Source organism: Channa argus, chromosome 1 (assembly GCF_033026475.1).
Source record: "Channa argus isolate prfri chromosome 1, Channa argus male v1.0, whole genome shotgun sequence".
NCBI lineage: Eukaryota > Metazoa > Chordata > Actinopteri > Anabantiformes > Channidae > Channa > Channa argus.
In genome coordinates, this window is record NC_090197.1 from 1,473,300 (window position 1) to 1,545,388 (window position 72,089).

General features: G+C 40.0%; 2 protein-coding genes, 2 long non-coding RNA genes and 2 gene segments (V, D, J or C); 2 read left to right on the plus strand and 4 right to left on the minus strand.

Moving 5' to 3' along the window:
• Positions 1-10,812: 10,812 nt before the first annotated feature.
• On the minus strand, positions 10,813-13,132 carry LOC137101348 (Ig kappa-b4 chain C region-like). The segment is given in 3 exon segments: positions 10,813-11,282; positions 12,077-12,259; positions 13,087-13,132. Coding segments are annotated over 3 exon segments (555 nt in total).
• A 1,730-nt stretch (positions 13,133-14,862) lies between these two features.
• On the minus strand, positions 14,863-16,512 carry LOC137099563 (Ig kappa-b4 chain C region-like). The segment is given in 3 exon segments: positions 14,863-15,346; positions 16,032-16,113; positions 16,494-16,512. Coding segments are annotated over 3 exon segments (426 nt in total).
• A 3,993-nt stretch (positions 16,513-20,505) lies between these two features.
• LOC137099676 (uncharacterized) lies at positions 20,506-25,209 on the plus strand. 2 transcript variants are annotated; one of them, XR_010910781.1, is made up of 5 exons: positions 20,506-20,610; positions 20,693-20,815; positions 20,891-20,951; positions 21,189-21,312; positions 23,298-25,209. It is a non-coding gene; the product is annotated as an uncharacterized lncRNA (long non-coding RNA). The 2 variants fall into 2 exon arrangements; XR_010910780.1 differs by having other exon boundaries at positions 20,506-20,815.
• A 3,467-nt stretch (positions 25,210-28,676) lies between these two features.
• On the plus strand, positions 28,677-34,657 carry LOC137099407 (NLR family CARD domain-containing protein 3-like). The gene is made up of 6 exons (XM_067476220.1): positions 28,677-28,935; positions 29,181-30,978; positions 31,080-31,253; positions 31,930-32,103; positions 32,245-32,291; positions 33,320-34,657. Exons 1-6 carry the CDS (start codon positions 28,692-28,694, stop codon positions 33,850-33,852), a joined length of 2,970 nt encoding a protein of 989 aa, XP_067332321.1. The 5' UTR covers positions 28,677-28,691; the 3' UTR covers positions 33,853-34,657.
• A 12,014-nt stretch (positions 34,658-46,671) lies between these two features.
• Positions 46,672-65,794, minus strand: LOC137102119 (uncharacterized). Its single transcript, XM_067481297.1, has 4 exons — positions 65,662-65,794; positions 64,631-64,777; positions 47,649-47,831; positions 46,672-47,073 (listed from the first exon to the last, which is right to left on the minus strand). Exons 1-4 carry the CDS (start codon positions 65,792-65,794, stop codon positions 46,748-46,750), a joined length of 789 nt encoding a protein of 262 aa, XP_067337398.1. The 3' UTR covers positions 46,672-46,747.
• Positions 65,795-67,835: 2,041 nt separating this feature from the next.
• LOC137099709 (uncharacterized) lies at positions 67,836-69,847 on the minus strand. Its single transcript, XR_010910795.1, has 3 exons — positions 69,735-69,847; positions 69,544-69,642; positions 67,836-69,437 (listed from the first exon to the last, which is right to left on the minus strand). It is a non-coding gene; the product is annotated as an uncharacterized lncRNA (long non-coding RNA).
• Positions 69,848-72,089: the final 2,242 nt, after the last annotated feature.

Below are 72,089 nucleotides of genomic sequence, written 5' to 3' on the forward strand. Positions count from 1 at the left end.
CTTTAATCAGATAAACGGGTTTAGCTGGATTCTCTTCAGCCCCTTTCAGAATGTGTGTATGTGTGAACACAAACACACAGTTCTTCACCTTCAGTTATTTGTATTTGGCTGATTTCGCGACAGTCGCAGGAAGTGGACGTCATCAACACGCCCACTCACTCACGGTGAATCCTCTGGAGTTTTACCTCCTCTATTCACAAATGAGCTCGGGTGGAGATAATCCGGACTTTGCATCAGGGAGCTGGCTAAAAAATAAAAAATAATAAATAAAGTTGAGATGAAAATTCAATTGAATTTACAGACTGTGTAGTATAACAACACACTATGTGGTGAGTAGGGGATGATTTCATTACACATCTGGGATCAGACCTTTACCCATAATCCTTTGTGTTTTCAGGTTTTAAGTTTATTTAAAGGTGAAAATAATCAGGAGTCTCACAGAAAACCAAATGTTGTCCCACAGGTTCTGCGCAACAAGTCCAGTGGACAATCCCACAGTCTGGACTGCTGCAGTTTGCTGTGATCAACAGGGACAATGGACAACACAGGGATATAATCATGTTAGAAAGTGGATCTGTGAGAAGTAGATTTGCTGCTTCCTCTGATGACAGAGACGTGTGTAGCTGTTTGTCAAACTCTGAAATGTTCTTTCTGATCCTCAGAGTCATCTCACATTTGTTGACTTGTTCATTCTGTGTCACATGTTCATGTTACTTGGTCTAGTTCACCTCAGAATGATGCTCACTGGATCAGTTCTGCAGTAACAAAGTCTAATTCAGTTTGAATGCAGACGTGTGTCTACACATCATGCTGCTTTCTTTAAATGGGAAAATCTTCTCTCTCCTGTTGTTCTCTAATTAGCCATAAACTGTCTACTAGGGACAAACAGTGACGTTGATGCACTTTGTCCTGAATAGTTAAAACAAATGCTAAACCACCTTTTCCTTCAGGCGTCTGCCACCTGTCTGTCCAACACACAGCGTCAGATAATGAGGCTTCTTTACATCCGTTTGCGTTTCGTATTGAAACCACAGGTGCAATGTGACGTCTCTGTTGGAGGCTCCATGACCTGGAACAACTTTATGTTCACACTAAACTGTGTTAGGTACAAAAGTTCAGGGTATAGTTCAAGTTATAAGAATAATTAGATGAAAAAGAAACGTTACACACAGTGACATCATCACACACAGTGACATCATCACACGCAGTGACATCATCACACACATACTTTCTTACTATAGGAACCACTTGCATCACGCTGTGTAACGATTATTACAGAGCACAACATCACTCACTAGAGTCAAACTCTGGTCTCCTGTGATCAAGTTCTTCTTGTACCATCTTTCAAAATTATTAGTGTCTGGGTTTTTATTGTACTTACTGAAAACCTGGACTGGACTAAGCAGCACTTTGATGCCATAGGAGTCAGAACAGGCTGCTCTGTCATTTGACACACAACCACCACTTTGACTGGATAACAAAGCAAACATCTTAGCAGCCTTTGGATCAGACACTGTTGTCAGGACAAAACACTGTTCACACACTGGCTACATTTTCATGGATTTGTGAAGAACCAGACCAACTCACAGAAGGCCCACAGTGCACCTCTCACCTCTCACATGTGATCCCAGACGTCAAATACTTCAAAAAGATCAACGCTTTCACCACAGTGGGACGTGCTGCACCTGTTGATTTTGCATGTGGTTTTACCCCGGATGCCCTGCCTGCCACAACCCTCCCATTTTATCCAGGTCGCCCTTGGTGGGATTCGAACCCGTGGCCTTCTGCATTTCAACCCAATGCTGTACCACTCAAATACTAAACACACTTTATAAAATTATGAACAACCTCATGCAGACAACACAGTGAACTGCATGAGAATGTGTTGGTTTCCTCTACATATCTGCATAGTCTTGACCTTGAGATGACTATGATGAGAATTGATGCTATATAGAGCTGAATTTAAATATTGAAGAGACCATCTGATCAAATACTGTTTAAAATACAGTGGAGTACTGTACTACTGTACTTTCAGTACATTTCAGAGCATGTACTTGGTTCTTTAGCTGGAGTAAATGATTTGAAGCTAAACTTGGAGTGAAGTACTTTTTTTTATAAAGGAAATATTTGTGTTTTTACTTGTAAATTACTATTTTGTACTTCTACCACCTCTGGAAATAAAACACACTCTGTTGGAGTATTTGTGCTGTTCTTACAGTCTGAACAGTAATGAAACTTAAAACAGTTTGTCAAACATGAAAAAAGTTCAGGAAGCTACTTTGTGAGTATTATACAGTTTATGTATATTTGGCCTGATGGTTGCAGTAGTGGAAACATCACACTCTGACCACAGTCGTCATGGTGACCTGTCTAACAGCAGTAAGACTATGTTGCAAGAGTTGAAGTTTCAGTTCTTTAAAAAGAAAGAAGTATTTCCTGTTTAATTCTGTCTTGTTAATCCTGTGTGTGAACATCTGCACACATTGATATTTCTGACAAAAAACTTCATATTTTTAAACTTATGATCAAAATGACGTTGTCTTCAGTCTTGCTGCCACAGTTTTGTATCAGGTTCAAATCTAAAAACTGGACAACACAGTCTCTTAGTTGAAGTAAAGAAAACCACAAACTGCAGCTACAAGTTATTTTTATCCCACAGTCTCATGAATAAAAAAAAATGTGTCTGTGGTTTTTTTGTTACTTCCTTGATTTTCTCTAAAGACAAATGGTTGGACATAAAACCCTGACAGCAAGAGAAAAGTAGATTTTATTATTGTATTTACAGCTTCAATAGCAGCGTATGTGAAGTTCAGCCACTGTTCTGTCTCAGTCTCAAGATGTCGTCAGCTATTTACGCCAATCCAGATTTTTCCAAGAAGGTGAGATACAACAGTAAGGTGGAGGAAGGTGGAACAGCTTGGGTGGAAAATGAGGTGGATATCTATGATAATCTAGACAGTATTGAAGAGGAGCAGACTGATTTTCAGCCACAGGAAGGAGGTAAGTGGGAAATCATCACTAATCAATAGAATAAACAGCCACTTTCTCTGGAAAACGTTTTTATGATAATACAACATCTCAGTACTTGTCAGAACACAACAGTGTAATCAGTGTAATATTTCTTAAACTGCTTTTTAAATCAGTATTAGTTATTAAATGTTCCGTATCTGACGACAAACCACTGCTCGTTTTCATTTCCTTGTTGTCTTGCTTTAGTTTCTGAAGTTTGCTTCAGTCGTTGGCAGCTGTCAAGGACGTGTTCAAAGAGTAAATGATACAGACAATGTAACAATGACAATTACAATGTGTTCAGTTTGAGTAGGACTGTGTCCAGTGTGTCCAGTAGAGTGTGGATAGCAGCAATGTAGAGAGAGATGAGGTCAGATGTAAATGGATGTGATGGCCTGAGGAAAGAAACTGTTCTGGTGTCTGGTGGTTTTAGCAGACAGGGCTCAATATGTGCTTTGTATTACATTTATTTCCATAACTACTATGTTATGATGCTACAGAACATTTGGTTTTAGTAAATGACATATTTCTTAGGAGACAAAGCAGGAAAAACACATCCTGTCCTTTACCAGTGCACAACCTGAAGCTTTGTGTGTTCTGATAATGTCACTTCTTCTCTTACCATGTAACTGTATCCTGGACTAATTGTACTTTTTGAAAACGTCACCAAACTCCTGCACAGTCATCATAATAGGTCTCTCATGACCATAACACTTTGTTCTGTCTGCTTCAGCCACTTCCCTCTGTGGTCGTTTGGTTTCTTCTACCTGGTCAATAGACGCTGTCTTTGGACACACAATTAACTTCTTCTTTCCCTTTCAGGTGTCTCCACAGTGAATCATGTGTCTCCATCTAACTCTGTCCTCTGGATCCTCTTCTCTCACACCAACTAACTTCATGTCCCCTCTCACTACATCCATAAATCTCCTCTTTGCTCTTCCTCTAGGCCTCCTGCCTGGCAGCTCCAACCTCAGCATCCTTCTACCGATATATTCACAGTTTCTCCTCTGAACATGTCCAAACCACCTCAATCTGGCCTCTCTGACTTTATCTCCAACACATCTAACATGAGCTGTCCCTCTGATGTCCTCATTCCTGATCCTGTCCATCCTCGTCACTCCCAAAGAGAACCTCAACATCTTAAGCTCTGCAACCTCCAGCTCTGCCTCCTGTCTTTTCTTCAGTGCCACTGTTAGCATGAGCTGTGTATCTCAATATTATTACAAGTTTTCCAGATATAATACAGAAATAGTCATTCAATTACATTCACTACACAAACATAAAAATATTTTTCAGACAAACACAAATGTATTTAAAGTATCTGTGGTTGTGGTTTGTCCTGCTGCTACTTCCTTGATGCTCTCTGTTCAAAGCTGCCTGACTCAGACACAAACAGACAGTGAAGACTGGTCACAACGAAGTTCACTTAGTTTTTAGCTCTTTAGTTCATCAACATGTCGACAGAAATTCAAACTGAGTCTGATCTGAGGGTGAAATATATCAGAGGAGAGAGAGAGAACATGGAGGTGGAGATGATGGAGGATGGAGATCAGTATGATGATGTTGGTAAGTATAAAAATGATGAATATTAGAAAAGAGTGTGAGGAAGTTTTAGGTTCAAACAACCTCTTCACTTTTCTGGTTGTTGAAAACAAAGATGGTGATTAGTGTAGTAAAGTAGATTATTAGGTCACTTGGTGTCATTTGGTTCCACTGGAGTTTAAATCTCTTTGTTTTCCACAAGAAGCTGAACTTCATTAAAGGGAAACAGCTTCAGATGTTATTGTGCAGTTCGACGGCCATTTTGTTCACCTTCACACATGGCAGCAGGTCAGTAGGTGACTTTCAGGAGATATTAGATGTCACTGTGTCAATTTAGCTACAAAAACTACACGCTTATGGTTAGAAACAAAAATGAGAAGGATGTGGACTGAGAAAAAGAGTTTGGGCTAAAATTATCAGCGGAAATGACTTCAGCTCTGAGAGACTTGTTCCAGTCAAAGAAAAGGAGCTACAGTCTCCTGTATGTTGGCTTGGTCAGGGTGAGACAGGGTCTGAAAGCTGATGTTCAAGACAGTGTCACAGGAAACAGGACACAAACTGCTGTCTCTGGTTTCAAAGCCCTGTGTTTTGTTGCCTTCATATCCACCCCGACCTTCTCTACAAAGACTGACTACGGCCACTAGATGTCAGCATTTCCCCTCACATCTTGATCATAACAACTGTGCCGTTAGGTAGTAGGTGACCTACTAAAGCATAACTGTGGCTGTGACAATGACTGTTAACCATGCATTCAATAGCATGAGAACACTGGAACACTGCTGTCAAGAAAGGGCCAACAATTCTGAAATAAATGTGTCTGTGGATTTTGTCTCTGTAGAACCACACAGTGAGAAGAAGCTTCCAGCTGGGAGAAACAGCAGTTTCAGAGTTTTTACAGTGTCTCTGGGAGTTCTGTATCTTCTGATTCTGGCTGGGATCATCACACGCTGTGAGGACTTTTATTCCATAATGTTGAAGCTTTTATTTTCTCCTAGAAATGATGTTAGAAACATGTTTCTTACAAATGAATGTTGTTGAACTTGTTAATCATTTAGTCCTGATCAGCTCTGGGCTCATCACACACAGTGTCCTAAACCATAGGATTATTAAAGACTGTCCACAGCTGCTGGGTGACAAAATTATCCAAATCTCTTTGGAAAAATCTTTCTATGAACTCTCTTCATCTCCAGTCTGTGATGAGCTGCAGTAACAATGAGTCAGGATTGAAACATGGTTCAAATCTCTGGTCACAGTTCAGAGGATTGAATGTGTGTGCTGCTCTCTGTATCCTCACACAGAACAAACATGGTGGAAGAAAAACTAGCTTCAACATTTAGAGTCAAACTTTCTTGAACTTGATCTCAGCATGAAGGAGCAGCTGCCTCTTCTCTGCTCTTTAGAAAGTGAAGAACAGATGAAGGAAAAAGCTGAATATGATCAGTAGTCCCAGGGATGGATTCAGAGAGCAGCTTTCCAACCACTTTTTCCTCAGAGACAAAGCTGAAAGTGATGTGAGGAAACCTGTTGACAAATGTGCTGATTGGGAGCGAAAAGTCTAACAGACAGTGACTGGGCTCAGAGAGAGAAACACTACTGAACATGTGCAGTGGCTTTAAAAAGCAGGAATCAGAGCAGGAAGACACTAAATGCTGCTGGAGTCTGAGCAGAGTCACTAACTTTGATTGGAATGAATGGAGGGGGTCTCTGAGTCCTGGGCTGTGTCTGAAATCACCCCCTACTCCCTATATAATGGACACTAAGTAGTTTACTTAACACTGAGGAGTTAATTGACATTTCGGACACTTAACTGTCATTGTCACCTTTCGTCATCATTAACGGATGTTTAAAACTAGGAGCACTGCATGGGTTCATGCTATGTACTATACTTTGAGTGTTGCATTGTGGGATACTTTGACTGTAGTATATAGTGTCTTAAGTAATTATATCTACATTATTAGAAAGCATTTAATATATACAAAGTGAGATATCAATTAATCTAAACACAAAAAAGAATCCACATTTTCAAATGAAAATTATTTTTTATTCGTCTCAAAGGTTCTGGGCAACAAATCAGGAGAATCCTACAGGCTGGTTTGTAGCAGCGTGTTGTGATCAACAAGGAAGATGGACAACACATGAATATAATCATGGTACAAAAAACTGGATCTGTGAGAAGAAGAGTTCCTGCTTCCTCTGATGACACAGAGGTGTGTAGTGTTGGGATGAAGCTGTTTGTTAAACTCTGAAATGTTCTGTTTGGAAAATACAAGTTTTTCTTCATTGTTCTGACAAATAAATGTGTTTTAATCCACGTTTCTATTGTTAATTTTTACCATGTATGGGGGAGAAAAAAAAAATCAACCCGAGAAATATTCCACAAAGAAATGTTGTAGACTTTGATGTGAATTAGTTTCCACAGAATCAAACTGATATTTACGACCAAATACAGTCTAATAATTAGTCCCTCTTGATTTCAATCTGCAGTCAGTAAAAACAAACATTGGCCACAGGAATAAGAAAATGAAAATACATCAACATGAGGAATTTAGGATGTTTTAAAAGATCACATCCATATATAGATATAAATATGAGTCAGGATGTAAGAACATGAATCCACAGCACAAACAGAAACACAATGAGATGTGTTCAACCAAATGATGGTGGAAACCAGGCTGGTTTCTATGCAGAGGAGCTGATGAGGGAAGTGGGAACAGGTGTGTAGGAAGGAGGGGACACAGGTGGAGCTGGAGGAGAGTCAGGTGACTGAAGGGATGGAAGTCTGAGGACATCTGGTGGACTGATGGAGAACAGCAGGAGACAGACAGGAAGTAAAAGTGAAGACGTGTCAGATCTCTGATTATCTGTAATAAAGTCCACATCCTGCTCAGTATCATGAAAGAAACTTTAAACCAACATATTGCCTGTATCATGTTGACCATAGTATACACTGATTTACTATGATGCCATCAGCCTCACACACACTGATGTCAATAATAGTCCACTGGTTTAGATTATTCTCTCACAGTTACATATCACATACTGACCCATCAGTGACACCTCACAGATAGTTACCATAAAAAGTCCCACATTGAACCTCTCACTCATCACACTCAGATGATTAAAAACACCAAACAGAGGATGATGCTCAAACTGAAGTCTGGTCTCTAATGGTCCAATAATAGAACCAGTTTTCCTAATGAACTCTTTATTCCTGTCCCTGACAGTGATGCTGTTAACCCAACAGAATGTGACAGCATAGAACAAAGTGCTGTCCACAAAACTGGGATTAAAAAAGATGTTTAAAAAGTTAGAAACTTATCAGTTCATGCTTGTCTTGAGAAAGGAAAGTTGTCCCTCTACAAGACATAGCCAAGAAATAAAAGATGTCTTTATATGTTGTAGGCTGTATCTGGATCCATTCAGAACAGAGAAGGCAGTAGAACGTCTAAGTGCACATCTGCTTAAGTAGATAAGTGCTTATGAGTGTCCTCCTTAAAAAACTGACGTCTTTTTGCTCTTGAATTGGCTGCGTCTTTAAAAAAAACAAAGGACACACTCTAACACCATTAGTCAGGGATGAAGGTGGAAACATGATGATCTGTTGGATGATTTTGCAATGAGAGAGTGTGTTATCTGCATCATGTGCAAGGCCTCCTCAATCAGCATGGAAGAGGTAACTTTATGATTTAGAAAGACAATGACCCAAAACATTCTTCCTGGTTGTGTAAGAATGATGTAGAGCAGGGCTGCCCACACTTTTTTGGCTTGTGAGCTACTTATAAAATGACCAAGTCAAAATAATCTACCTACTACAAAAATACAAAAAACACATTTATTTATGAAATTATTGAGAATTCTTTATATGCACAATATATGTATGTGTAGCTTGCATAACTCCATGAACCCATATTGCGCAATACAACTCTGTACATTTTTTGTCATTACCTTACTCTGATTACTTGAATCATAGAAAATAGAATTAGCCAGGGATGCATAGTCCGGACAGTAGCTGCTGATAGTCAGCCTCAAGCTGAGACTTTAGTTCACGCTTCTTCTTCTGAGTTTGCTTTTCGGAGGGAAGTCAGTGTCGTAGTTTTTATAAACAGTCTGAAAATGCTGCTCCACATTTCCCTTCTTTGGTATAGTGATGACAGACTGGCAGATGAGGCAAACGCACCTCACACTAGTGATAAAAAGTCCACCTCCCACTCCGTATGGAAGTGGTAAGTTTTTGACTTCTTACTTTGTTCAGCTCCCCCACTCATTTTTATACGCTTTCCTAAGTTTAACACTCCTGTTATGTTCGTTTCTGAGGAACAGCCTTGATGTTCCCGGGTCAATTTGACCATTTAACCATTTCAATCAATATTTAGTTCAATAATGTTCTTTACTGTTCACAGATCATGGTGACCCATAGTAGGAGAACGGAGAATGGAAAGACATGTATGATGGTAGGAGGTTTGAAAGGTATTATAGAGCAAAGTTATGAAGGGCTTTAAGAGTAAACAGAAGTTTTGAAATCAATATGATATTTGATGCAAAGCCTGTGGAGCTGTTAAAGAGGGAGTCCAGGTTATAATACAAGTACCAGAGTAGTGAACAAGTTCTTTTGTGAGATACCAGATAACAGAGCATTACAGCAGTCAAGACAAATGTTACCAGAGAGAAAGAAGATACAAGTAATTTGCAGGATGAAAATGAGCAATGCTACAAAAATGCAATTAACAGGTTTTTGTGGTGTATTTAAAAATAGAACAAATCAAATAGAACAACCAAACCATTAATCTGGGGGAAGGGGAGAAAGTCTCAAAATGGTGCCTCAGTCTTATTAATATTAAGCTGCAGATTGTTCAAAGTAAACCACGATTTTATTGGATTTGAATAAATAGTGAGACAGGTAGGTGGAACAGCAAAGTCAGGCTTCGTGGATATATAAAAGTGCATATCATCTGCTTAGAAGTGGAAGTCAATGCAAAATTCCCTGCAAATATGGCTGAGGACAGAATCTTGTTGGAGACCACTAGTGAAACCATATTGTCACCATGTGAAATGGTGACGATGGCTGCACTTAAATCAAGCAGAATGAGAATTGTTAGGAGTCCAGCATTAGCAGCCATTAGCAGATCATTAGTGACCTTAACCAAGGCCATTTCAGTGCTGTGTTTGAGATGAAAACCTAACAGAAATGATGCAAACACATTGTTGTGCTGAGCTTAAACCTGTTCTGCAACTACTTTGTAAGGTTTTTGAGACAAATGGCAAATGGAATTGAACAAAAGTTACTAAGGTTGTAAAGTTTCTTGAGAATTGGAACTATAGCAGCTTTTTTTAAGTCCAGTAATCAGACTGGATAATTTGTGTAAAGTAGGGAGAAAGAGCTTCACAGACTTTAACTAGGGGAGCTGGATTGGCCCGAGCAGACACGTGGAACTCTTAGGTTTTGAGGTGAGACTGTACATTTCAGATTCAGTAGGGAGCTTGAAGGTAGAAAAAAGTGAAGAGGGGATTTGTAGAAAAATTGCCAGAGGAGTTAAGTGGTGAAACAGCTGAGGAAGCTAACTGCTCGTCTATGTTGGCAATTTTTGAATGAAACAATATCATAAATGTCTCAGTGAGCATAACAATACAGGTGGGGTGGAAGTGAACTTTGGTGCTGCTCTGCCAGATATTATTAAGCTGTTATAATACACACTGGAGATGTGGCTACAGAAAGAGTCTTTATAGACGTGGATGTGTTTTTATGATACATTTTCTTGTGTATTGTGAGTATTATTGAGTCCTTTTTATTGACATATTGTCACAATTTTGATAGGTGATAATATTTGTGTGAACCTTTTAAAAAGTGTCACTATTTGTAGTATGAGCTGCTGACAAATATGAAATCGAGGTTCATCAGTCATTTTAGCTGAAATCATCAAATGACTAATAGACCATCATAATCACTCATAACATTATCATTACAATATTAATGTTTCTAAGGTTATTTATAATAAAGGAGGTCTTTTTAACAATGTTTCTCATCTAAACAAACTTGCACTAAGTGTAATGAAGCAGGTTTTACAGTCACAGGTTCAATTAACTAAAAAATGACGGTTTATCATTAATACATTTGGAATTATTTATATAATAATAACACTTACTACAACATGAACTCATACTTTATTTTGTACATGATTTCCAAGAAATCATTTCAGTATGACTGGACCTAATGATACTATTGAGATGGAAACATTATTTTACACCAACAGGCCTGAAAAGAGCTGATTTGAAAATGATTTATTGGACTGAAACAATAAAAACTTTTAAAAGCAGCAAATTGTGATGAATGAAATGTTATTAGAAAGCAAGAGAGAGCAAGACAGAAAAAGCAAAATGAGATCAGTAGCAGAGTCCATGAGAGCCAGGTCAGGACTGAGGACACTGGTCTCTCCTCAGTGTCTCTGAGACCGGAGTCTCGGAGTCCCGTTTGGCCTCACAGGTCACAGAGTTCACCTTCCCCCACTGGTCTGCAGGGATCCTCAGGGTGCTGCTCCAGCTGTAGCGTCCGTCCTTATCTAGCACCCCGGGACTCCTGGTCTCCTCCCAGCTGATGCTGCCGCTGCTGTCCACCTTCCAGGACAGAGTCCAGTCTGAGGGGAAGCCCTTGTTGGCCAGACACATGAGCGTGGCCTTGCCCTTCTCCAGTTCCTCACTGGAGGGGGGCAGCACAGTCAGGGTGGGACGAACATCACCTACAGTAGGAGACACCAATCAGCTTAGAGGACAGAGACCACACAGTTGGACACCTTTACTGTGTGAGAGTGGATTTTGTCCTTGAAGGAGTTTCTGTCAGATGGTTTTTCTGCTCCAACAGTCACTGATTCACACATTGTTTCACTTCCCTTTAAGAAACCTCTCATGCAGATCAGGACAGAAACAGTCCTCATATGACCTGAGACACGTCAAACTACACTGAGCAGAAAAGAAAAGATTTGGAAGGATTTGCAATTGAAAATAATTTTAGATTTACACTAATTTTATAACATTAATTTGTACAAACATTGTTATAAATCTTTAAAATCTTATAAATGTCATAATAAATCTTGAACATGAATAGTTTGTATATTTATTATATACATGTGCTTTACTGAGAAACGAGGTAACATTAAATAAACATTTCATCATTTAATGTATCAAAAAAATCATCCACTGTTAAAGAACATTATGTACCACAAAGAAATAACATTTTTGAAATCAGTCAGATTTTAAATAACAACCTGAATTTGAAGTCAAACTTTCCTGATTTTAAAACAAATAAATTGAGACATTTTAAAAGGTTCAAATTTGTCAACATTAAAAAATCTTTACTTACACTGAATCATTTTAACTCACCTTGAAAACATCAAATAAGAGATTTAAAAGTTAAATAAAAATGTTGCTGCTTCTTTTTGCCTTTAAGCTGTTTTACAAGTTTACTGAAACGTAAACAAAAAGTTGTGTGACCATAACTGATGTTTTAAAATATAATATTTGATCAGAAACTTACTTCCAACTTCCAGTCTGGTTCCTCCACCAAAAGTCCACCACAGTGATACAAAGTGACTGAGGCGTCGTACAAAAACCTCTGACTGTACAGAGACATGACTCTCTGACTTTGGAACAAACAAACTCAACAAAATCAGTTGTTGGTTGTAAACATGTCTCAGCTGATATGAAAAGTTAAAATAACCTCAAAATATCTTTAATTATACATCATTATTTAGCTTTATGTAATGTTTCATTTTATAATAAGAAAAGATTTTTGAAGATTTTTGATTTTTTTTTTTTTTGAAAAGAAAGGATAGTGATTTTTCAAATAAGTATAAGGGCAAAAGGGACATTTTTTGACAACACAATAACACATATATTATTTTAAAATAGATGTAAATAATATTGATAATCAAGTAATTGATCCGTTGATGATCAGCCTGATCAGATTGATCCAAGTCCCTGTTGGAGTCAGTCCCATCATTTCCATAGAGCCACTTTGCATCAGCAGCACCATGCTCCAGTGCTCTGGGAGAGTTTATAGTCCTGAGAGTTGAACACTGGATGACTGACAGCTGTCCTTCATGACAACAGAAGACACAGAATTCCTCCTCATCAAAAACATGACTCTGATCTCCGTCCTCATCTGGACTCTCCTCTGCTGCTGCTTCACAGGTAAAGTCCAGAGAATCCAACTCCTCTCCTCTATCAACATCCGTCCCTCTGAAATGAAGCCCACAAAACCATGATGTTTTCTGTTTTTGTCTCTGTGTCCTCAGAGTCCAGAGGTCAGGTCACAGTGACTCAGCCTGGAGCAGTGAGCTCTGCTGTTGGGGGGACTGTGTCCATCAGTTGCAAACACAGTCAGAGAGTAACAGTTTTTAGAAACAAAACTAAAGATGGTTTATCCTGGTACCAACAGAAAGGTGGAGAAACACCTAAACTTTTAATTTATTTGGCTGATCAACGAGTATCAGGGATTCCAGATCGTTTTTCAGGCAGTGGATCACAGACTGACTTCACTCTGACCATCAGTGGAGTCCAGGCTGAAGATGCAGCAGTTTACTACTGTCATGGTGAACACTATGTCAACAGCCAGTTTGTGTTTACACAGTGAAAACTCGTCGTACAAAAACCTCCCTCAGTCAGACTGAACAGAAACTGAACTGATGCTGCAGCTGGAAGCTACTGCAGAGACTGATACAGTTCACTGAGGACACACACACACACACATACACACACACACAGAGCTCGTGGTCTCTGGGACCACTGATCCCACTCTGTCCTCTCTTCTTCTGTCTTTTTTTGTCACTTCCGCTTTAATTTAGTTTCATTAATAACAGGTTTGTTTAAATCCAATGCATGTTGGTGTAAAATAATATTTCTATCTTAAGAGTTCCATTAGGTCGACTCCAACTGAGGTCAACTTGAGGCCTTGCAGACATTGCTGAGGACACACTCTCCCAACGCCATAGCTTCCCAAGATCATCACATTTCCACCTCTATGCTTCACTGTTATGTGTTGTTCAATTCAACTCAATTTACTTTTATTTTATAGTGTTATGTAGGCATCTCTAATCTTTTCATGAGCTCTGTGTCTCTTTGCTAAGATCCAAACACCAGCTCAGAACTGGTCTCTCCTCAGTGTCCCTGTGACTGGAGACTGGGACTCCTGCATTCCTCCACTTATTTGCAGGGATCTTCAGGGTGCTGCTCCAGCTGTAGGATCTGTCCTTCTCCAGCACCCCAGGACTTCTGGTCTCCTCCCAGCTGCTGCTTCTGCTGCTGCTGCTGCTCCTCTCTGGAGGGGGGCAGCACTGTCCTTTTATCCTAGACAAATTTATCCCACAGCGAAAAATAAAGAAACCAAACCTAAACTTAAAAAAATATTGTTCAAGTTGTCTTATTAAAATATTATTATGTGATTGTACATATTTAGGTCATGAGGTATATTTAGTTTTTCAGTAAATCAGTGAATTTGTGATTCAGTACCACTAATTCAATCCTTTATTTCCTAATTTGCCTTTATGATCACAGCTGAACCTTTTCAGTGTTGAAATTGCTAATAATTTGGATTTTATATCCCTCTATGCTGATGATGCAGTTCATTATTTTCTATATGTTTGATTGTTTTGTTGTGGTATTTCAAATCTTATGCACATTCATTGCATGTACCTACAACAACAGTAGAGTCCTTAGTCCCATCTGTTATCATTAGATTTAGTTTAATTTTACTATTAGAATGTTTGTTATACCAAATCGAAATCTGGGGTCAATTCAGTAAAAGGTATTAACAGTATTAACATTCACTACTATTAGTCATTAGTCTGTACATTGACTCTATGTGGTGTCAGAAGACAGACGTTCATCATTTCATTCCAACATAACTACAATATCTGTAACATACAGCCACTGTTTGTGCACATGAGTACAAACAGTATACAGCATGTACTAAGGCCTTTCACTAGACAATACAGTTACATATATGTGGCGTTTTACCACTGTTCACCTCACTGAACTGCACAGTGTAACAGTGTATTAATAGTATCTGTATTTTACTTTTTTACTTTGACTGTATTAATATCCTATTACTTTGTGTGTATACTGTATTATTATGTGACGTCTACTGCAACACAAAAAGTTCCCTTTGGGAATTAATAAAGTATCTACTACTGTTTATTACTAAACAAACAATATGATGATGATGATATTTAAGTAATTTTTAACTTTAAACTCACATTAAAGAAAATCATTTTTTTTACAGTTCAAATTACTGGAATATGAAGAAACTTTGAATAAACTGGATGAATTTGATGGACAGATCTTTATTATCAGCAAGCACAGAAAAAAAAATGTTAACATAGGCTGGTAAATATTGAAAAATTATCAAGGCAGTGTCGCAGAGAGCAGAAGCAGGTTAAAACCAGTTAAAGTCCTAGAGAGTTAGATCAGAACTGGGGACACTGGTCTCTCCTCAGTGTCTCTGAGACTGGAGACTGAGAGCCCTGTTTGGCCTCACAGGTCACAGAGCACAACTTCTTCCACTGGTCTGCAGGGATCCTCAGGGTGCTGCTCCAGCTGTAGTGTCCACCTTTCTCCAGCACCCCGGGACTCCTGGTCTCCTTCCAGCTGCTGCTGCTGCTGCTGGTGCTGCTGCCGTCCACCTTCCAGGACAGGGTCCAGTCTGAGGGGTACCCCTTGTTGGCCAGACACATGAGTGTAGCCTTCCCCTGCTTCAGCTCCTCACTGGAGGGGGGCAGCACAGTCAGGATGGGGACGACTGGACCCACTGCAGGAGGAGACAGAGAGACATTATGAAGAAAGTTGATACAAAGAGAAAATAAACTCCACCCTGTTGGTTGCAGCAGAGGAGGCTGCTGGTTCTGTTAGTCTTTTCCTCAGATTGGATCAAACTGGTCTTCAGTGTTTCACTTCCCTCTCTGAGCTCAGTAACCATGGCAACAGACAGGCATCACTGCTGAACCATGGCAACAGACAGGTTTCAGTACTAAAGACAAAAAGTTTCCAGCAGGAAACTGACTTTAGTTTCATGAACAAACTTCAACATCAGTGTTCAAGGATTAAAATGATGCGTTGAAGCAGGAGTGTGAGCTTTTTATTTCATCTTTGACAATTTTTAGTTCAAACCAAATCTCATTAATATTGGTCTCCTCATTTACTAATCTCTGACTTTTTAAATGATCAAATCCTGTCAATAATTGTGATTTATTTCAAACATGTTACATGATTATATATGAAAATTGAGACAAAGTGAAAACATTATAATTCATTTCTATGAACAGAAGTTTTACTTGTAATTACTTGGAAGAATCTAGAATAGTCAATGCAAAAACAACAACAACAAAAAAAGAAAATGTAACCTACCAACTAAAAAACATTAAAGCCTGTATTTGTCAGACAACAGAATACAAATTCTAATTTAATTTGAATTCATATAAGTCAAAGGTACTTACAGTTAACATCCAGTCTGGTTCCTCCACCAAAAGTCTGCCACAGTGATACAAACTGACTAAGTCGTCGTACAAAAACCTCTGACTGTACAGAGACACGACTCTCTGACTTTGACAAGACTTTAAGCTGCAAGTTCACAAGTTACTGTGTTCAAAAAATCTGATTACAGATTTATCCTGGTCATCAATCCTTTAATGGTTTGTGTCATTTAAATTACACTTTACAAAATTACACATTTAAATTAGAAACATTTTAGAACAGATCATAAACTGCTGGATGAAATCAGACGTTTAAGCTTTTAAAGAAAATGTTTAATGTGTCACAAAACACCTTGTATTTGTTGCACATGTGCAATATTTTAAAATAAATCATAAATGGAAACTAATAGCTGTAAAATCCCCTAAAACATTTCTGGGAAGAAAAAAAATCCACAAAACTGACACATTTTAAAGAGGTTATCTCACCATCGACAAAACCCTAAAAAACTCATTGACCTACTGATAATCAGCCTGATCAGATTGATCCAAGTCCCTGTTGGAGTCAGTCCCATCATTTCCATAGAGCCACTTTGCATCAGCAGCACCATGCTCCAGTGCTCTGGGAGAGTTTATAGTCCTGAGAGTTGAACACTGGATGACTGACAGCTGTCCTTCATGACAACAGAAGACACAGAAATCCTCCTCATCAAAAACATGACTCTGATCTCCGTCCTCATCTGGACTCTGCTCTGCTGCTGCTTCACAGGTAAAGTCCAGAGAATCCAACTCTTCTCCTCTATCAACATCCGTCCCTCTGAAATGAAGCCCACAAAACCATTATGCTGCTTTCTGTTTTTGTCTCTGTGTCCTCAGAGTCCAGAGGTCAGGTCACAGTGACTCAGCCTGGAGCAGTGAGCTCTGCTGTTGGGGCGACTGTGTCCATCAGTTGCAAACACAGTCAGAGAGTAACAGTTTTTAACAAAACAAAAGATGCTTTATCCTGGTACCAACAGAAAGGTGGAGAAACACCTAAACTTCTTATATATTATACTGATCAACGTGTATCAGGGATTCCAGATCGTTTTTCAGGCAGTGGATCACAGACTGACTTCACTCTGACCATCAGTGGAGTCCAGGCTCAAGATGCAGCAGTTTACTACTGTCAGGGTGAACACAAAGTCAACAGTGTTTGGGTGTTTACACAGTGAAAAAGCATCGTACAAAAACCTCCCTCAGTCAGACTGAACAGAAACTGAACTGATGCTGCAGCTGGAAGCTACTGCAGAGACTGATACAGTTCACTGAGGACACACACACACACACACACACACAGCAGCTGAGGGACATGTTACACACCACTACTTTATATATATCATTGAAAGGTTGCTAAGCTTTATATCTATAGAGAAGGTTTTTTAAACTCCCATTTTCCATCTGCCTTATGGAAACATTTCTGAAATATTTCTGAGAGCAGTGAACAGTTTAAACAGTTTTCTCATAGTATCTGATAAATGTTAAAACGGCAAACATCATCTCTTCACTGACACACAGTCTGTGTTTCTGCCCTGAATAAGAGGAGTCGACATAAATGAAGATAAATTCACTGTCTTTCTATTAGTATATGATTTTTTTCAGTGTCTACAGTCTTTATACATTCTATTGTACAAACATATATAAACACTTTGTCCCTCATTTCTCATCTTCTGTCTACAGTTTCATTCACTGCACCGTTGTCACAATACTAAATGCAGTGATTCATCTATCATAGCACAGCTCTGTAACTAAAGGCATCTTCTCCTCAGCACACTGTAAACCACCACACAGGAATATTCCAATGGTTGTGGTAATGGTGTCCAATGGTAATGGTTTTTTATATTTATATTTTCAATTTTATACAATTTAGGTCTCATTTTGTAGTTTAATGAATGACTTCATGATGGAAATTGTCTTGTATATTTTTTTGTGTGTATATTAAATCATTAGTTTAGTCACATAATAAAATGCTAAGTATAATAAAGGGGAGTGTTGAATTAAATGTGGACCCCCAGCCCAGACATGTAGAGTACCTCACTGTTTTATTCTGACTTTATGGCTTCAACAGCTGCAAATAAAAGTTCTTAATGTCAAATGACTTTTCAAACCAAGAAAAGTAAAAGAGCTGGAACTGTTGATTTTCACTAAAAAGAATACAGAAATTATTATTTCAGAATAATTCATTATCTCCACTAAAGCCACTTGTATAAATTAAGTAATCTCACTTAAAATAAATTTCAATGTAACGCTCTTTTTCATCAGTTAATAAAAAACTGATGAGAATGGTGGTGGTACCGATCATTGCTGATCATGTACATGTAGAGAAAACATTAAATATCATTGGAACTGGCAGCTGTAGCTCACTTGGTAGAGCAGTGGTCCACAAACCACAGGATCCCTCCTGGCTACATGTTGAAGTGTCCTTGGGCAAAACACTGAACCCCAAGTTCCTCCTGGTGGGTCAGGAGAGCAGCTGACATGGCATCTGCTGTCACTGGTGTTTGAATGCTTGATTGTGAAATAACACATTATATAAAACACTTATAAATATAAAAGTGCTACATAAACAGACCATGAACCATTGACGTTATGTTGCCCTTTAATTTCATGTGGATTTTACACAATAGTAAATACATTAAATGTGAAGCTCTGCATTTCAATGTAAATATCTTGTATTTGGATTAAGTGTTCCCAAACTTTACACAACATACTGGTCAGCACTGGGAACACTGGTCTCTTCCCAGTGACTCTCAGACCAGAGTCTGGGATCTCTGTTTGGCCTCACAGGTCACAGATTTCTCAGGGTGTAGCTGCTGGTTCTGTTGGTCTTTTCCTTAGATTAGATCAAACTGGTCTTCAGTGTTTCACTTCCCTCTCTGAGCTCAGTAACCATGGCAACAGACAGGCATCACTGCTGAACCATGGCAACAGACAGGTTTCAGTACTGAAGACAAAAAGTTTCCAGCAGGAAACTCTGACTTTAGTTTCATGAACAAACTTCAACATCAGTGACTGATCACTGACTTTTTCAATGTTCAAAAAGTTTATCAACTTAAAATATTATTACACCAATAATTGTTAAAATAGCTACAATGAAATGATGACATTCACTAGTTAAAGTCCTGCTGTAATTAAATTAGATTGTTAGGAAGAATGAATATACTTAACACAGAGTTCTGGCACCAGCATCACATAAAGTTTAAAGACAGAGGACCCCTCACGGAACCTTGGGGAACACCACCCTATACTGATGCTCCCTGATAAATGCAATCATCCCTGAAAAACAGCGAACAATATTGTAAATATTGTATATCATGAATTTATAAATTGTTGCACATAAAACCCTTTCATTGCTTCCACATTTTCACAAATGCTTATTTCTGATTTAGAACAGTGGATGTAATTAGTTTCTCATGGAGAACTGTCACTAAAACACCAACACAATGCTTCAACGTTGTTGCACAATTGTCAACAACTACTTACTGTACATTCGACTTGTGTTTGAGCAGTGACTGTCTGCTTATTGTTTTATATGTTCTTTAATTTTAAACTTGTATCTTTTTTATTTTTATTGTTAAGGACTTTATGATGTCTGATCTGGACAAGTGCTCAAAAATTAAACATTACTTAAATGTAGAGTACAACGCACAATTTGAATGTAGTGTTTTAATTTCCTCTCTTATAGATTCAGACCATGTGTAGTTTGAGGTTTAGTCAATGGTAAGTGTGTGTCAGGCTGTGTTGGTGTGTAGAGATTGAAGAGTCACAACCTTTTCAAAGATGTGTTTACTGTGTTACACTTTTCATTCAATGCACATTTTACTGGTAAAAGCTGCTGTAGTATTGTGGTGCTGTAGCTGTGGAAGTAAAGTCATTGTTACCAACCTCTGTTAGGTTTGTTCTGTCAGCTACAAAATAACAAACTTTATATTCTTTTTGTGATGTTGAGTGTAGTGCAGTGTTTCATGGCTGCAATAGCTTTTACAATAGCAGTGATGTGTTGATGCTAAAAATTGTTCTTTTTCAGTTTTGCATTATGTCAGAGCTTGTATCAAATAAAATAACCCTGAAGGCTCAGATGTCCCTTCCCAGAATTAAGGGTTTGAATGTTGTGCAGCTAAATGATGTGATCAGCTCATCAAGTGAAAGAAAAAGAGAATTAATGAACAATGAGATTAGAGAAACATATTTATGAGTCATGTCAAACACAAATTCACTGGATTCTTGTAGCGTCAATGTTCCCAATGCAGATCACTGCCAGAAAAAGAAAGAGGTGCAGATCACTGAGGGTTTGACAAAGTTCAGATCATCACGCACTCCTCCACCATCCTAACACTAATCACTGCTCCACCTTGTGGATCCACACAGCATTGTAACAGGCTTTTGAGGTGGTGGTTTAGAGGTGGCAACAAGGGTGGGGTCTGATTTCATTATGTCATCACGGTGAGAGACATTCAGCTGAGAACATGCATGGAAGACATACAGCATCTGCACAGACTCCTGCATGAATCAGGCAGCATCAGGCTGCTCCATCTGTTTGCCATGAAGACTAAATGAATAGGTGGTGGTGGTGAGGAGGTTTTTTCTGAGCATTCTCAGAGGCTGACTGATTATCAGATTAAACAAACGTGACTTGTTTTGTTGTGTTTCAGTTCCAGTAGAAAAAGAACAGCTCAGAATCTTCAGTGAGCAGCTACAAACCAGATTTAACAACATGAGCAACAGATCCAGTCAGTCACAGAATGAGGTGAAGCAGATTCAGGGTTAAATTACAGGTGAGAAAATCCTCCAAAAATCCTCCTGCAGCAACATTTCTGTCTTTCTTTGTTTTACTGATTGTTTCTCTACAGACTTGTTGGTCATCAACAGTCATCTACAGGATGAAGTAAAGAAACAGCAGCTCAAAACTAGGTGAGGGAAGTTTGAAAGTATAGTTTTATGTAATAGTAAAAAAATGTGCCTTTACTTCATATTTTAAACTGTTTTCCTCTGTGGTTAGTTTGGACACAATCATTTAAAAATACAGAAATATAGTCAGAGAACAATGAACCTGAAGGTCAGAAGTGGCAGACAAGAGTGACAGCAAACTAGAAAGTGAAAGTGCATTTGACTGACATGAATCTAACTTTAAAACTCTTGTTTGATCAGAATGTTGTGAAGAATGGAAGAGATTTGGATCCAGTTGTTACTTTAAATTCACTAAAAAGAAAACTTGGTCTGAGAGCAGAACAGAGGTGAACATCTGGTGATCATCAACAGCAAAGAGGAACAGGTGAGTGTTTGTTACTGTGTGTGTGACCAGTGTACAGTGTTTTAGAACTTCTTCACAATCTGAATATATAGGGGTCAAAGCCCTCAAAATGGAGGCTTCTCTTTAGTTGTAAATGGTTAAAGTTGTGTAAACTGTGACAATAGTTGGTGGATGTGCGACACAGAGAAAAAGAAATGTAACAGATTTAACAGATTTTACTCACAACAGGAAGAAAAACTGAAATATAAATGGTGAAATGATTATCTCTTCTTAATTATTAGGAATTTGTCACTGAGCTGAATATAAATGAGGAGTCTTGGATTGATTTAATGACTCAATATACTTCAGGAGGATGTCAGTGGGAATGGGTGGATGGATCAGCGCTGACAGTAACATGAGACAGTTTTTATGTTTATTACACTGCCATTAGTCATTGTTAGGAAATAGTAGGTGTTAAAATGTAGAACAGTGACAGATGTGACACAGCCTCCAGATGTGGAATCACGTGTAACAAAGTAAAAGTCACTGTGTGATTGAACATGAGTTAGGATTGAAACATGGTTCAAAGCTCTGGTCACAGTTCAGTCTTTTCCTCAGAGACAAAGCTGAAAGTGATGTGAGGAAACCTGTTGACAAATGTGCTGATTGGGAGTGAAAAGTCTAACAGACAGTGACTGGGCTCAGAGAGAGAAACACTACTGAACATGTGCAGTGGCTTTAAAAAGCAGGAATCAGAGCAGGAAGACACTAAATGCTGCTGGAGTCTGAGCAGAGTCACTGATCAAAAACTGCAAATGCTCTTAAAAGAATATGAAATATTCAAACAAAGTCAAGCTCACTTTAACGTTTATATAATGAGGTTTAAAAGACATGTTCTACAGGTTCTGGGCGACAACACAGTCACACACTACAACATGGTCGTATGCAGCATGTTGTGGTCAACAAGGAAAATGGACACAAATTCAATTTACTGATGAAAAATACTGGATGTGTTAGAGAAACACTAACTGCTTCCACTGATGATTTCTTGCTTCATTGATCTGAAAAATAAATTTATTTTATCCAGTTTTCCATTGTTAAAGTTCACCGTGCATGAAAAAAACTTATAGCTGAGAAACATTATACAAAACAAATTTGGAGATTTGCACGTCATTTTCTTTTTTACTGATTAAAACAGAAAATTTATCTCTTTTGACAAATAATCAGGCAGTGAGATGAAACAATATTGAGCCTCTTAGATCCATCTGCAGTCAGTAGAAAACACCGGCCACAGGAATAAGAAAATGAAAAACTTTTAAAAGAAAGTTGTAAAGATCACAATTCCTATTAGTTTAGGTGTTTTTTTCTCTTAATTTTTTATAATAACATCACAATTTGACCAAAAAAGTCAGACAATCATGACGAGAGCTTAAAACAACTGGGCTTCACTGGGATCCTATCATTGTCTGTACTGGATGACAAAGCCGGTAATCAGGTGTTTTTTTATTTTACACTATGGAGATAAATGACGTTTAAGCTCCTTTCTCTCCTGAGGTTGAAATAAAAAGTCACTTTTGCGTTTTTCCGTTACACAGAACAATGTGGTAAATTTCCATCGGAGCCACTTCAGTCTTTGTTTTCACTGGCTAAAATGTTTTAGGTAGAGTTTCTGCTGTATTTCTAATTCACCATGTTGCTTTGTCCTCAGAGATGCTCACATGCTATAGAGGAATAATTCTCCTCTCTTCTGACTGTTGATGCATTGGAATGGAAACAGGTGGACAGTTAAACACTGACATAAGGATGAATCTGTAATGGTTATTGTTGACAGAGCTACTAGATTTTGTGTAGACAGGTGGAGAAAGAGCCGACAGGTGAGCAGGTGAATCTTGGAGGGGAGTGAGGTGACTGCAGGGATGGAAGTCTGAAAACACCAGATGGGAAGGTGGACTGTTACAGTCCTTTTGGATTTCATTGTAGGTGAACCTGTCTTGCAGTGTTTTCCCTGCCTTTGATTGTGTGTCTAGTTTTACTGCCACGCATAACCAGCTCCTGATGGGTCTGGATCTCCTACCTAGTCACTACCTACCTGTCCCGCTCCCCCTTTCCCTGGATGGACCAGTGGGACACACACCAACCAATCCGAGGCTGAAAATGACAAACCTGGCTGCTAAATAAAGGAAGTTCACCCACACTTCAGGGCAGCTGTGTGTCACTGTGAGCAGCAAAGTGGACTAGACTGGGACTGATACACCACAGACTACATGTGTGTAAAATAAACCTGGGAGGAAAGACACATGGCAGTGTCCAATCATAGACTAGAGCTGCTCAGTTGTCCAACCACATCACTGTCCAGTTCCACTAATCTCAGCAACAGTCAAACATCTAACGTGGTTGGTGTTTCAGTTTTTGTGTTGTTAAAACCAGATCAGAACTGACCTGGCAATTCTTGGGCCATACAGCCACCAATGGTCAAGAGAAGGACAAAAACCAACAGCAGCTTTGAACCTGAAAGGGAAAACTCACAGCTTGTTTGACTGGACTTTGTTTATTGGACAAAACATCTTGAAGCAGGAACGTAAGGCAACATTTCTCAACATATGGAACAGGAAGACATTTAAAAAAATAATAACACAAAATATACATAACTTTATGTTTTAGGTCAAAATAAAACTATATGCACTTTATTAACAAACCAGAAGAATGTTTCCTGCTTTTCCAGATGTTCAGGTTTTATAAGTTTAATGGTCCAAAATAAAACCAGACTCACCTGTAAAACACCAGACTGGGTCTGAACCCTGAGAACTGACTCTTCTTCATCACCACCTGCTCCTTTTGCCTCTTCCTCACCAACCTGCACACACAGACCCAAGATCAGTGCTCACTAACAGGCTTAACTGTTAACTAACTCAGGTGTCCTAAAACCTGTTCAATGATGGTCCCAGGGACATTTGGTTGCCAGGCAATTGCCTGCTTCCCTGGCAACCTGATTTCCTGAGGGAGCAGTCGACAGAGGATAACATGACAGAGAGAGAGAGAATTTTTTACATTATTATTTACCACAAAATACACTGTACAAACATATAATAGTGCTTTTTGCCAACTAGTAGAAAATCACATATTTACATCAGTGCATGACCAAAAAAAAAAGCCCAACACTCCCTCACAACCTTCTGTTTTAATGAGCCTTGTAAAAACTGGAATCCATAAATCTGGACTTCACCATTTTTACAAATACACATTTATATCAAGCTCTATGTACTCGTCCACGTTCCTCCCCCTGCTCATGTGTACAGCCGTTCTTGCCTGTCCTAGAAGGAAATGTAAAAGTTGACTCATGTGACTAATTCCCATAGATTCCTGAGGCATCAAGTTGAGCCACTGTTTGACTTCCTTTGAGCATCATATTGACACACTTTGGCTTCAATATTGGATGCTCCAGAAGTGCCACTGTTTGTCGCCATGGGAACGACTATCGACACACGTAAGAAAATAAATGACATCCAAACAAGCCTGCTACTAGCAGTGACAACGGCACACACATACTTCCTTACTGTAGTAACCATGTTCACCACAAACCATTTTTGGTTCCACAAAGAACCTTGATTTAAGGGTTCTTCAAATCGTTCTTTAGAAATTTAACCATTTCAAAATGCATTATGAGGCTGTAAAACTAATGATTGAACATAGCTGAAATATTAAAGAATAGTTTGAACAGTTCTTTCTCAGATTAACATTTTTGGACAATTGTACACATGCTGCAAATATGTAAAGGCCTGTTACAGCATAAGAAGTAATAAGCTGAATATGCAATAGAGAGTTTCAAGGAAAAGTAATGGCACTGTTTGTAATTGTATTGTTGAAAATGATTTTTTTTATTGTCACTGTCACTGTTTGTTAGTTAAGATCTCATTTTTGCTTTAAATAATAAAAAAAAACACTGTGAAAACATTTTCTGTCTTTAATACTTATTTAAACAATGATAGTTTTCTTTTTATATAATATATGAGTGTTTACATATAAAAATCTAAATGATGCCACCATGATGAGGGCTAGAGTTGAAATGACTTTTAGTGGAAGGGAGAAGTATAATAATAATAATAATAATAATAATATGGATTTTTGATAGGTGTAAAATGTTAAAGCAGCCCTGTCATGTGACCTACGACTAAGCTGAGTTACTTTTGTTAAAGCACCTTCTGCACCCAGAGAACAGCTGCTCACTGGCTATTTTCTCTTTTTTTAGACTGTTCTCTGTGAACCCTAGAGATTGTTGATTGAGAAAATCCCCCTGAATCAACAGTTTCTGAAATACTCTGAATACACTTCAAACACCTTTCCTCCCTGTTTGATGCTCACTTTGAACTTTAGCATTAATGCATTGAGTTGCTGGCCTGTGATTTGCTCATTACACATTTGGGTGGAGGAGCAGGTGAACAGCACCTCACTGCATGAGGCCTGTAATCAAACAGTAAAAACTATACTAACATCAAAAACAAAGTCAAAGTCATATCAAATCACATGTGAAATTACTATGAATAATATGAGTCTTTATGTCAATTAGGAATTTCTGGTAGATCTCAATATAACTCAACTGTCTCCTTGACTTCTCTGTCCATTTGTCCTTTAGGAAATTCCCCCCCTACATTAGTCAAACTGTTGATGGGGTCCAGCCAGTAGGAACTAAGATGACTGAGTTTAGCGAGTCCTCTGATGAGACCGTGATCATCTAAAGTGTGGGAGGATATGAAGCAGAGACAAACTCTGCTAATTGTTTGACTTCTTTTGCTGTTGAATTGCTGAATGTAAATTGAATCACATTCCTTGACCTTCAATGAAAGTAGTCTGTATAACTAGCCCTGAATAGGTTTCTGTGTTCATGTCAGCTTTTCCTCCCAGAGTTGAGCTGAGAGATGACAGAGGGGATCAAACAGGAACACAGAGACATTTTCAGTAGTGAGCAGCTCACGTGACACAGACTCCACATCATTCAGGTCCAATTGAAATGTGTTTGTAGAGCAGGATCAGTGGTGGATCTCCACCATTTTCCATTTCCTGAGGATGTTACTGTCCTGGAGTTTCTCTGGTCAGTCAGCACCATCTAGTGGACAGGTAGTAGAACTCCATCATCTGACACTGGGTTTCTGAAACAGGTTCCACTGGTTTTGACATCACCCGGATGTTTTTTAGACTTGGAATCTGAAGTTATGAGGATGTGACGGCGTCCTCAGAACAAATGCTCACAGACACCAGGACTGAGGAGGGACAATGAGCAGCTTCTTCTCTACACATGAAGGTGGAAAGTGTCTGGAAGTGGACCTGAAGTGAGTTCAGCAGGTGAGAATCCTACCAGAGAAATGTGTAAATGTGTGATGAACAGGATCACTGGGATCACATTGTGTTGTATCACTGTTTGACTGGACAGTAGAAATGTTTCTGGATGATGATGCTCTGTTTCCTAAGATCTGTTGAATCCTTCACATTTTGATTCTTCAGAGTTTCTCTCTGAGTTAAAGGAGAGTGGATTGAGAAGGATTTGCAGGTTTTACTGTCAGTGGTTCTCAGGTAGAACCAACAGCAGTTTGATTGTAATCTGAGATCAGAGTGTCAGAACTGGTCGGACAGCTTGGATCAAACTGGCTGAGCTGCATTTTATCCAAAACACAACCATCTTCCAACACTGAGACAGACTAAGTTTGACTGAAAGCTCTTTAGCACAGTCCATGTGTGGACTGTCCCAGAGGCTGCAAAGTCTTTAGATGGACCTGCTCAGTGGGTGTGATGGAAAGAGCAGCTGCTTCAGTGTTTTCTACTGTATCTGTGACATGTTAGACTGAGGAAAGACAACTAATGTGTCCTGTCATGAGACCTTGTTGTAAAGACTGAGCTCAGCTCTCCCAGCAGGTGTGGACTCTGCTATGAATCAGTGTGAGGACAGAGAGGAGGGAGTCCCTCCCTCTAAAACCACTCTGTGTGGGGGACATGAGAGCCAGACCAAAGACCAGAGGTGAGATGAGGATCTCTAACTGTCCATGACTCTTGTCCATGTCAAATCAGTCCACCATCATTATTCCCACTCACTGTCACATCTGCCACTCAGCTCCTCAGTAACAGCTTAGAAGAACTAATCATCAACTACTAACTGTCTTAGTTAACAAAGAGCCAACCACTGATTAGTCAACTAAGCAACTAAGATGAGACAGCGTCTTTCATCAGATTCCATGTTGATGAACAGGAGAACGTTCCTCATCCACTGTCTTCTTACTGACTTTCTATCTGCTTCTAACATTTCAGCTGCTGACAGTCTGCTCACAATTCATCTGCTTTCAGCTTCCAACTACTTTTCATTTGTCTCTTGTTTGTTTGGATCAGGATGAAGAAGCAGAGACCAGACTCTGCTGAACCCAGCTGGGTCTCTATGAAGAGTGACTGGTCTATGGGTCAAATTATTGACTTTAAAGATGCACAAGCTCCTGGTCAAAGGTAAGAAATAAAAACTGAGCTTTATTTTCTAATTTGTCTGATAAGAGGAACCATTTCTTATTCCAGAGCTTCAGACAATGTACATGTTTGCTTCAGTGAACTGAATACTTACACTTTATCCAGTGCCTTGTTTGTGTCACATAACATCTTCTTCTTTTCCTTTCTGCTGTTCCCTTTCAGGAGTCGCCAAACCACCTCAATCTGGCCTCTCTGACTTTATCTCCAACACATCTAACATGATCTGTCCCTCTGATGTCCTCATTCCTGATCCTGTCCTCCCTCGTCACTCCCAAAGAGAACCTCAACATCTTAAGCTCTGCTACCTCCAGCTCTGCCTCCTGTCTTTTCTTTAGTGCCACTGTCTCTAAGCCGAACAACATCTCTGGTCTCACCACCGTCTTGAACACCTTTACTTTGATTCTCACTGATACTCTTTTATCACACAACACACCTGACACTTTTCACTCGCCTCTTCACCTGTTTCCACACTCTCTGTTGCTCTGAACCGTTGACCCTAAGTACTTAAAGTCCTGCACCTTCTTCACCTTCCACATTCAGCCACTGTACTGCAACTTTTACTCAATGTTTCCCATTTGTCCTGAAGTGAAGGTGTCCACCAGGTGTCCACATGAACACTTACTTTTTACTCACTTTATTTATAAGTCATTACATTTCCTGAAAGTTTCTATTTTCTCCCCAGAGTTGAGCAGCAGAGCTCAGAGGTTCACAGTGATCAGTTTGCCCAGCAGCATCAACCAGACCTGGACTCCATATTTATGGTCTGTACATGTCCAATCACACTTTGACTATGAACTACATAAAACCCAGACTGAATGTTCAACAGCCATTCAGGTCCTAACAGAGTCCATGCTGCTGTGTTCAGACCAGCAGGTCTTCAGACTGACAGATGAATCACATGTTGTCTTCTACCAGTTTCAATGAAATGTTCACTTCTCATTCTGTTCCAGCTGCTGGAGGACAACATTGTCACTTTTGTGAAGAACCAGCTGAAGGAGATCCAGAGGGTCCTGAGACCAGATTACCCAGAGTGCTCAGAGAGTCAGAGGGAGGATGAGGAGGATGAAGAGCAGAGGAGGAGCAGCAGAGAGTCATTTGTGAAGATCACAGTGAACTTCCTGAGGAGAATGAAGCAGGAGGAGCTGGCTGACTGTCTGCAGAGCAGTAAGAGGATTTGAACAGATTTAACATGATGGAAAGAGGAAATGGAAACAGCAGGAGAGAGGTTTCCATTTCCAAACTCTGCTGTAAATATGATGCACACATCTGTATCAGATCAGAGGCTGTTTGTCCTCCACTGATGATAAAACTGATGGAGGAAGAAAAACTCTACAGACACTTAAATGTTTAGATTCTCTGATTTTCTGAAGGATCCACTCACTGATTTATTTTTTTCTTTGTTCATTCAGGAATTGATGCTGCAGTGTGTGGAAGTGAACTCAAGTCTAACCTGAAGAAGAAGTTCCAGTGTGTGTTTGAGGGCATCGCTAAAGCAGGAAACCCAACCCTTCTGAATCAGATCTACACAGAGCTCTACATCACAGAGGGAGGGACTGGAGAGGTCAATGATGAACATGAGGTCAGACAGATTGAAACAGCATCCAGGAAACCAGACAGACCAGAAACAACCATCAGACAAGAAGACATCTTTAAAGCCTCACCTGGAAGAGATGAACCAATCAGAAGAGTGATGACAAAGGGAGTGGCTGGCATTGGGAAAACAGTCTTAACACAGAAGTTCACTCTGGACTGGGCTGAAGACAAAGCCAACCAGGACATACAGTTCACATTTCCATTGACTTTCAGAGAGCTGAATGTGCTGAAAGAGAAAAAGTTCAGCTTGGTGGAACTTGTTCATCACTTCTTTCCTGAAACCAAAGAAGCAGGAATCAGCAGGTTTGAAGAGTTCCAGGTTGTGTTCATCTTTGACGGTCTGGATGAGTGTCGACTTCCTCTGGACTTCCACAACAATGAGATCCTGACTGATGTTACAGAGTCCACCTCAGTGGATGTGCTGCTGACAAACCTCATCAGGGGGAACCTGCTTCCCTCTGCTCGCCTCTGGATAACCACACGACCTGCAGCAGCCAATCAGATCCCTCCTGAGTGTGTTGACATGGTGACAGAGGTCAGAGGGTTCACTGACCCACAGAAGGAGGAGTACTTCAGGAAGAGATTCAGAGATGAGGAGCAGGCCAAGAGAATCATCTCCCACATCAAGACATCACGAAGCCTCCACATCATGTGCCACATCCCAGTCTTCTGCTGGATCACCGCTACAGTTCTGGAGGATGTGTTGGAAACAAGAGAAGGAGAAGAGCTGCCCAAGACCCTGACTGAGATGTACATCCACTTCCTGGTGGTTCAGTCCAAACTGAAGAACATCAAGTATGATGGAGGAGCTGAGACAGATCCACAGTGGAATAGAAAGAGCAGGAAGATGATTGAGTCTCTGGGAAAACTGGCTTTTGAGCAGCTGCAGAAAGGAAACCTGATCTTCTATGAATCAGACCTGACAGAGTGTGGCATCGATATCAGAGCAGCCTCAGTGTACTCAGGAGTGTTCACACAGATCTTTAAAGAGGAGAGAGGACTGTACCAGGACAAGGTGTTCTGCTTCGTCCATCTGACTGTTCAGGAGTTTCTGGCTGCTCTTCATGTCCATCTGACATTCATCAACTCTGGAATCAATCTGCTGTCAGAACAACAATCAACATCTTTGTGGTCTAAACTGTTTAGACCTGATCTAAAATTTCTCTACCAGAGTGCTGTGGACAAGGCCTTACAGAGTCCAAATGGACACCTGGACTTGTTCCTCCGCTTCCTCCTTGGTCATTCACTGCAGACCAATCAGACTCTCCTACGAGGCCTGCTGACCCAGACAGGAAGTGGATCACAGACCAGTCAGGAAACAGTCCAGTACATCAAGAAGAAGATCAGTGAGAATCTGTCTGCAGAGAAAAGCATCAACCTGTTCCACTGTCTGAATGAACTGAATGATGGTTCTCTAGTGGAGGAGATCCAACAGTCCCTGAGATCAGGACGTCTCTCCACAGATAAACTGTCTCCTGCTCAGTGGTCAGCTCTGGTCTTCATCTTACTGTCATCAGAAAAAGATCTGGACGTGTTTGACCTAAAGAAATACTCTGCTTCAGAGGAGGCTCTTCTGAGGCTGCTGCCAGTGGTCAAAGCCTCCAACAAAGCTCTGTATGTGCACATAGACTATTTCAGATTAAGTGGATTGTTGTTGGCATGACAGAAAACTAATGTTTGTAACTGGTTTCTTTGGTTTTACTGGATTATTTTAGACTGAGTGGCTGTAACCTATCAGAGAGAAGCTGTGAAGCTCTGTCCTCAGTTCTCAGCTCCCAGTCCTCTACTCTGAGAGAACTGGACCTGAGTAACAATGACCTGCAGGATTCAGGAGTGAAGCTGCTGTTTGCTGGACTGAAGCAACATCACTGCAGACTGGAAACTATCAGGTCAGGATTCAGATTTTTGTAAACAGTCATTTGATAAGCTATCGTGATGAAGAGGTTTGCTGACTCAGCAGATTGTCAGCTGGGTAATGTTTTTGTTCTACCCACAGAAACTTGACTTGTTTGTAAAGTAAAGTTTCTCAACTATATTCAGCTGGACTCCACGAGTTTGGTCTGAAGAGAATAATCCCCACAACCAATAAAATATCAATAATTGAAGTGGACACAGATGAACTAATGGAGAGCGTTTACTTCGGACTAACTACAAGGCTCCAATGTCATTGTATTATTGTCAGAAATGAAAGGAACAAATGATGGACATTAGTTACTATAACACACATGAGATTCTGCAGATCATAAGCAGGAAAATATGTTTTCACTTGTGTAGCAAACTCCTCTGACCTCTCCAGTATCCTTGCAAAGGCAAAGAGCAGGTCCACAACCTGACTTGGTTCCATGACCCACCTTAATTCTAGTTTCTACAGGTTGCTGTTTAGTTGGTAAAAAAGGTGGAGCATGAATTTGAATGATGACATTTTATAGCCTAGATTTAGTTTATGGTTATGTCTCCAGCAAATGAATAAAGTCTCTGTGTGTGTGTGTGTGTGTGTGTGTGTGTGTGTGTGTGTGTGTGTGTGTGTGTGTGTGTGTGTGTGTGTGTGTGTGTGTGTGTGTGTAGTCTGTCAGGTTGTCTGATCACAGAGGAAGGTTGTGCTTCTCTGGCCTCAGCTCTGAGCTCCAACCCCTCCCATCTGAGAGAGCTGGACCTGAGCTACAATCATCCAGGAGACTCAGGAGTGAAGCTGCTGTCTGCTGGACTGGAGGATCCACACTGGAGACTGGACACTCTCAGGTATGGACAGATGGACAGACAGCATCAGCTCTCACACTGTTTCTCTGTGTCTCTGTCTAACTGAGGAACTCTGGTTCATGTTTAATGGTGGAGATGAGTGAAGGTGGATGAAGCTGATTCTGACTTTGTCTCTTCCTCCAGGGTGGATCATGGTGGACAACAGAGACTGAAACCTGGTCTGAGGAAGTGTGAGTGTGTTTTAAGTTTGATTCCTGAGAACACAGCTGCACATGTTCCACTAGATTTGAAGCTTTTCTTGACTGAAGAACAAAGATGAATTTCTCCAGAGTTTCATTCAGGATTTAGCTTCTGTTTTTTGTCAGTGTGGCTGGAAAGATGTTAGAATTCAATCAATCAATTTCAAATCCACCAACACAACAAAGTGAACACAGTGATCCAACAAAACTAAGAAATACATTTTATTAACAGCCAACAGAAAGTGAAGTTTTGCTTGAGGCTTGGTCCTTTCCAGTTCCAGAAAGCTGGTTTCCAAATCGGGGTCTGGGATTAGGGAAACCTGGTTTCCCCAGGTAGATTTCTGTTAGAGAAAGTGTCTCATAGAGGTCAAGTTGCTTCCCACCACAGATTAGTTTTATTCAGACAGTGAAAGAGAGGGGGCAGGGCTGTCAGAGAGAGGAGGGGGAGTGCAGCTGCTACCAGCTTATTGATACTGGAGAACATGGACACTCACTGGCCACTTTATTAGGTACCTGTACAATCCAACACGGCAGCTCGGCCACAAATTCAAAACATATATACAACATATACCAGTGTGTGGATATTGAAACTTTTTCAAATTCTCAGTATAGACATGTATTGATAAATCAATATTATTGACAACACTAATACAGACACCAGGAAAAAGTTTGCAACAGCTTTAAAACACATTGAAACACCTGTGTTTAAAGATGAAGCTTCACTAAACACCAGGAGGAGAAAAATAGACTTCAAGTGGAAAAAAACACAGGTGTTCCAGAGTTGACCTGTGTCTAATGTGTGTATGATGTGGATTTCATTGATCCATTTCATAAAATGCTCAAGTGGATTTTTGTTCTAACTGGATTGTTGAATTTCACTTGAAATGGAGTCAAACATTCTTCACAGTTGAAGATGAAATGGAAGTTGGAACGATTTACTTTCAGTCATTGTCAGTAAAGTTGCTGATAAATCAACAGATGATAAACTGCAGCTGTTTGTGTCTTGTTCTCTCCATCAGATGCCTGTGAACTGGAACTGGACCCAAACACAGTAAACAGAAACCTACAACTGTCTGACAACAACAGGAAGGTGACACGTGTGTTGGAGGATCAGTCATATCCTGATCATCCAGACAGATTTGAGAACTGGTCTCAGCTGCTGTGTAGAAATGTTCTGACTGGTCGCTGTTACTGGGAGGTCGAGTGGAGAGAAACAGTTGATATATCAGTGAGTTACAGAGGAATCAGAAGGAAAGGAAACAGTGAAGACTGTGTGTTTGGATGGAACAATCAGTCCTGGAGTCTGATCTGCTCTGATCATGGTTTCTCTGTCAGCCACAATAACAAACAAACATCCATCTCCTCGTCCTCTGTCTCTCACAGAGTAGCAGTGTATGTGGACTGTCCTGCTGGCTCTCTGTCCTTCTACAGTGTCTCCTCAGACAAACTGATCCACCTCCACACCTTCAACACCACATTCACTGAACCTCTGTATCCTGGGTTTGGGTTCTGGTTCTGTCCTGGTTCCTCGTTGTCTCTGTGCAGTGTGTAGGTGTGAGAGTGTCTCCTGTGGACAGAAACTCTGCTGACTGAAGATCAGCTGCTGAAATCAAAGTTCCCTCTGTTCACCATCACACACACTCTGCACCATTGATACTTGGACTTAAGAGAAACATTTGGATGGTTCTTTCATTACTGACAATCATTTAGGTTGGTGTCAGGTTTGTGTTGATGATGAAGAAAATGTGTTCACTCTTGCACCAAGTCATCCATACTGTCCACCCTGAGTGTTTGTGTTTTCCTAATTAGAACTTCAGCACTAACAGCAAAGAAAGAGAAAAAGAATGGGCAGGATGCACAGACTGTGATCATGCCTCCGGTAGAAGTAGGAGAATAATGACCACTCTGATGTGGACGCTCGACTTGTGTGGTTAGTGTGGAGCAGAGTTGTGTTGTTGCTCCTAACTCCATGAATATATGATGTGGGACATCACAGCCTTTGACCTGCTTCAAACAGGAAAGAAGCATTTGGTCAGAAAGCAGCTGCCAAGGATTCAAAGATGAAACATGGAGATGAGTTGACTTGAGAGAAAATCTACAACACTGTTTGTCTCATTTTTATAAAAAATAAAAGCAATGAAAAGATGTTTGTGCTGGTTGTGGAGAAACTGAAGCTTTGATACTGACAGTGGTGAAAATGCTTTATTGTTTTGACGCATTCGACACATAAAACAAACTGTGACACCTGCTGATCACATCCTTGGTATCACACATGAATGGGTGAAATACATAATGCTGTTTTCTTGCTGGCAGTATTATTATTGGTATTTTGTTCAATAAAGTCTCTTATGAAATCAGATCACTGTAAAATGGGCTTTTTAACCCTGAATGAACAGAACTAGAAGTATATCTAATATTAAAAAGCAGCACAACACCTCTCTGACATGAGTGTGATGTAATAAAGTTTCATTTGAGGTGGTCACATGATTTTTCTTTGGTTGGTAATGTGAGGTTCTGACAAACTGTCACAATACGTCTGCTTTGAAAGGTTGATGCTGTAAGTTCTGTTGTGGCACTAGACACAGAAACGGAACAGCTGCATCAGACAGTTGGCAGCGACATAAGAAGTAGATTTGCTGCTTCCTCTGATGACAGAGACGTGTGTAGTGTTGGGATGAAGCTGTTTGTCAAACTCTGAAATGTTCTTCCTGATCCTCAGAGTCATCTCACATTTGTTGACTTGTTCATTCTGTGTCACATGTTCAATCCTCTTTATTCCATAGATATTGTCCCTCTGTGCTCTATGGTGCAGACAGAGTAGTGGGGTTGGAAGTCGTCCACACAACAACTACATGTGGACTTACTAACTCTGTAGTCCCACTAAACTGCTGCAGTCACAGGAAACTCTTCATGTTCATCTTCCAGTGAAAACCTTCATCAGGAGACTGAGAGGTTTAGTTTGTTTCATTGATCTTTAGGCAGGTGGTCATCAGGTCCTTCATCCTGTTGATCAGAGTATTTCTCCATCCCACATTCAGCTCATGTATATCAGACTTTAGAAAGCTCACATTACACTAATCTGGAAGAATTTCATTTTCTTTTGTCCACAGCATTTGAATAAATTAGTTTTACGTTCTTCTCTTTCCTCATTAAAATAAAATAAACTCTAACACTGAATTCAATTGTTCTGAGTAAACGCTGTTACTCTGTTTCATTTCTAATTCACCATGTTGCTTTGTCCTCAGAGATGCTCACATACTATAGAGGAATAATTCTCCTCTCTTCTGACTGTTGATGCATTGGAATGGAAACAGGTGGACAGCACCTACATGAGCACTAACATGAGAACATTCATATTTTTTAAAGTTTCATTCTGTAAAGGGTCATTTTTTATACACTCAGAAAAATAAAGGCACTAACTGCAACCAAAACTGGTTCTTGAGGCTGATGCCACAGAAGAACCATTTTTGGTCCCAAAAAGAATTTAGTGCTTCTTCAAATGGTTCATTACAGATTTAAAAATAAATTATGAGGCTGTGAAACAAATGATGGAACATGAAGTATGAATCAACAGTTTGAGAAACAAAAACTAAAATACCACTTTTAAAAATACAGCTGCATAAAGTTTTCTCCAGGATTAACATTTCTGGACAAGTAAAATATCGTCATGACTTAAAAAGTCAAAGCTTTAGTTGAGAATTTCACACATGCTGCAAATATTTAAAGGCTTATTACAGCATAAAAACGTAACCCACATATAATCTGAATATGAAATATAGAGTTTCACTGTTTGTAATTTGATGCTCTTCTACATAAATCGGTTATGAAATGTGATCTTATCTTCACCAAGTCAATGATTTGAACTTGAAGTAAAGCTGCAGCCATTGAAAACGTGATGCTTTTTGTGTGCGGTGTGTCCGCGGTGTCCTCCTGGTGCCGTCAGGAACGCAGTGTGTAGAATTCAGAAAACGGCTCATTAAATCCAACCTGCAGTTCGTCTTTTCAGCCAGCAGGCGACGCAAAGTGTCGTCCTCGTCCTCAGTCCACAGGACTGAATCCTCCTGTCTGTGGATGCATTAACATCTTCTTGGTGAAAACTAGTTTTAAATCTGATCCATCACACAGCTGCTGTCATAACCCTGTGTGTATGTTGACTTTGTCAGATGATGTGATGGACATAAGATGTCCTATAGATTGTGTCTCTGTCTCTCTAACGTGGGTTGGGACGAGATTACGTTACTGTGTCATACACGTTCATAAGCAACTAAACTGCTAAATAATTATGAAGGAACAATTGATATTTGGATTATAACCCACTGCCACATGTCTGAAGGTGTGAATGGATCCATTTACCTACAGACACGTGGACACTTGTCCATCACTCTACCGGAGTGCGAGGCTGAACGTGCGCTGTCATTAACATCTAAGAGACAGTTTCCAGCGGTCAAAGTGTCTCTGAAAGCAGGGACACAGGCAGCAGCTGTTAAAGCACAAATCCAGAAACTCCTGTAACTACAGCAACTTTCAGACATGCAGCGCAACTCTGACGTCATCTTGTGCGAACGAAAATGTCCAATCATATACTGCGAGCCTCCTGCTGCAATGTCTGTGTCACGCGCGTTAGGGCTCTGTCCCGGATCGTTGGGAGGATGAAAAGCTGATGTTCGTGTCTCTCAACAGCTGCTGAAGCAGAGTGATTGACCCTTTTTATTAGTTACACTGTTTCCCAAATGTAAAACACGTTGTGATCGAGCGGATTTTCACTCCTGATGACGCGTCTCACTCTGTGAGCTACAGGTCTGAAAGGCTGGATCCTCCTAACGATGTCCGGAGAACATGAACCACCCAGTCTCCTACTATCTGTCTTTGAACAGAGACATTTTATTGTCTCTCCTTCCTGGTTCCACACTCTGTTGTCCCAGTAAACTATTTAAGGTTTGGTCTAGTTTCGGTTTTCTCGTCACCTTTGTCTTGGAGCTGGAACTCTGAGTGTAAGCTGAGCGCCACCTACAGACCGTATACTGTCATCACGTCATCCCGCGGGACAAGAGACCAACTCACTCGGCAGAGACCGACACTTTCAGTGGCTCCATCTCTAGTTGTGTCTTTACTTGGAATTGACATTGTGTACTTCTAGCACCTCTGGAAATAAAACACACACAGCAGTGTTTGTGTTGTTCTTAGAGCCTGAACAGGTGAAACTAAAAGTAGTTTGTCAAACATGAAAAATGAAGCTGCTTTCTGACTATTATACAGTTTATGTATGTTTGGCCTGATGGTTGCAGTAGTGGAAGCATCACACTGTGACCACACTTGTTGTCATGGTGATCTAACAGCTATAAAACTATGATGTCAGAGATCAGCCTTTAAGTGAACTTTACTTAACAGTTGTGGATCTTTAAAAAGAAACAAGTATTTCCTGTTTAATTTAATTTTATGTTAGTTCTTTTCAGTCTTGCTGTCACAGTTTTTTATCTGGTTCAAATCTAAAAACTGGACAATACAGTCTCTTAGTTGAAGTATAGAAAACCACAAACTGCAGCTACAAGTTATTTTTATCCCACAGTCTCATGAATAAATAGATGTGTCTGTGGTTTTCTTGTTACTTCCTTGATGTTCTCTAAAGACAGATGGTTGGACAAAAACCCTGACAGCAACAGAAAAGTAGATTTTATTACTGTATTTACAGCTTCAATAGCAGCGAATGTAAAATTCAGTCGTCACATTTTACACAAATCCAGGTTTTTCCAAGAAGGTGAGATACAACAGTAAGGTGCAGGAAGGTGGAACAGGTTGGGTGGAAAATGAGGTGGATATTTCTGATAATCCAGACAGTATTGAAGAGGAGCAGACTGATTTTCAGCCACAGGAAGGAGGTAAGTGGGAAATCATCACTAATTAATAGAAGTAACATATTTGTATTTATTTATTAGATCATAATGATTTATTACATCCTTAGAGTGATTAATGAACCTAACATGCAGGTCTCTGGACTGTGAGAAGAACCTGGAACACACGGAGGAAACACACACGTGCACGGGAAGAAGATGCAGACTCCACACAAAGGCCACAGCCACTTTGAAGCTGTGTGTCTTCCAGCGTGCAGCTACTGGTTCTACCAACCTGCCCCTTTATTTTATGTTGTTGCTTTTGTTGCTCTTTTCTTTTGTGTTTCCACTTTCCACTCACACCAACCGGTCAAGGCAGATGGTCGTCCACCCTGAACCTGGTTCTGTTGGAAGTTTCCTTGAGATGACTTTGTTGTGAATTGGCCCTATATTAATAAAGTTGAATTGAACAAAATTATAATTTGTAATAATCATCATTTCTTACTAACCATTATGTTGTGAACATATCATCCTCCACTTAGTAGTTGATGCTGTTGTCATTTCCTTTATAAGATAAATACACAGGTGACACATCACATTTCCTGAGTCAGAAACACGTCTTATTTTTAGTTCAATAAGAGACAGGAAGCAGCTTTGGACCAGTAGAATTATATTAATACATAAAGAGCTGCAAGTGAGTGAAAACCTTATATCTTAACACAAGGACAAGAAAACCTTTAAAAACTTTTAGCTTTGTGTTTATTAGGTTTTTTTAATTCGAATGCATTGATCAGACAAACACAAATGTATTTAAAGTATCTGCGGTTGTGGTTTTTCCTGCTGCTACTTCCTTGATGCTCTCTGTTCAAAGCTGCCTGACTCAGACACAAACAGATCACAAAGAAGTTCACTTAGTTTTTAGCTCTTTAGTTCATCAACATGTCGACAGAAATTAAAACTGAGTCTGATCTGAGGGTGAAATATATCAGAGGAGAGAGAGAGAACATGGAGGTGGAGATGATGGAGGATGGAGATCAGTATGATGATGTTGGTAAGTATAAATATGATGAATAGTAGAAAAGAGTGTGAGGAAGTTTTAGGTTCAAACAACCTCTTCACTTTTCCTGCTGTTAAAAACAAAGATGGTGATTATTGTAGATTATTGTAAAGTCGTGACCACCTAAAGCTCGAGCTGTTAGAACTTGGTTACTTTGCGTCTCCATCGATGTGCTGCAGGGTTCAGATCTTGGTCCTCTTCTTTTTCCATCTATACTACATCCCTGGGTTCTATCATCCACTCACATGGCTTTTCCTATCATTGCTATGCTGACGACACACAGCTCTTCCTGTCCTTTCCACTGAGGACTCCACTGTCTCATATCACATTTCTGTCTGTCTCTCTGACATCTCTGCTTGAATAAGAGAACGACATCTTCAGCTCAACCATTCCAAGACATCAGCATCAACATTGGGTCTTCAATGATTGTCCCCACTAAGTTTGCCAGAAATCTGGGGGTCATCATCAACGACAGACTGACTTTTACTGACATGTCCTCTGTCTCTAGGGCAGCAGATTTGTCTTCTACAACATCAGAAAGATCAGACCCTACCTTTCTGAAGATACAACCCCACTCACTGTGCAGGCTCTGCTCACACCTTGTCTCAAACTACCTCAATGTCCTCTTGACAGAGCTACCAGCAGCACAATCAAACCCCTCCAGATCCAAAATGCAGCAGTACGTCTCATTTTTAATCAGCCAAAAAGGACTCATGTCACACCACTGTTCAGATCTCTGCACCTGCTCCCTGTAGCTGCTCACATCAAGTTTAAAGCTCTGACTCTCACCTAGAACGTAGTCAAATCACCAGTAACGTTCTATTTCAACACCTTCATTTAACCACCACCTAGGTCCACAGTCTCCACCACCCATAAGCTCTGTCAACAAACACCATCTTGTTTTCCTTTTAAGAAAATGTGTTAAAAAGTGTGTTAGTGTTATTAAGTGTGACAGTGACACTTTAACGTGCTCAGCAAACTTCAATATGCTGTATTTAAAACACAATAATTTCATGGTTTTGATCTGTTTGGATTTGGTTTTTCCCTCCAGATATTTTAGTGACTTTGGAGAAAAATGATCTGGAGAAGAAACTCAACAACCTGAGTCACAGTTCCAATCAGTCACAGCATCTCATCAAGCAGCTCCAGGGTAAAACTTCAGGATCCAACTTTACAGTGTTTCCATGTTCTCATAGTGTTTTTCTACTGTTCTAATACAAAGACAGCAGTCAACAATACTCAGTTACAGAGACTCATTGTTTCTTTGGTTTTGTGTTTCTCATCATTTCATTCAGTCGCCAAAGAAAAAGAGCTTCAATCCAGGATTGACAACCTCATCAAGAACTACAGTCGGTCCCAGAATGAAGTCAAACAGCTCCAGGATAAAATTTCATGTAAGATTTTGAAATCATTACCAAATATAATTATACACAAGATTCACCTTCATGTTACGTTGAGACATGACAGGATTCATATTGTTGTATTGTTGTTTTTAAGACACATCAGTCACCAACAGTCAGTTACAGAATGAAATAAAGCAGCTGAAAGACAAAATTGAAGGTAAGAAAAGTTTAAACACTAAAACCAAAAACCATGATTAAACTAATTTCCATGATATGACTTAAATGTGCCTTTATGTTCAGTTGTTTCATTTTGTTGAACTTTTTTCTATGTGGATATTTCTGTTGCAGGTCATCACTTAAAAATCTGAGTTTTAACTTCTTTCTAAACTGAAGCTGAAAGAGAAAAACAGCAGATTAAGATCTTATTTTACAGATCATCATCATTCTGATACTGAATGACATGAAATCTGTCTTTAAACATTTGTTTGACATTAAGGGAAATTGTGTCTTGAAGGATGGAAGACATTTGGATCGAGTTGTTACTTTATGTCCACTGAGAAGAAAAGTTGGACTGAGAGCAAAAAAGACTGTGTGAACAGAGGATCAGATCTGGTGATTATCAACAGCAAAGAGGAACAGGTGTGTGTGTGTGTGTGTGTGTGTGTGTGTGTGTGTGTGTGTGTGTGTGTGTGTGTGTGTGTGTGTGTGTGTGTGTGTGTGTGTGTGTGTGTGTGTGTGTGTGTGTGTGTGTGTGTGTGTGTGTGTGTGATCTTTAATTAATTAATTAACCAGGAGCCCTGATCTCAGTTAAATGAACAAAAGAAAAAAATGTGAATGATTCAAAAAGTTACTAGAACAGAAAAACTGAATGATGAAAGAAGAACTGATCATTGACTTTCTGTTAGGACTTTGTCACCGAGCTGAATCAGCATGAAGAGTCCTGGATTGGTCTGTGGACACAATTGTCAAACACAGGGGGCAGAGATCAATGGGAATTTCAATGGAAATGGTTGGATGGATCACAACTGACAGAAACGTGAGACAGATTTTCTTTCTAATACAGTGACATCAGAGTCATTTTTAAGAGCTAATAGGATCATGTGTTAAAATGTAGGACAGTGACAAAATGATCCAAATCTCTTTGGAAAAATCTTTCTATGAACTCTCTTCATCTCCAGTCTGTGATGAGCTGCAGTAACAATGAGTCAGGATTGAAACATGGTTCAAAGCTCTGGTCACAGTTCAGAGGATTGAATGTGTGTGCTGCTCTGTGTATCCTCACACAGAACAAACATGGTGGAAGAAAAACTAGCTTCAACATTTAGAGTCAAACTTTCTTGAACTTGATCTCAGCATGAAGGAGCAGCTGCCTCTTCTCTGCTCTTTAGAAAGTGAAGAACAGATGAAGGAAAAAGCTGAATATGATCATTAGTCCCAGGGATGGATTCAGAGAGCAGCTTTCCAACCACTTTTTCCTCAGAGACAAAGCTGAAAGTGATGTGAGGAAACCTGTTGACAAAGTGAAAAGTCTAACAGACAGTGACTGGGCTCAGAGAGAGAAACACTACTGAACATGTGCAGTGGCTTTAAAAAGCAGGAATCAGAGCAGGAAGACACTAAATGCTGCTGGAGTCTGAGCAGAGTCACTAACTTTGATTGGAATGAATGGAGGGGGTCTCTGAGTCCTGGGCTGTGTCTGAAATCACCCCCTACTCCCTATATAATGGACACTAAGTAGTTTACTTAACACTGAGGAGTCAATAGACATTTCAGACACTTAACTGTCATTGTCACCTTCCGTCATCATTAACGAATGTTTAAAACTAGGAGCACTGCATGGGTTCATGCTATGTACTATACTTTGAGTTTTGCATTGTGGGATACTTTGACTGTAGTATATAGTGTCTTAAGTAATTATATCTACATTATCAGAAAGCATTTAATATATACAAAGTGAGATATAAATTAGTCTAAACACAAAAAAGAATCTGGAGTTTCAAATGAAAATTATTTTTTATTCGTCTCAAAGGTTCTGGGCAACAAATCAGGAGAATCCAACAGGCTGGTTTGTAGCAGCGTGTTGTGATCAACAAGGAAGATGGACAACACATGAATATAATCATGGTACAAAAAACTGGATCCTCCTTCCTCTGATGACACAGAGGTGTGTAGTGTTGGGATGAAGCTGTTTGTTAAACTCTGAAATGTTCTGTTTGGAAAATACAAGTTTTTCTTCATTGTTCTGACAAATAAATATGTTTTAATCCACATTTCTATTGTTAGTTTTTACCATGTATGGGGGAGAAAAAAAAATCAACCCGAGAAATATTCCACAAAGAAATGTTGTAGACTTTGATGTGAATTAGTTTCCACAGAAGCAAACTGATATTTTACGACCAAATACAGTCTAATAATTAGTCCCTCTTGATTTCAATCTGCAGTCATTAAAAACAAACATTGGCCACAGGAATAAGAAAATGAAAATACATCAACATGAGGAATTTAGGATGTTTTAAAAGATCACATCTATATATAGATATAAATATGAGTCAGGATGTAAGAACATGAATCCACAGCACAAACAGAAACACAATGAGATGTGTTCAACCAAATGATTGTTGAAACCAGGCTGGTTTCTATGCAGAGGAGCTGATGAGGGAAGTGGGAACAGGTGTGTAGGAAGGAGGGGACAAAGGTGGATCTGGGAGGAGAGTCAGGTGACTGAAGGGATGGAAGTCTGAGGACATCTGGTGGACAGATGGAGAACAGCAGGAGACAGACAGGAAGTAAAAGTGAAGACGTGTCAGATCTCTGATTATCTGTAATAAAGTCCACATCCTGCTCAGTATCATGAAAGAAAATTTAAACCAACATATTGTCTGTATCATGTTGACCATAGTATACACTGATTTACTATGATGCCATCAGCCTCACACACACTGATGTCAATAATAGTCCACTGGTTTAGATTATTCTCTCACAGTTACATATCACATACTGACCCATCAGTGACACCTCACAGATAGTTACCATAAAAAGTCCCACATTGAACCTCTCACTCATCACACTCAGATGATTAAAAACACCAAACAGAGGATGATGCTCAAACTGAAGTCTGGTCTCTAATGGTCCAATAATAGAACCAGTTTTCCTAATGAACTCTTTATTCCTGTCCCTGACAGTGATGCTGTTAACCCAACAGAATGTGACAGCATAGAACAAAGTGCTGTCCACAAAACTGGGATTAAAAAAGATGTTTAAAAAGTTAGAAACTTATCAGTTCATGCTTGTCTTGAGAAAGGAAAGTTGTCCCTCTACAAGACATAGCCAAGAAATAAAAGATGTCTTTATATGTTGTAGGCTGTATCTGGATCCATTCAGAACAGAGAAGGCAGTAGAACATCTAAGTGCACATCTGCTTAAGTAGATAAGTGCTTATGAGTGTCCTCCTTAAAAAACTGACGTCTCTTTGCTCCTGAATTGGCTGCGTCTTTGAAAAAAAACAAAGGAGACACCAGTGTGCACACACACTCTAACACCATCAGTCAGGGATGAAGGTGGAAACATGATGATCTGTTGGATGATTTTGCAATGAGAGAGTGTGTTATCTGCATCATGTGCAAGGCCTCCTCAATCAGCATGGAAGAGTCAGGCTGTTCCCCCTGGGCAACAACTGATTGGGGATAACTTTATGATTTAGAAAGACAATGACCCAAAACATTCTTCCTGGTTGTGTAAGAATGATGTAGAGCAGGGCTGCCCACACTTTTTTGGCTTGTGAGCTACTTATAAAATGACCAAGTCAAAATAATCTACCTACTACAAAAATACAAAACATACATTTATTTATATGCTCAATATATGTTGGTGTAGTTTGAATAACTCCATGAACCTATATTGCGCAATACAACAATGTACATTCGTTGTCATTACCTTACTCTGATTACTTGCACTGAATAGAATTAGCCAGGGATGCATAGTCCGAACAGTAGCTGCTGATAGCCAGCGTCAAGATGAGATGACAGACTAGCAGATGAGGCAAACGCACCTCACACTAGTGATAAAAAGTCCACCTCCCACTCCGTATGGAAGTGGTAAGTTTTTGACTTACTTACTTTGTCCAGCTCCCCCACTCATTTTTATACCCTTTGTTAAGTTTAACCCTCCTGTTATGTTTGTTTCTGAGGAACAGCCTTGATGTTCCTGGGTCAATGTTCCAATTTCAATTAATATTTAGTTCAATAATGTTCTTTACTGTTCACAGATCATGGTGACCCGTAGTAGGAGAACGGAGAATGGAAAGACATGTATGATGGTAGGAGGTTTGAAAGGTATTATAGAGTAAAGTTATGAAGGGCTTTAAAAATATACAGAAGTTTTAAAATCGATATGATATTTGATGCAAAGCCTGTGGAGCTGTTAAAGAGGGAGTCCAGGTTATAATACAAGTACCAGAGTAGTGAAAAAGTTTATGGAGAAGCTTTTGTGAGATACCACAGAGCATTACAGCAGTCAAGACAAATGTTACCAGAGAGAAAGAAGATAGAAGTAATTTGCAGGATGAAAATGAGCAATGCTACAAAAATGCAATTAACAGGTTTTTGTGGTGTATTTAAAAATAGAACAAATCAAATAGAACAACCAAACCATTAATCTGGGGGAAGGGGAGAAAGTCTCAAAATGGTGCCTCAGTCTTATTAATATTAAGCTGCAGATTGTTCAAAGTAAACCACGATTTTATTGGATTTGAATAAATAGTGAGACAGGTAGGTGGAACAGCAAAGGCTTTGTGGATGTATAAAAGTGCATATCATCTGCTTAGAAGTGGAAGTGAATCCAAAATTCGCTGCAAATATGGCTGAGGACAGAATCTTGTGGGAGACCACTAGTGAAACCATATTGTCACCATGTGAAATGGTGATGATGGCTGCGCTTAAATCAAGCAGAATGAGAATTGTTAGGAGTCCAGCATTAGCAGCCATAAGCAGATCATTAGTGACCTTAACCAAGGCCATTTCAGTGCTGTGTTTGAGATGGAACCCTGACAGAAATGATGCAAACACATTGTTGTCCTGAGCTTAAACCTGTTCTGCAACTACTTTGTAAGGTTTTTGAGACAAATGGCAAATGGAATTGAACAAAAGTTACTAAGGTTGCAAAGTTTCTTGAGAATTGGAACTATAGCAGCTTTTTTAAGTCCAGTAATCAGACTGGATAATTTGTGTAAAGTAGGGAGAAAGAGCTTCACAGACTTTAACTAGGGGAGCTGGATTGGCCCGAGCAGACACGTGGAACTCTTAGGTTTTGAGGTGAGACTGTACATTTCAGATTCAGTAGGGAGCTTGAAGGTAGAAAAAAGTGAAGAGGGGATTTGTAGGAAAATTGCCAGAGGAGTTAAGTGGTGAAACAGCTGAGGAAGCTAACTGCTCGTCTATGTTGGCAATTTTTGAATGAAACAATATCATAAATGTCTCAGTGAGCATAACAATACAGGTGGGGTGGAAGTGAACCCTGGTGCTGCTCTGCCAGATATTATTAAGCTGTTATAATACACACTGGAGATGTGGCTGCAGAAAGAGTCTTTATAGACGTGGATGTGTTTTTATGATACATTTACTCGTGTATTGTGAGTATTATTGAGTCCATTTTATTGACATATTGTCACAATTTTGATAGGTGATAATATTTGTGTGAATATTTTAAAAAGTGCCACTATTTGTAGTATGAGCTGCTGACAAATATGAAATCGAGGTTCATCAGTCATTTTAGCTGAAATCATCAAATGACTAATAGACCATCATAATCACTCATAACATTATCATTACAATATTAATGTTTCTAAGGTTATTTATAATAAAGGAGGTCTTTTTAACAATGTTTCTTATCTAAACAAACTTGCACTAAGTGTTATAAAGCAGGTTTTACAGTCACAGGTTCAATTAACTAAAAAATGATGGTTTATCATTAATACATTTGTAATTATTTATATCATAATAACATTTACTACAACATGAACTCATACTTCATTTTGTACATAATTTCCAAGAAATCACTTCAGTATGACTGGACCTAATGATACTATTGAGATGGAAACATTATTTTACACCAACAGGCCTGAAAAGAGCTGATTTGAAAATGATTTATTGGACTGAAACAATAAAAACTTTTAAAAACCGCAAATTGTGATGAATGAAATGTTATTAGAAAGCAAGAGAGAAGTCAGGACTGAGGACACTGGTCTCTCCTCAGTGTCTCTGGGACCGGAGTCTGGGAGTCCCGTTTGGCCTCACAGGTCACAGAGTTCACCTTCCCCCACTGGTCTGCAGGGATCCTCAGGGTGCTGCTCCAGCTGAAGCTTCCGTCCTTTTCCAGCCCCCCGGGACTCCTGGTCTCCTCCCAGCTGATGCTGCCGCTGCTGTCCACCTTCCAGGACAGAGTCCAGTCTGAGGGGAAGCCCTTGTTGGCCAGACATATGAGCGTGGCCTTGCCCTTCTCCAGTTCCTCACTGGAGGGGGGCAGCACAGTCAGGGTGGGACGGACATCACCTACAGTAGGAGACACCAATCTGCTTAGAGGACAGAGACCACACAGATGGACACCTTTACTGTGTGAGAGTGGATTTTGTTCTTGAAGGAGTTTCTGGTTGTTGTTATAAATGTCATAATAAATCTTGAACATGAATAGTTTGTATATTTATTATATACATGTGCTTTACTTATACTGAGAAACGAGGTAACATTAAATAAACATTTCATCATTTAATGTATCAAAAAATCATCCACTGTTAAAGAACATTATGTACCACAAAGAAATGACATTTTTGAAATCAGTCAGATTTTAAATAACAACCTGAATTTGAAGTCAAACTTTCCTGATTTTAAAACAAATAAATTGAGACATTTTAAAAGGTTCAAATTTGTCAACATTAAAAAAAATCTTTACTTACACTGAATCATTTTAACTCACCTTGAAAACATCAAATAAGAGATTTAAATGTTAAATAAAAATGTTGCTGCTTCTTTTTGCCTTTAAGCTGTTTTACAAGTTTACTGAAACGTAAACAAAAAGTTGTGTGACCATAACTGAGGTTTTAAAATATAATATTTTATCAGAAACTTACTTCCAACTTCCAGTCTGGTTCCTCCACCAAAAGTCCACCACAGTGATACAAAGTGACTGAGGCGTCGTACAAAAACCTCTGACTGTACAGAGACACGACTCTCTGACTTTGGAACAAACAAACTCAACAAAATCAGTTGTTGGTTGTAAACATATCTCAGCTGATATGAAAAGTTAAAATAACCTCAAAATATCTTTAATTATACATTAATATTTAGCTTAATGTAATGTTTAATTTTATAATAAGATAAGATAATTTTGAAAAGAAAGGATAGTGATTTTTCAAATAAGTATAAGGGCAAAAGGGACATTTTTTGACAACACATATATTATTTTAAAATAGATGTAAATAATATTAATAATCAAGTAATTGATCCATTGATGATCAGCCTGATCAGATTGATCCAAGTCCCTGTTGGAGTCAGTCCCATCATTTCCATAGAGCCACTTTGCATCAGCAGCACCATGCTCCAGTGCTCTGGGAGAGTTTATAGTCCTGAGAGTTGAACACTGGATGACTGACAGCTGTCCTTCATGACAACAGAAGACACAGAAATCCTCCTCATCAAAAACATGACTCTGATCTCCGTCCTCATCTGGACTCTCCTCTGCTGCTGCTTCACAGGTAAAGTCCAGAGAATCCAACTCCTCTCCTCTATCAACATCTGTCCCTCTGAAATGAAGCCCACAAAACCATGATGCTGCTTTCTGTTTTTGTCAAACAGAAGAAATGAAGTGAAACTGAAGCTTCATTGTGGCATCAAAGCAATGGTCTGAAAAGAGAGAGATGCAGAAAACAGAAATAACACTGGCAAAGATGAACAGATCAGCTACTGTAGCTCTGCATTAAGCTGCTTCATGAAAAGCTTTTAGTGAAGAAACAAGTTTTAGTCTTGATATAGGAAGAAAACAGAAAGATGCTCATGCAGAGGTTCAGCCAGCTTAGTGTGGACATGTCCAGGGAATCAGTTTACACCATCTTAAAGTAGGTGTTTAAGTTGGTGTAACCAGAATATTAAGTGTTCTGACTTTACAAATTCTGTTCAAAAAGGCAACTGCTGAACTCTTCATTGTTAGAGAATTAGGGTTAAGTGATCTACTTCTGATTGTAACCAAGATCTTCATGTTGTGTATTTACATTAATCCCATTTATTAAGTGCATCATATTACAGCTAAAGTCCACAGAAACTGTGCTAAATAAAGGCTTCAGGAATCACTGACACATGAACCGCTGACCCTGCAGTCAGTGGGCGACCTGCTCTGCCTGAGGACCCACAGCCAAACTAACAATGCAAATATTACAGACTGTATTAGATTTCAAAATGTTGAAATGTAGAAACTAGTCAGCTTCTAAAAACCATTGATATTGAAGGAAATGTGCAGATGTAGTTTGATGCGTTTCAACCTGTAGAAGTGTTTCAGCCTTTGAAAGTCTGACTGTTATTTCTTGCATTTGAAGTTAAAGTTGAGCATTTGTGCTTCTGAGTTGGAAAATAAGTTCTCATTTCATCACTTAGTCTACAGTCACTATCAGTATCTTGAAATTGTGTCCCGACCCTTTTCTCTCTGAACCTGAACACTTTCCACAGGAGTTAGACCCTCGATGGACTGATGTCCCATTTCTTCTCCCGTTTAAACTTTGCTGCATTATTTCATACAGCTTTTGGAGCTAGTTTACTTTGGAATATTAGAATCTAAACACTTATTAAACAGATTCCAACAGTTTTAAAATGTTAACTCAAATAGCATTCAGAGCAATATGTGGGTGTACTACACTGTAAGAAATGTCTGTAAAGCAGTGAACCAAACACAGCTGTAGTAAATATGTTAAAATATTTTATTGAATAATTGATAGAATACTGTTCCCTAAAATAATAGTAATATAAAAATCAATACAGGTCTCCTGCACACCACCAGTCGCCAGATCGTCTCAGTAACCTCCACAGTACTCGAGTGCACTAGGTTTCTTAAACTAAACCATTAAAGAATTTCCTATTCGTTCATTATGTCTCCTCACCTACAGAACCCCAGCTGCCCTGCTGCATCTTCTTCAACTCCTCGTCTCCTCTGCACCCAATTCCACGGCTACTACCCGTCCTCCTCCAGCGACTCGCCGCTCCATCGCTCCCTCCTGCACCGGGTCTCGAGCTCCTCGGACATCGCTCTCCGGCTGCACTTTCCCCCCAGTTTCTACCTGTGCAGCATAACTTTCCCAAATAATCCATTCTAACCTTCCCAATAACTTGGTTCCGTCTCCCCTGGGTCCACTCGTATTGACTACATTAGTAAGTGTGACAATTACAGTAGAATTATGTAAATAGATTGCACTTCATAGAGCTTAAATGATGGAACAACTAATGAAAGCACTGATTTGCCAGAGAATTTCAGTGAGACCTTTCTTAGGAATGTATGCCGGACACCTGAAACCAGTAGCTCATCTTTCCATGGCTCGCCAGGACCTGTAACATCCTTGTAGTCTCCTTCACCCAGAAGTTCTTCCTCAGCTTCTTCCAACAGCAGCCAAAGCCCAGGTGTAGACTGGATGGATACTTTTAAGATACCATCGGATAAGTTCCCAGAAGAACCGATGCAATCATTGGACAGAGGGAAAGACCAAGCCCACAAATGAGAAGGGAGATGGTCCGGATTTTGGTTCGCGATTTTGGTTATGCAAGTAAGTTCTTGCATAAGTAAAAGGAATATTACTGAAGTTGCCAAAAAGATTGTGGCAAAATATCCAAATTCTCTGCAAGATCTTATAGAGGGAGATGTGATGGGACCAGGGTATGTCTGGCTGGGGAAGTACAGATGGAGAAAGTTCAATTGACTCCCACCATTGTTGTGTGTGGTATGTTATGACCTAATATTTTTATCTTGTCTTTTTCTCCTCCTCTGTGTTTTGTGTGGGTGTGTCTGAGGGGGGTTGAGCCACAGATGGTTGTCACGGATTGGGCCATTTGAGCTGATTGTTACCACCTGATTGGACAGGATGGAGCGTCTTCCTCCATATATGCCAAGATGCCAGCAGCCCCAGCTGGTCCACTTCTGCCACTCACAACCAACCCAGTATTCTGTATGTGACTCTTGAATGGACTCACAGAGCTCTGTGAACTTTGTTTTTTGGTTTTGCTATTTCTGTAAATAACTGCAAACATAACTCACTGTACATATTGAGCAACAGGTGGCCACAGTAGGAGTGAGAAGCCCTTTTATGTTACTACCTTTTCTCCTGTTTTGGGTGAGTAGTTCATGTTAGACATCCTGTCATTTGCTTTGTATTTATTTGGTTGCTTAGGTCAGACAGGGATGGTGTTAGAGTTTGTGTGTGTGGTTTTGTGCACTGCTCAAATCTGAAGCAATTAAAACTGCTACCACTTAGAACACTTGGTCTGGTTTTTGCTTGGAAATGGAAACAGTGGTGGAGCACATCTTGTTATATCTAGGTTCCTCTAGACCAGGGGAATAACATGATTTGGGGGCTCGTCCATTCTAAGATGTTGCAAAGCTGATTTGGCTCTAATAGCAGACTTTTTTTTAGCATTTAAAAGGCACAAGCACATCAAAAGAGGAACTGAAACAGCTCCTCACAGTAAAGCTGATAGAAAGGAGATTTTTTGTTAAGCCGACACCCTTCAGGGAAGTTGAGCTGGGTGACTTAGCTGGTGCTCCTGCCCCACTCCAAGACCTACCACTTCATCCTGGTATGACCGTGGAGGAATTAAAATGAACCCTGCGGATAAGGGAGGTGGAGGAGAGAAACCTGGAGTTGGAGGTGGAGGCCATGCTGCTGAAGGTGAAGGCTCTGGAGACAGAGCGGGGAGCCGCTGTACCTGCCAGTCCTGCACCTCTGTCCCCCTCATGTGGCCGTGAAGACGGATTTGACGTGAGTATGCACAACGCACTGGTTCCGCCGTTTAGAGAATCAGAGGTTGATTCATATTTCAATGTAAATTTGTGGGCAAAGCCCAGGAAGTATGTACTTCTTTGTCTATTGAAGACAGTTTAGACTATGACAAAGTAAAAGCTACTGTTCTACGTGCATATGAGCTGGTTCCGTATGAGACAGACAGAGATTTAGAAAATGTGAAAAAACTTCCACACAGACACACGTAGAGTTTGTGTTCTGTTTGACAAATGGTGTCAGGCTAAAGGTTAAATCCTTGGATGATCTGCGTGAACTCATTTTGTTAGAAGAGTTTAAAAATCGGCTACCTGACAAAATTGTATTTTTATCTGAATGAACAAAAAGTCACTTCTCTTTCTGCGCTGCTGTCTTAGCAGACGAGTTTGCGTTAACCCATAAAAATGTTTTCACTTCCCCAGTTCGTCGTGATTTGGTTTATTCTGAAAGAAAAATAAAATTTCCGACAAGCGTTCGTCGTTCCCGCATAGATGCTTCTGAAACACGTGAGTGTTATTACTGTCATGAGCTGAGACACCTCATTTCTGTCTGTCCCATCCTAAAAAGAAAAGAGTCCAAAATTACAAAATCTCCATCACCCATAGCGCTAATACAAAGCAGGCCGCTCTCCACACCTTCAGTGGAGAAATAACAACATTGATGAAGGTTTTGTACCTTTTGTCTCTCATGGTTTTGTTTCTCTGGTGGGAGAGAAAAGTCAAGTACCCATCACTATTTTGAGAGATACCGGTGCAAAACAGTCCCTGATTCGTGGGGATGTGTTACCGTTCTCAGCTCAGTCTTACTGCGGGTCAGATATTTTGGCGTGGGGAGTGAAAATGTCAGTAATGCGTGCGCCTTTGCATTTTGTTCAGCTGTCCTCTGATTTCGTGAAGGGCACGTGTAAAATTGCTGTGCGAGATCAGTTACCGATTGCAGGAATAGATCTTATACTCGGAAATGATTTGGCGGGTGGTAAAGTTTTTCCATCTCTGGAAGTTACTGAAATTCCGAGCATTGATGTGCGTGAGTCTGATCCTACTGCGCTAAACTCGCCCCCTGTGTTTCACGTGTGCGCTGTAACCCGTGCGCAAGCACGAAAGGTTGGAAACTTGGTGGATCTCAGTGACTCGTTTATGAGCAACTCTGATCCTACAAGTTTGTCATCAGAGTGTAAAACTCTAATGAATCTGTTTGTATTGATTTACAGCTTGATGATAAGATGCTGTGTCTCTCAGTAGACAGAGATCAGTTAATTAGAGCGCAGCAATCGGATCCAACGTTGTCTCACTGTGTGTCCCAAATCAAAAATGTCACATGTGAAAAGTTTGTGTCTTACTTGCTAGATGATGGTTTTCTAATGCGCCGCTGGTCTCCGAGCTCTGGTTCCACACATGACTCCGTGTGTCAAATTGTTGTCCCTCAGCCTTTTCGTCTCCAAGTTCTGAGTCTAGCACATGATCACAACATGTCCGGCCACTTAGGCATAAAAAAAACTTATAATCGTGTCCTTCGTTATTTCTTCTGGCCTGGACTTAAGTCCGATGTTGTGAAGTTCTGCCGTTTTTGCCACACCTGCCAAATGTCTGGTACAAAAACCCAACCAGTTAATCCCTGCCGCTCCGCTACGACCGATCCCTGTTTTTAGAGAACAATTTGAACATGTCATTGTAGATTGTGTAGATTGTAGATTTCACCAAACGTTGAAAAGCATGATTTGGAAGTTCTGCACTGAGTCTAACCGTGAGTGGGATGAGGGGCTACCGCTGCTGCTATTCGCTGTGCGGGAAACCCGTCAGGAGTCTTTGGGTTTTAGCCCATCCGATTTAGTTTTTGGCCATACTGTGCGCGGCCCATTGCGTTTGCTCCGTGAGAAATGGCTCTCAGAGAAGCCAAGTCCAGAAACGAACATTCTGGATTATGTTAGTTTGTTTAGAGAGAGACTACATCAGGCCTGTGATGTAGCTGGTTAATCGCTTTCAGCTGCTCAGACCAAGATGAAGGCAAATTATGATAGAAAGTCCGTTGCGCGGATTTTTCACCCAGGTGACCGTGTGTTAGTTCTACTGCCCATTGCTGGTTCTGGCTTTCAAGCTAAGTTTTCTGGTCCCTCTGTGATCGACCGTAAACTTAGTGAAACAGAATAATTCAAACCCCTGACCGCAAGAAAAAAACTCGAGTGAGCCATATTAACATGATTAAAAAGCATGTTGAATGGGAAGGTGTATTTTCTTCTGCCATAGTTCCTGTTGTCTCTGTCTCCGCTTTGTCTGTCCCACAAGCACCATACAATCCTAGAGATGATGGCTTAAATGACAGACATGGCTCAGCTCCCTGTACACGCCTTCCAAACACAGAAATCCTGAGTAACCTTAAGGTATATTTGGCACACCTACCCGAACCGGCCAGATCTGACATCAGAAAACTAATCGAAAATAATCTGGCTTTATTCCACGATATTCCCTCTCAAACACATGTGATTATCCATGACATTGATATAGGTGAACACAAACCTATTAAACTGCATGCGTATCGTGTCCATCCCACCAAACGAACAGTGATGCAACAAGAAGTTAAATACCTCCTTGACCATGGCTTTGCTGTCCCCAGTAATAGTCCATGGAGTTCACCTTCTCTTCTTGTTCCCAAACCAGACCAGACACCCCGGTTCTGTAATGATTAACGCAAAGTAAACGCTATCACGAAAGCGAGAGGTTACTGGCAGGTCCCGTTAATACCACGTGCCTCTGAAATTAGTGCCTTTGTCACCCCAGACCATTTCAGTCCATCCTTGACTTCCCAGCTCCCCAGACGCACAGTGAGCTCCGCCGCTTTCTCGGGATGGCTGGATATTATCGGCCTTCTGTAAAAACCTAGCCTGGTAAGCCCCCAAACCCCGTACCAGTGGTCAGAGAAATGTCAGTCCGCTTTTCAAGCTGCCAAAGTTCTCCTCTGCAGTGCCCCTGTGCTCGCCGCCCCAAACTTTACGCATCCGTTTGAGTTGGAGGTGGATGCCAGTGCTCTCAGCACAGGTGCAGTGCTCCTGCAGGATGATGATGCTGGTATAGACCATCCAATTTGCTACTTTTCTAAAAAGTTCTAAAAACACCAGCTCCATTACAGCAGCACTGAAAAAGAGGCATTAGCTTTGTTACTGGCATTACAACATTTTGAAGTGTATTTAGGTTCCAGTCGCATGTTGTTTACTCGGACCACAACCCTCTCGTGTTTCTGATGCAGAATAACAACAACCGTCTCATGCGCTGGTCTCTGTTGCTCCAGGATTTTAATATTAAAATTCGTTATAAAAGGGGTCCAGACAATATATTGGCTGATAACATTACACTAATCTGGAAGAATTTCATTTTATTTTGTCCACAGCATTGGAATAAATTAGTTTTACGTTCTTCTCTTTCCTCATTAAAATAAAATACATTCTAACACTGAATTCAATTGTTCTGAGTAAAAGCTGTTACTCTGTTTCATTTCTAATTCACCATGTTGCTTTGTCCTCAGAGATGCTCACATACTATAGAGGAATAATTCTCCTCTCTTCTGACTGTTGATGCATTGGAATGGAAACAGGTGGACAGCACCTACATGAGCACTAACATGAGAACATTCATATTTTTTAAAGTTTCAATCTGTAAGGGTCATTTTTTATACACTCAGAAAAATAAAGGCACCAACTGCAACCAAAACTGGTTCTTGAGGCTGATCCCACAGAAGAACCATTTTTGGTCCCAAAAAGAATTTAGTGCTTTAAATGGTTCATTAAAGATTTAAAAATAAATTATGAGGCTGTGAAACAAATGAATGAACATGAAGTATGAACAGTTTGACAGTTTTCTTTGAAAATTAAAGAATTAAAGAAAATAAAAGAAACAAAAACTAAAATACCACTTTTAAAAATACAGCTGCATTTTACTTACAGTTCTCTCTCGGTTTAACATAACCTAAGCCAAAAGGATCATATTTGTCTATTCATGCATCTGCCCCAAACACAGACTTGTAAAAAGCAGATGATTATTATGCTGGTCACCTGTAAATTGCATGTGCTACATTAACACAGGAAAAAGCAGGTGAAAACAAATGTTTACAACTGTGAAAAGGAAAGAAAAACGTGGTATTTTTTACTGGTAATTGTAACAGGGTATTTTTTTTGAAGTTATTAATTTTATATTGTGGCTGGCGAAAAAAAGCAAACAGCATGATGGACTGTAGTTTGCAAACTTGACATTGATGTGTGGAAGCTCTGGTTTGGTTGGACTTTAATTAAAATATAAATATTCTCCACGTGTTCTCATCCAGTCATATGGGCATTAACACATCCCCAGTAACACATCAAAAAATGATGTTAGTCTCCTTTTTCAAATTTCTTTTGATAACTTGCTTTGTCGTAACATTGCTTAACTCTTACAGTATTTTAAGAAGCCTTTTGCTTTTTCATTTTCACTAAAGATGTTTCACTTTTTTGGACTGTTGGCACCTTTGCTAACTATCAGAATCTGAACCAGATTTACTGGACAAGCATGTTAAGGCTCAAACTCCATTTCTTGTCCAATTCCTGGGCTTCATAAAAGAATCATTCAGTCAAGCCACTTTCAACATGTCCATGAAAAACTATCTGGTTAAGCAGAAGTGGGTTGGCTGTGGCTCAGTTGGTAGAGTAGAGTAACAAATGTTGTTCTTTGAATTGAGACGTTCAAGTTAACGATACAGATCAGTATAGAAAAACATTTTAAACTTCAAATATTGATTGATAAATAGTACTTCTACCATGTCTGCCAAATTTTAAATTCTTCCATACGCAAGCAATTTTGAAAGGGTTAAAATGTGAAAGGCCAAACCTGGGGACCTCTGAGTTCCTGAGGCATCATCAGACTGAGGCTTTCTGATGCCACTGTTCAAAGGCTTTCAGAAATGAGGCTTGGATCTCCTTGGTGGGGGGGCCCTGGTTGACACTAAGGGCCCCAGAATCCCACGTAACTCAAAAGCCTCAGCCCAGGGCCCCATGATGGCTGAAACTGCCACTGTTAAAAGCATCAGTGCTACATCAATAAAAATATACAGATGAATGAATAAACCATCGTAATGCTGAGGTTTCCCTCTATAAGTTGAATACACCTTTCCTGGTTTCCTGAACAGATTACTAAATTCATCTCATGGCTGCTAGTTTAACATTTCTTGTCATCTTCTGAGCAGATTTTTTTGATATTCATTGAAATTATAACTGGGAAATCACGTTTTATCGTAATGCATACTGCTACTGTAACAGCAATAACAATGTAGGATAATACAATAACCACAAGAAAAAGTGTTTAAATGTTTTTCTGCCTCATTGTATGGGAATAAAAAAGTAATGCTGCCATCTAAAGGCTGAAATGTGTAACAGCTTTCACACTAAATTGCAGTAGAACAATATTTTCCCCAAGTCGGATTGCTACAGGTTTTCAAAGACTGGGGGATCATGTCCTTCAGATTTTTGCCAACAAAGCAGTTAAATTAATTCGCAAGGTTTTGTTAATATTTTCCATCAAAATTGGACCGAGTCTAGTAGAGGTAGTAGTAGTAGTAGTATTACTGTAGTAGTTGTATTAGTCTTAGTATTAACTTTGAACTTCAGAAGAGGACACATATTTTAATCACAACAGAATCGCTCAGTTCCTCTTTTAAATACAAACCCAGTCTGCTCATGTAAAGAGAAAATGTGAATAGAGACGGCGCATGTAAAAACACGTCTCTGATTGTACTAAACGTGTGTTCAGAGGGCTACAATACATCCACTGCACATCCAGGAAGAACAGCCTTTTCAAAGTAAAAGACCCGAAGTAGTAGCGCAGTAAAATCTGCAAATGGTTTATAGTTAATACACAAAGGAAGCAGAATTGTTCATTAATTTTACTATAAAGTCATAATAATTTAATTGAACAATTGAGTTGCGATTCAGTTTGAATCAATATTGAATAGATTTGTATTCAAAATGTAGAAGAATGCGTTAACTGATCAAGACTTTGAATTAGTGTGAAGAATCAGCAGACGGAAGTACAACCCGAAAAAGAGGAAATGAAAAAAAAAAACTTTTATTTATCATTGTGCAGTTGTGCTTTTTTGCTTCATCTTCTAACAGTCAGTTGTTGACTAATTGTCACTTTTTATTAGCTTTAATTTTTTAATGGTTTCTGCAGGAGCTACAAACATCTTGTTCAATACTTGAGTGTTTATATTTTAGAAAACTTTTAATTTTCTGGAGTAAAATTGTACTTTAACCACAATACATTTATTTTACAGCTTCATTCACTAATTTGGTTCTGGAGATTCTTAAAAAAAACTGAGTTATTAAATCATGATATCACTATGGTTGAACAGCCTGTTGGTACATAAAGTAGTTATCAATTTAAGAAATTGTAGAAATAATGATTAATTGAACAGTGAAGCATAAAATTATATTTTATGACATTATCATTATCATAAATAAATGGTCATTCATAATACTTTCCTAGAAACTTTCCTTTGCTGTGAGTTTAGGGTTAGCTAGTACAGCACCAGTAGAGGAACAGCACATATTTTTAATTTTGTGATTCAAATTGAAAAAAAGGGTGAAAATATTTTTTTTTTCAAAGTACATTCTGAATAAACCCACTAGGCTGCAGCAGTTTAGCAGGACAGAAGGAGGAGGAGGGCTCCTGTGCGGCCGTCGTGGCTCATTACAGGAGGATGTCCTGACTCGGTGGCTCATGTGAACGTGACCCAGAGCAGGTTAATAACATCAGGGGACATAAGTAGTATAGGGCCTACACTGAAGCGCGTGCACGTGCGTGTGCATGAGTGTGCATGATGCCTATTGATCGTCACCCCATAACCCCTCTCCTCCTCCTCCTTCCCCATTCCTCATCCAGTGATGGTGGTGGATGTCATGAAGTTTCATGATATGTGTGTGTGTGTCTTATCAAGCTGACAGTTAGACGGTTGCCCCCCACCTCCACCACTAGGGTTGTTCGTGTGTTGGTTCATAGTAAAATGACACCTGTCAGTTACGATCAAATCTTTGGGTCCAATCAACTGTTTTCAACGTCGCGTGTTAAAGGGAACACTTCTTTTAAAACTTGTATATAATTTAAGAAGTAGCCTCATTATTATCGTCCTAGCGATTGTTGCCGCTAACGCTGTTGATGCTGTTGCTGCTGCTGAATTTAAAAAAAAAAACAAAACAAAGAAAAATCGCCATCGGTGACCATCCCGTGCTATTGCCGCTAATATTTTTCTCCTCACAAGATCACAAAATGGCATACGGACCTACAGGTATGTCTCACGGAGATCAGTCTACTATCGAACCTGTTTTAGATGCTGTGCGCCGCGTAAAAAGAGACCGTTGAGAAGCGTACAACTCCCGTGGAGTTAAATCTAGAATATCGGGGAAACCAGGGGTATGTTTACAATGTTAAATACAATTCGGGAGATATTGAGCTAAGTGTTGGTAACTGTATTGACGGAGATGATTGTTCATCATGCGTTTTTCGGTAAAAGACTGGAGACTTTTCTGTACATCAGTGTTTACCGACCTGAACCAACCCGGCTTCCCAGAGTAAATGTATATAGTGTCTACACGTATTATGAAGATGTTAGAAAACGTCTTTTTCTCCCTACTAATCCGAGCACTGCGCAGCCTGGGCTGCCTACCCTCAGTTGTCTGTCTGTGCCCCGAATCATCAGACACGTTGACTACTACTGAAAATTAAATGGTAATTATTGACATGTTTATACTTTAATGTATGTAATGTGTGTGTGTGTGTGTGTGTGTGTGTGTGTATTGACCAAAATGTTATATATATTTTTATAGAGAGGCTGTATTATGAAGAGGAGACAGCCCGAAGTGGTTTTATGGATGACACTGTGGTACCCATCACCCCTACGCTAACAGATCCTTCACCCGTGTATAATGTATATACTGACGACCAATCGGATGATCAACAGGAGGCCTATTTAGCATTCAGACGTGGGTGCATGGACGAAGAAGAAGAAGAACTCCCCCCAAACATTACCGAATCATCCGAGAGGCCTACGATCCCTGGCGTCGTTGAAAAAAAATAAAATAAAATAAATATTATTGTGTGTGTTATAGTATAGGATATAAACAAATGTATTAATTTTTAGTTATAATGTTGATGACGTGAAGAAATTGTTCTCTAAGTGACAGTTGAAGTATGAACGATAAATGCAATTGTTTGTGTCATCGTTGAAATAAAAGAGATGTTAAAAGAATTATTAGTTCATTTATGTTTTCTGAAGCGATCATGGAAAGCACTCTGGATAAAATATATTATGATCCATCCCACCCCGGAGGTTTAGGCAGTATACAAAAATTGTATACTGCATTGGTTTACTGTTTACTGTTTACTGGTTTACTGTTTACTGTATTGGTTTAATAGAACTTTACGCACCAGAATGTGGCGCTATTTCTTTTCTGTTAATTCGCAGCGATACATAGAAATCATACAGGATCTTGTTGGCGCCTATAATAACTCTCACCACAGGTCGATAAAGATGGCTCCTGTAGATGTTAATAAGAGTAATGAGTCTATGGTCTTTAAAACTCTTTACAAAACAAAGCCCAGGAGCATTGTCTGTTTCAAGTACAATGTGGGAGACACTGTGAGGATATCGAAACACCGCACTGTTTTTAGGAAAGGATATGAACAGACATTCAGCGATGAATATTTCACAATATATGAATGTATAGCTCGAGAGCCACCGGTGTACAGATTAGCAGACTGTGCTGGTGAAATATCGCAGGGGACATTTTATGAAAAGGAGCTGCAGCGTGTGATTGTCGATAAAAATAAGGTTTATAAAATTGAGAAAATTTTGGCGAGAAAAGAAGCAGGACGTGAAAATTATGTTTTGGTAAAGTGGTTAGGATGGCCTGAAATGTTTAACTCTTTAATACCTGAAAAGGATATAATTGATCTGCATTGAAGTGCTTAACAGCAGGACACGCCAGTCCAACTGAGCATTACATATCGTACAGTTGTGAGGAGCAGATCATTGTTTAACCATCATGGATAAAAATGGATTTTACATCACACTCCCGAGCAACTCATCATCACATATATACCCAAACAATAAAATATGGAATTACAGAACAAAACTCGCTAGACCTCGAGGTGCAGTTTCCTCGGGTCTGGAACACCTTTTTACGCAAGGATGCCGTTATAAATATTTATAACACCGAAACAAGAGAGGTGTACCACATTACACTGTCTGTGGGATTTTACGAAACCGTCACTAAAATAGTGAAAGAATTTAATGCTCGTGTTACTGAGAACCCATCTACAGCCAGAGTGTCCATGCAGTATAACAATATTACAAACCATGTCTACTTCGTGGGGTCTAACGGTCTAACGTTCACATTCAAGGGAAAACTCGCTCAGATATTGGGATTCAAACCGGGAGTAGCTTCCCCGTAGATGCCGAAAAGAAAAAGATCCATGTAGCTCCTTACCCTGCAGATATCCATGGTGGTGAATATAATATATTTATTTACAGCGACATTGCGGATTACCAGCTGGTGGGGGACAGTCACGTCCCACTCCTAAGGAGTATAAACATATGCGGCGACGAGCGTAGGATGCCCACTCTGAGTTATGATAAGCCGCACTACAGATCTCTCTCCAAATCAGTCATAGACGACATAGAAATTTCTTTAAAAAACGATCAGAATCAATATATATCATTTACATATGGAAAAGTAATCGTTAAACTCCATTTTAGACCTTTAAAACAATATTTCTGAAACACAGAGGGGTTAAAATGACCTATAATCCATATACACAAGAGGATGGACGATACACGGCTTATTATCTAAATCAGGCAGGTGGTGAGTTACCAGGATTTATAGGCAGTGGACTTGGAGGTGTTTTCCGGAGTCTCTTCAGAATGGCCATGCCTTTACTAAGACGGGGATTCAGTCTTGCCACTCCTCATCTGAAAAAAGCAGCGACAGGTATTGTGGGTGATGTGGTGTCTAAAGAAGAAGAAGTACGCAGAAGCAGGAGGGAAACAGACTAGCGGTGTATTGTAAAAGACCAATAAAAAGGCCTCCTGTGGGATATAGGCGTGGCGTCACAGAGCCCAAAACCAGTAGAAAATTGTGTAAAACAGTGAGGATTGCTAAGAAGAAGTCTTGGCGCAAAAGAGGCAGGACCACACACAGAGCAGACCTGACAAGCTCCGATATCTTCTGAAATAAACAATGGCTCTGATTCACAGCCAGTCGCAAGAGTGTGTAAAGAGCGAACTAGACCTTTTCGCCAAACCCTACACACAGACCAGTATTGAAAAAGCCACATATGTTGAAATACCGCCAGTCTCCGCGATCACTCCCCACGGGCCTCTGGAATTCTACATTTCATCAAGTGGAGAAGACTATCTAGACCTAAATAATTCATACCTGTACACCCGCGTCAAAATCACCAACCCTGACGGGTCAAATATTGCAAATGCTGCAAATGTGGGATTTGTGAATTATCCGGGAGCATCACTTTTTTCACTGGTGGATATAACGTTGGGGGATCTTTTAATAACTCAGGCATCAAATACATATCCATACAGAGCCATTCTGGAACTGCTTACAAACTATGGAAGAGACACTCTACACACACAATTCAGCACGGCTCTGTTTTGCATGGATACAGCTAACAACATGGACGATTCATCGATAGATGGCGACAATGAGGGCCTTGCATTGAGGGCTGATTACACCCGAAAGAGCCGTATCGTAGTGCCCTGAGATGACTTTGTTGTGAATTGGCGCTATATAAATAAAGTTGAATTGAAAAAAATTTAATTGGAATTATTAGCACCGATACACGCTGATCTGTTCTTTCAAGAGAAACTATTATTGAACGGAATTGATATAAAGATAAAATGTATATGTTAAAAAAACTAATTCTGCCTAATGACGTCTACAGACACTCAGTTCAATGTCAGCATTGTGTCCGCGAGTTTATTCATCAAGAAAGTAGCAGTCTCCCCCAGTGTGAGACTGGCTCACAGCAGGGCCCTGCAACACACTAATGCGAAATATGCTATAGACAGAGTGTGTGTAAAAACCTTTTCAGTACCTGCTGGTACAAGAGTGTGCAACCAGGAAAATCTTTATATAGGTCAAATCCCTAAATTTGTCATAATAGCGTTTGTTGACAACGAGGCTTTCACGGGGAGTTATGCTCACAATCCTTTTAATTTCCAGCATTACGATGTTGAATTTATGAGTCTTTATGCCGACGGGGTGCGGTATCCGGCCAAACCTTTTCAACCGTTGTTTAATAGGGGCCAGTGTGTTCGTGAATACTACCAGCTGATACAGACAACGGGGAGACACCTAAAAGACCGTTTGCTGGCGATATCACGTCAGGATTTTGCTAGAGGATACACCCGCTTTTGTTTTAATATGGATCCGGACGAGGGATGCGCCAGTCACGTGTCTCTGGTTAAAAGCGGAAATGTCAGACTGGAAGTACGCTTTAGACAACCTCTGCCTCGCACAGCTACAATTTTGGCCTATTCTGTGTACGACTCGATTCTGGAAGTGTCTGCAAGAAGACAGATTTTGATGGACTTTTATTAGACATCATGAATACTATAGAGTTGACGAGTATTCTTAAAAGAATAACCATCAAAGAAACTGATTTCTTAGGCGTCTTTCCATGCAACCACTTAAACGATAAGAAAATAAGCAGACTACCCGCCATGCTGGTTGTTAACACACACCCTTCTCATATGCCTGGAGAACATTGGCTAGGAGTCTATTTTACAAAAAAAGGACGCTGTTATTTTTTTGACAGCTTTGGTAACCCTCCCACACATGTTCAATTCCCGCCTGTTATTAACAAATTTCTTAAACAGAATTCTTTTCTTTTGTTAAATCCCTGCTTTCTTGTTTGCCACTAATCTAACACCGGCTTTGTTCCTCTTGAGCGGTGTTGTTTGTCCGACAGCGGAATGTTCCCCCGTAACACGTTGCAATTTCACACAGAGCATTAATAAAGTCAGTACCTGCATTGTTCACAATGGCTAATCTGACCCTAGGAGGTGCTTTATATAAAGCCTCCAAAAGAATCAGATTTCTACGCATGCGCGCTGACATTATCAGGATCTCCGGCTTTTAGACACGTATACGACTTGACGGTCAGAAAGCAAGTCTGTTCTGAGTCGTAGATGATCAGGGGTCTTGGCTTTAAAGTCTATGAAAAGATACCCGAAGGCAGGACTTGTAGCATCGTTAAAAGCATCCAGGAAAAATTTGCTATTGCCGGGAAACATCTGTCTAGCCAATAATGTGATTTGGTATTTGTCACGTGGGTTTTTAAATAACACTAAATAGTTTGTGTTTAAACTGATGGTCCTACTTGATTTACCCTGAATAAAAAGATTCTGAACCAGGTACAAACAGCTAAGATTTCTATGATGAACATATTTAGTGAAAACATTTTGTACTTCTACATTGTTGCTGGCATCGTTCATTAAATCATCTATAATTAGTAAATTATTCTGGTGTGTGGGGAGAAGCACATCGTGGCATAAAGAGTCAGGTAGTCCGTTTACAAAATGAATTTCTCTTATTCTCAACAGCTGGTCATAAAGAGGTTACCAACATGAATATATGTACACAACATTGTCTATGTCCTCTGAAATAAGGCATGAAGCATTTTCAATAACACTCTTGACAAAGAAAGTCTTTCCACAATTTGAAGGGCCGCTCACGACTATGTTAAACGGATGCTCCAGCCTTGGATCGAATGTTTCTAGCTGATCAGTAGCCATAAGGGAGGGTTGAATAATCAGGCAGCACTCTCCGCTTAGTGTCAACAACCTGCACGCGACGGGATAGTGTAGAATTTTTTAGAGTAAAGGCCTTTTTATTCCGAACAATAGTCTCAGATTCAGTGGTCAGGTGATCAACATCTGAAACCCCATTGGCCACGTAGGACCTAACAAGACTCTGCAGTGACTGTGGTGTGACGATAGAGGCCTTTTAGCATTTAGAGTGACACCTTTGCATTTCACCTGCGTCTTCCCACGTTTGGTGACATATGCGTAACACTTAGGACCTCCCGAAACAAACTCTGTGATAAAGTCTTCCTCAGGATATCCACACACATCACCATCATTAATCTCATCGGTTAGGTCGCCCAGGTATGGACCTAGTGGTGGGATCCAGTCACCGTCTTTAGATGAAAAAACTACGCTGTCAGTGTCACATTACAACACCCGCTCCTGCAATTTGTCCATAAGATTATATAACATGAGTCTCGCGTGTGCAGTGGTCATGGCTCCTATGAAGACATTGACATCATTAGTTTAGAAGCTCGTTTGTCAGCATGACGCCACTGAACCAATGCCACTTCTTCTGAAATAAAAAAAAACTGACGTACATCATAGTGATCGCTGAACATTAGCTGAGTGAATGGAGAGGGCTCAGTTATTAATTCACAATGGGGCAAATCACTTCTCATGCTAAACCGACCCCAGAGGGAGTTAAGGAGCAGTTTATTACAGCTTCGTACAGCTTTATTCACTTTTATATTCATCGGATCTAGTCTTATACCCTCTTTTTCATAATAGTCATCAATGTATTTTTGTCTCGCCGCGTCGTGATTCACATGCCCCGGGTAGCCCGATGCCTCTTGTTTACACTTCAGAAAAGTCTTGACATATTCCCTAAACAGGGTGTCTGTCTGCTGTGGAAAGTGCCAAACCTCATCAATACTTATCACTACGTAACCTTTTTCAACAGCCTTCTGAAGCTCAAATGACACCCACACCCCTGACAACTGTCTCTCACTGTCTCCATGACAACACCTGCTGGTCTGATTCAAGGCATCTGCGCATGTCCTACAAAGCGGAAACATCAGCTTCTTGTGGGCTCTGTAGGGAAGGACCGGGTGATATAAGCCGCGTGGTGGGAGAACAGTACATTTCACAAATCCAAAATAATTATCGATTGAATCAAAATCCCTAAAGATAACCTGAGGGTGTCCTACCGGGTACGGCTTTCGCGATTGCACAGTCGGGTACAGACTTGTAAAGTCGTAGTACCTGATTTTCTCACCCTCTTCAGCTTTGTGATAAAGCTTCATGGCATTTGTGCGCCCGCCAAACAATGCTTGTCGTGGGTCGAGACGCTCGGGCATTTTGTATCCCGCCATAAATTCTTTCACTCTGGAGTCTCGTTTTTTAAGCATCTCCCATTCACATTCCCACATCACAACAACATGCACACAGTGCCGTCTCCTCAAGACCATAAGCTTCTCATTAAATTGATGGTAGAGCACGCTCTTTGGGATCTTACTGAGAGGGTTCAACTCTGCCTGATTTGTACACTTTGTACAACCATGAAACAGGCATCCTGCAAACTCGTAACACGTGTTTGAGTGTGCGTGGTAACCATCTACATAATAACACCGAAACTTCTGTTCGCCGTGATTTAGAGCGTGTCTGATCGCTATTTGTTTCACATGCGCAACATACTCCAACCACTGTATGGAGACACTCGAATATGTTTTATGTTGATTTGTGTAGGCACCGTCATATGTCAGAGCTACTGTGTCTTTGGGGAGAAAGTGTGTCTTGAACACTCCCATGCAGCTGGATGCCAGTGTGGTGAAGTTAAACGGATCTAGTTCTGTACACTTGATAAAAGTGTCACGATATATCAGACATGCCTGACGCAACACTTCCACATCATTCACACCATAAAGTCTCAACTCTTTTTGAAAATCAAACACCCCATCACTGACAGAACCGTAACACTCCATGAAGCTTTTCTTTTCACTCTCATTCATCCTATCATAACCATAAAAACTCGCATTTGGATATGGACCCACATAGTGTTCGTTTTCCCTGGTGTTAAATTTATGAGGGAAGTTACCTTTTGCTAGTTTATCGCTAAACCCTAGTGATTCAGGCGTTTTGGATAAACGCATTGGTAGAAAACTGAAACTATCGATCCACCGCTGTTTGTAAGCGCCATCATGCATTATTATGACTCTGCTCCCTCTCATGGTCAGAGCGGGTGTGATACCCTGTTTGACCAAATACTCCACCACAATGTAAGAATCAAATCCTGAAGCATTATGCGCAATAAATGTGTAGCCTTTGTATTTAGGACGCCTGTAGCGTTCTAAAAAAATCTTTACACACTCAAGACCAGTAGCAAACCATTTACTCCCCTTAAAATCCATAGCACACACAAAGTTAGCCTCGTGTCTGCCATCGTGAATTCTAGTTTCAAAGTCATAAAAGATGTAGGTGTTCTGAGACTTCTTTTTTTTAACAGGTTGTATGAAACAGCTATGCGGTTCGTCTCCAATAAGGTTTTCCCGACAGTGCACACATTTAGCAGGCTGACAAACATGCAGCTTCCCACACTCTGTGCAATATTTTAACCTATCACACGGGACAGTGTTGTGTATGGGGTCGTGTTGTCTGTGTCTTCGATAACATTGACTAGATTTACAGATGCGCTTACAGTTTGTGCACTGCACGGTAGCACCAGAACGGTCACACTCTGTAAAACACACATTACAGAGATGTCTACAATTATGACGCAGTGGCTTCTCACATGGTGTGTAACAATATTCACAAATATAGGGTGAACCAAAAAAAGCCTCTTATTCAATATCAAATGGTAGTGGTCACCGTGTAGATAGAGCCACTGTCTGGGGGTGAGGTGTGTCAATTGTTTGGAATAAGTCTAATTTTTTACCGTGATTATGATGGAATACTATAATTTTAATTCCCAGGTGTTTTTCAAACTTGGAAATATCTGTCAGAGTTACCCCTATGTGTGCTATCAAATCCGACATCGATGTGTAGCTTTTTTGCAGTTGCCAATCTTTCTGTGGGGGTTTGTGTGGGAAATAAATAATATGCCAGACAATGTGAAAAGCACAAGTTGTTTTCAACAGTTGGATCTCTAGGTGTGAAGAGAAAACACGTTTTCTTCATAATTATATTATCATATAGGATGTTTCCTAACTTTAGACGCACGCCTCCGCTTTTATTACGAGCTACTGTAACAACGAATTCCAACGTAGGGCGACTGTGGCGCAGGAAGGTAGAGCGGTTGTCTACCAATCTCACAGTTGTTGGTTCAATCCCCGGCTCCACGGTCACATGTCGAAGTGTCCTTGAGCAAGACACTGAACCCCAACTTAGTTGCTCCCGGTGAGTGTTGGCCAGCTGCATAGCAGCCCCCATCGGTGTATGAGTGTGTGTGTGATTGTGAGTGTGAATGGGTAAATAAGAAGCAGTGTAAAGCGCTTTGAGTGCCAATAGGTAGAAAAGCGCTATATAAGTGCAGAACATTTACCATTTACCAACGCATCGTCAGTCAGCGTAGTGTCATTACTCTGCATCACCTGTGCAATATGTTCCAGAAACATGTCTGCATTACACTGATCGCTGGCGCGTAAAACAGTTTGAACATCACTCGCCAGTGAAGGTCCTGTCAACACCACATTTAGACAACTATCTGCTGGTGAAATCTGCAACGCTCTGTTTATCACATCTGTTAACATGTTTCTAATCCTGTCTGGTTCATCCTGTAGATTAGTTAAATCAATATCACGCAAGTCCACATGCTGACGCAGCTCGACAGAATTAAATGCTGGTATCTCTCTGTGTTTGTCTGATTACCTATCTGCATGTTAGAACCCCCAGCTCCCCCTGACTGGGTGATATTTACTCTATCAGGATTATCACTCTCATACTGTCTCACACACTCTATTAATTGACTATCTGACAACCCCGCGATACTTCCCCTGGAATAATCACGCAAAACAGCGGTCAGCAGATCATGATAAACTCTGCTCTGATTAAGCGATCGCTCCGACACCCCAGCGACATCAGAGTCGACACCCTGTAGCATAGTAGTCATATTTAACTCCGCCTCTCTGTGCCACTCAGAGATACTCGCGGGTGTAATTTCATCATCATCATCGCTGGGGGGGCGAACAGGTGAAACGGCATTAGGCAGCAGTTGAATTTTTTTTCGCGGTGGCGCCATTTCACTGACTATTTAGGATTATTTATTTAACAGATATAATCTCCCTCAACTTCTTTAACTCACTATGTATCATGGACGATATGTAAAGATGTGTCTTGTGGTCCCGTGTAAGGTCATTTATGCATCTAGCATGATGGTGTTTTTATATATTTCACTAGTGTTTTTATTTATTTCACTCTGTTTCTGAATGAACTTGTTTAGGGTGCTTATCAATTGACCATACGCCTCAGTGTCCGTATTGTTTTTATTTATATCGTTCTGACTCTGGATGAATTGGATTAGGGTGGTTACCATCTGATCGCATACTTGTAAGTGTGATCGTTTAAAAAGTTCCAGGGATCTCGACAGCGTAAAAACAGCTTTAAGCACAATGTGATCATCTGAGTTTACAGTGGCTCTATCATTAGCATAACCACTATGACCGTCATCACTAGGGTCCGAACAGTCTATAGCATCTGTCTGAACAGACGCATCTACAACCCTCACATTCACGCTAGCTTCTCTGTCTGTCGGAAGACCCTCCTCGTGGTTATCAGTAGGTGTTAATACATCAAAGATCTCATCCAAGCCAAGCTGGTGCTCACTGTCTACTGCCCAGTTTTGGAGATAGACGCTGACGAATTAGTCCGCTCCTAGATCCTCGAAGTCCGCGGTTGTGAACACTGTGTGGCCTTGTAGATCGTTAAAGTGTGTTGTTGGTAATATGTCTTTCTGGAAGATTTCTGAAGGAATCAGCGGTACAGCATATGCTAGCGGATCGTCTCCATCGTTTCTTCTCCTTTTAGCACTGGGTAGCCCGTCGCCATGTTGGAGGTTTTCTATTTAAAAACAAAAACAACAAATATCACATTACCATATATCCTACTAATGACACTGTATTAATAATCTGATAAATAATAATATTTATTTAAGATATACACACACCGTTTTCACACTCCTGTCTATGAACTAAAACATTCCTGAATTCATGTGATGAGACTTCTGTGATAGGCGGGTCGGCCCGTATCTCTTCAGCTTCTTCAGCTAAAGACATAAAAAAACCAACATAATATAAATTGTTAAAAAATAAATAAAATAACCGACCAACTTCTAAATATTTAGTGAGTATTACACACCTGTCGTAATGACACATGTCAGCGACTCGTCCGCTACGTGTCCGAACTGCCCTGTTGAAGGAGGCCTTTAGCAAGAACGCATATAACACTTCTTAAATATTTCTTAATATAGTTTTAAATATATAAGTACTATATTGTATATGGCTTATTAAAAACAAACAAAAAACAAAAAAAACTTACCCGTTATGTATGCCATTTTTTTGATCTTGTGTGGAGAAAAATATTAGCGGCAACAATCGCTAGGTCGATAATAACGAGGCTACTTCTTAAACTATATACAAGTTTTAAAAGAGGTGTTTCCCTTTAACATGTGACGTTGAAAACAGTTGATTGGACCCAAAGATTTGATCGTAACTGACAGATGTCATTTTACTATGAACCATCACGCGAATAACCCTAGTGGTGGTACATGCACCTTCATGTGATTAGGAAGGAGGAGGATGAGGAGGAGGAGGAGGAGGGGTTATGGGGTTACTAACGGTCAATAGGCCTCATGCACACTCATGCACTACACGCACGATACATGCACACTCATGCACACGAACGTGCACGCGCTTTGGGGCGGGTGTTATACTGGGTTACTAACGGTCAATAGACATCATTTACACTCATGCACTACACGCTATTTCCATGCACACTCATGTGATTAGGGAGGAGGAGGAGGAGGAGGAGGAGGGGTTATGGGGTTACTAACGGTCAATAGGCCTCATGCAGACTCATGCACTACACGCACGATACATGCATACTCATGCACACGCACGTGCACGCGCTTTGGGGCGGGTCTTATAGGCCTCATGCACACTCATGCACTACACGCATGATACATGCACACTCATGCGCACGCACGCGCACGCGCTTTGGGGCGGGTCTTATACTACTTACATATATCAATGTTTTTTTTTTTACTATTTTTAATGAAAGATAGGTTTTAAATTATTTGTAATTTATGCTTTTTATTCACATTTTAAACAATGTCCCAAGTGTATTGGAAATAATGTTGTATGAGTAGCTGAGAGATGTTAATCTGATCCAAACTGAAGTGAGTAGTCAGGATTCTCCAAAGTCATGCTGCTGTGAGAAGTGAAACATTCAGAAAACAAACCTTCAGTCTGATTAAAGCGATTCCTGAAAAAAATCCAGTCTGAATCTTCCTCTTTCCTCCTGATAATCCCAGAATGCAGTTTGCTTCTTCCTGTTCTCTGGATCGTCGGCCGTGACTTGGTCCATCCAAACCTGTGTGGGTACGGTTCTCTTGGTGTGGCTGTCATAGTGATCGGTCTGGATCCCGTCAACCAGCACCAGGGCCACTACATCTGGGAAGAATTATTATTAATTAATAAAAATTATTTCTAAAATAATTGAAAAAGTAGTCGCAAAACAATTATGTGATCACCTTCATAGGAATAATTTGTATGAAGAGTTTCAGTCAGGATTTAGAGTTCATCATAGTACAGAAACAGCACTGGTAAAAGTCACCAACGATCTTCTCATGGCCTCAGATAATGGACTCATCTCTATACTTGTTCTGTTAGATCTTAGTGCCGCATTTGATACCATTGATCATAACATTTTATTACAGAGACTGGAACATGAAATTGGAATTACAGGAACTGCACTAGGTTGGTTTAAATCCTATCTGTCTGATAGATTTCAATTTGTTCATGTTAATGATGAATCCTCCATGCACACAAAGGTTAGCTATGGAGTTCCACAAGGCTCTGTGTTAGGACCAATACTTTTTACTTTATATATGTCTCCTTTAGGCAACATTATTAGAAAACACTCCATACATTTCCACTGTTATGCTGATGATACCCAGCTATATTTATCTATGGAACCAGATGAAAATAATCAGTTAATAAAGCTTCAAGCATGCCTACAAGACATAAAGGCCTGGATGTCCCACAATTTTTTACTTTTAAACTCAGACAAAACTGAAGTCATAGTATTTGGGCCCAAAAATATCAGAGATATGATGTCCAACCATATTGTTACCCTAGATGGCATAAGTCTGGCCTCCAGTACTACTGCAAGGAACCTTGGAGTTATTTTTGATCAGGATCTGTCCTTTAAGTCACATATAAAACAAATCTCTAGAACAGCCTTCTTCCACCTACGGAACATTGCCAAAATTAGGAGCATACTGTCTCAAAGTGATGCCGAAAAACTGGTCCATGCATTTGTTACTTCTAGGTTGGACTACTGTAATTCCCTACTTTCAGGATGCCCCAGTAACTCCCTAAAGAGCCTGCAATTAATCCAAAATGCTGCAGCAAGAGTGCTGACTGGAACTAGCAAGAGAGATCATATTTCACCTTCACTAGCTTCTCTCCATTGGCTTCCCATTAAATTTAG

What these genes read in the sequence shown, in the direction of transcription:
- LOC137102119 (XM_067481297.1), bottom strand. Translation starts at nt 65,794, where the DNA reads ATGCTTAAAAAACGAGACTCCAGAGTGAAAGAATTTATGGCGGGATAC. An exon ending in TTACGCATATGTCACCAAAC is followed by an intron (nt 47,832 to 64,630) that starts GTGGGAAGACGC and finishes AGATATTTTGAG; the next exon opens with GTTATTTTAACTTTTCATAT. An exon ending in AACCAGACTGGAAGTTGGAA is followed by an intron (nt 47,074 to 47,648) that starts GTAAGTTTCTGA and finishes CTCCTACTGTAG; the next exon opens with GTGATGTCCGTCCCACCCTG.
- LOC137099407 (XM_067476220.1), top strand. Translation starts at nt 28,692, where the DNA reads ATGAAATGTTCACTTCTCATTCTGTTCCAGCTGCTGGAGGACAACATT. An exon ending in TGCAGACTGGAAACTATCAG is followed by an intron (nt 31,254 to 31,929) that starts GTCAGGATTCAG and finishes GTGTGTGTGTAG; the next exon opens with TCTGTCAGGTTGTCTGATCA. An exon ending in TGGAGACTGGACACTCTCAG is followed by an intron (nt 32,104 to 32,244) that starts GTATGGACAGAT and finishes CTCTTCCTCCAG; the next exon opens with GGTGGATCATGGTGGACAAC.